The sequence below is a fragment of the Cavia porcellus genome, unplaced genomic scaffold (genome assembly GCF_034190915.1).
Source record: "Cavia porcellus strain 051 isolate PalLab524CR breed Dunkin Hartley unplaced genomic scaffold, mCavPor4.1 scaffold_5, whole genome shotgun sequence".
In the NCBI taxonomy this organism is placed as follows: Eukaryota; Metazoa; Chordata; class Mammalia; order Rodentia; family Caviidae; genus Cavia; species Cavia porcellus.
In genome coordinates this window covers 29,652,643-29,724,731 of record NW_026947488.1, presented here as the reverse complement: position 1 = coordinate 29,724,731, position 72,089 = coordinate 29,652,643, and the positions used below count along the sequence as shown (strand labels likewise).

The 72,089-nt window shown below is 40.1% G+C and overlaps 4 protein-coding genes across 5 annotated transcripts in view; 1 reads left to right on the top strand and 3 right to left on the bottom strand.

Moving 5' to 3' along the window:
- Nucleotides 1-16,085: 16,085 nt before the first annotated feature.
- LOC101787698 (beta-defensin 121) lies at nucleotides 16,086-17,516 on the bottom strand. The gene is made up of 2 exons (XM_005006742.2): nucleotides 17,459-17,516; nucleotides 16,086-16,318 (listed from the first exon to the last, which is right to left on the bottom strand). The coding sequence occupies exons 1-2, from the start codon at nucleotides 17,514-17,516 to the stop codon at nucleotides 16,152-16,154; spliced, it is 225 nt and encodes a 74-aa protein (XP_005006799.1). The 3' UTR covers nucleotides 16,086-16,151.
- A 13,979-nt stretch (nucleotides 17,517-31,495) lies between these two features.
- LOC100734844 (beta-defensin 123-like) lies at nucleotides 31,496-36,124 on the bottom strand. The gene is made up of 2 exons (XM_023560046.2): nucleotides 32,757-36,124; nucleotides 31,496-31,682 (listed from the first exon to the last, which is right to left on the bottom strand). The coding sequence occupies exons 1-2, from the start codon at nucleotides 32,812-32,814 to the stop codon at nucleotides 31,543-31,545; spliced, it is 198 nt and encodes a 65-aa protein (XP_023415814.1). The 5' UTR covers nucleotides 32,815-36,124; the 3' UTR covers nucleotides 31,496-31,542.
- Nucleotides 36,125-39,298: 3,174 nt separating this feature from the next.
- Nucleotides 39,299-42,040, top strand: Defb123 (defensin beta 123). The gene is made up of 2 exons (XM_003476708.4): nucleotides 39,299-39,561; nucleotides 41,798-42,040. Exons 1-2 carry the CDS (start codon nucleotides 39,504-39,506, stop codon nucleotides 41,944-41,946), a joined length of 207 nt encoding a protein of 68 aa, XP_003476756.1. The 5' UTR covers nucleotides 39,299-39,503; the 3' UTR covers nucleotides 41,947-42,040.
- A 27,376-nt stretch (nucleotides 42,041-69,416) lies between these two features.
- LOC100734565 (sperm-associated antigen 4 protein-like) overlaps nucleotides 69,417-72,089 on the bottom strand; it is a 16,543-nt gene continuing 13,870 nt past the window's right edge. Inside the window, exon 12 of one of the 2 annotated variants that reach the window (XM_023560177.2) lies at nucleotides 69,417-72,089. This exon is cut by the window's right edge and continues 9,974 nt beyond it. The gene's annotated coding sequence lies outside the window, so the exon portion shown is untranslated. The other variant, XR_010047435.1, reaches the window with a different exon arrangement.

Here is a 72,089-nt window from a genome sequence, read left to right as displayed (position 1 = left end):
AAGCAAATAAATAAAGGATTACTAATCTTTAAGAAATGCTAGACTTCTGGGAAGATGGTGGAGTGATGAGCAGCAGAAAAAAGAGCCTCTCTGAGATTCGGTGTCCGAACACTGGAACATAGCAATGTGAGGAGGAGGAGGGAGGTAGATCCCAGTACTCATGAAGGATCTGAAGTGAGAATTGAATCCCATGGGGAGAGCAAAGAGAGAGACTTCAGCAAAGAAGGAGAAGGTGGCAGGTGGCACTTTCATGACAAGCTTAGACTCAATGCATGGAGGGGGCAGCCAGGCCCTGCAGATGCACAGGACTGCTGGCAACCCCGGAGGCTTCCACCAAGAAATGTGCTAGTGGAACAGAGAGGTGGATGCAGCAGATTACTGTGGCTGGTGAGTTATTTCAGTTCAGTCATCAACCAGAAGAGAGTGATTGGCCAGAAGCCACTGTGAAGAGGGGCCAACTGAACTCGGAACTCAGAGCAACTGCTGGTTAACAGCTCCCAATGTCAGTATAAAGGAGCTGAGCTCAAGTCAGCACGAAGTCATGGATCTGAGCACCAAGTGTCAGGATGCCAAGCTCAAGGTAGAGGAGACACACAGACTGGTGAAGCCGAATGGGTCTGGTTCCAGACTCTCAAAAACCAGCCTAAATTTCAGTGGAACTAAAGATGCAGGCTCACTGGGATTACTCAGCACGCCATCTTAAGATACAGCTCTCAGGAAAGCTTGCTTCCTGTGGGCAGCCAGCACAGGAAGGGAGACGTAGCCAGATACACCCCTGCACGTCTGCCTCTGCCTTTGGAAGGCTTTTTCTGCAGGCAGACAGCACAGGCAGGGAGACACAGGTAGACACACTCCATGCACCCACAGGCAACCATTGGAAACCCTTGCTTCCTTTGGGCAACCAGCACCCACCAGAAGAATCAGGTACACCTCTGTGTACCTGCCACCATCAGAGGAATTCCAGTGTAGACACACAGGCTGAGAGAAGAAGCAGCCCTGCCACCACACACCCCTGGCCATCAGGGAAGCCTCAGTGTAGCCGCCCGTGTCTGGAGAAGCCTGTCCCATGCCCTGCTACCTCTCTGGGAACCTGGGTTAAGAGAAACTTAGGTGCCTATTCCATTCCCCACAACTGGATTGTTGGGAGGAACCCAGGACAAAGTCAGGACAAAGGAGCAAAGGGAGTCTCAGACATCTGATCCACACAGAACAAGTCTAGGAGACACAGTCATGGGAGAAAATGGAAGTCAGACATCTGAAATCTCCAAAAGGACAGCAACTAAGTAAGGAAACAACTTCATTAGACTGGAAAAGTAATCAGATCAGAAATAATGTCTCAGGTAAAAGAAGAAATCACAAACATAATGAAATAATTGCTGAGCGTATCTAAAGAAGATACAGATTTTTTAAAAAGAGGAGCGTAGCAAAATGAGAGAAACCTTGACTGAACAATATAAGAAGGAATTAGAAGGCAGAAAATAGATTCAAAGAGATATCCAGGAAATTAAAACGTCAATCAAAATCTGGCAAAATCACTTGAAAGAGACTGAAGATAGACTTTCAGATCTTGAAGGCAGGATCTCAGCTAGTGATTGTGAAAGGAAAGAGCTCTGAAAAATATCAAGGAACTGGAAATAACAATTGAAAGATTGCAAGATGACACAAAGAAAAATAATTTGAGACTGATAGATATCAGCAAAAACGCAGGGATGGATGCAAATGAAATAAAAAGACTATATACAGAGACAATAACAGAAAGCTTCCCAAACATGGGGAAAAGATCTAGCATGCAGGTAAGTGAGGCATATAGAACTCCAACTAGCCATAACCAAAGTAAATCTATACCCAGACGTATAATAATCAAGATCCCAGAGGTTTAGCACAATAACAGAATTTAAAAGCTGTTAGAGAAAAGAAATAGATCAGCTATAAAGAAAAAACAATCAGAATCATGGCAGGCTTGTTAACACAAACCATCAAGTCAAGAAGAGTTTGGAGCAAAGTGTTTCAAATCCTGAAAGAAAACAGCTTCCAACCCAGATTTATGTACCCTGAAAAACTATCTTTCAAACACCTTTAACTCAAAAGGAAATTCATAGACTGAAAATCAAAGGAGGAAAAACAATTATTCCACATAAACAATGTGTAACCTGCCCATCAACTGCAGAATGGATAAGAAAGATATGGTATTTTCATACAACTGAAAGCTACTTAGCTATAAAGTAGGATAATCTTGAGGTGCTTTTTTTTATTTAAAGAGAGAAGAAAAAAAAAGAAAGGACATAAAAAAACAACGCAGTAAAAAGGGTACAAATAATACAGTATTTCTAAAAATATATATATATACAGTACGAAATCACCAGTTAACAGGCTACACATTATCTTCCCAGAAACAGTTGCCCATATCACTAAATTAAAGCATATAAAGTGAACATTCATACAGTGGAATTGGAGACAGTTCCGTTCAATGATCCAACAAAAGTTCAGTTATATGGTTTTCCATCCTACACACTCGAACATACCTGCGGTTATATCCCTTAGTCCACCTTACTTTCCTCTCTTTTTTACAGTAACAATTAGACTTATAGGGTTTTATTACTGTCACGGTTCTTATTACTTTTTTGAAGAGAATAAAAACAAATGTGACTAAGCAAAACAGAGTCAGAACAGAAGGGTGGGCATAGCACGTGATGCAAAAATAGAATACCAGGTGATCAAAAGTATTTACCATTGTGCCTCTTGCTATTTTCAAATTGAGTTGTCTATATCATCAGGTATAATGCAATTGATCAAAATAGTATGGAACAAAATCAATAAAATCTACACTGAGGACCTTACAGGACTTCAAAAAAAAAAAAAGAGGATGATAGTCAATCCATATTGGGCATCATAGTATATCTTATTGTCTTCAAACTTCTATACCCTGAAACTTGATACTATCAAACAAAATAGAATATATAATAATCAGACAGAACAAGATGAGGAGAGCAATACTGGGGTTCAAGTCAGGTTAATAGGACAACAAAAAATTTACTATAATATGTCCCGTTATTCTTTAATTTAGTTTTCCCTTAATTAAAAAAATGAGAGAAAATAGATTAATTTAAAAATAGGGGGAAGATTGAGATAAGAAAGGATATTGTAATAAAACAATGCAGTCAGAAACCGAGCAATTCAAGCATCATTGTGTTTCACCACCAGATAATCTAACATAATAGTAGTCACCATAGTGCCTCTTTCCTTAAATTATTTGAGTATAACTTCGCGTGCTATAATATCAAGCGTATCTAGGCAGTGTGAAGCCTTTTAAGAGAATGCAAGAATTACAGGGTATTTAGAACCTGCTAATAGAAAACAAACAATGGTTTCTATATTATCTCTTTGCCTATAAAGAGTTTTGTTTATAGTCTAGCATATAGTGAAATATAGTAAGATACATGTTAAAACCAGTGGAAACAGATGTACTATACAGCTTGATGGGACTTTAAAGCAAGACGATATTAAATCAGCACTAGCTTTTATGTTGTGTTGCTTTCTTCAAAATAGCTACTCGTGCTATCATAGATACTAAAATCAAACAACCCAGGTTAAAACCATTGCAGTTAATGAGTGAAAACATTATATGGCTTCAAACCAATATGATTGAGAATCATGATTACCACATACTTCTATGTATTCTTATCATTTCTTACACTAGGGAAACTATTCGGTATTTATACATGTGAGTTTGATTTATTTCACTTATGAATCTTGAGGCTCATAGGTAAATAAATGCAACTGGAGATCATGCTCATGGGTAAAATGGGTTAGACTCATTCAGGTGAACACTGAGTTATCTCCCTACCATAAAAAACTGAGGAGTTAGTGGGATCCAAAAAGCACAATAGATACCATGAAAGTGACAGGAGAGGAAATGTATAAAAAGAGAAGTTGGTGACCACTGTTAATTTCCTATTATCTTGTTTCAAATTCTTTGTATCATTTTCATAACTTTGATAAGTTTGGTTTTATTTTGTCTTGTTTTGCTAGATTTTGCTGTGCCTAATAGTATGGGCAGCTATTGTGAAGCTAATGGGATGCATTATGATAGCCATTGCTGATTTCCTGTCATCATGTTTTGAAGTCCTATATTGATTTCATCCTTTTGTATTGTTAGGTTTTATTCTGTTTTGTTTTGTTTGATTTTATTATGTTATAATATGGGCAGCTATTTTGAAGAAAACAAGAGACATCACAGTAGCCATTCTTCATTTCCTATTATCTTGTTTTGAAGTCCTGTAATGCTTTGATTCCTTATTTTGGTTGGTTTTGTTTTGTTTGATTTTATTGCATGTGAAGGACAGCTATTTTGAACAAAACAAGAGACAGTATGGTAGCCATCGTTGATTTCCCATTGTCTTGTGTTGAAGTCCTGTATTGCTTGCATTTTTCTGTTCCTATGTGCTTTATTCTGTTTTGTTTTGTGTTATTCTTTTTAAAATAAAAACTTTTTTTAAAAGCTACCACTGACCTGCTGGGATTAATCAACTCAGATCTAGACTATCTGGTCACACTGTCCACCAGTGATAGCAGAGAAACACTTTGAAGTGAACTTTTTTCTTTCTCTCTCTCTCTCTCTCTCTTGTTTTTTGTTTTGTTTTTTCTTAATTGTTCTTGTTTTTATGACTGTGAACATGATTTCTAGTTTTTCATTATTATTGCCCTGTTCTGTTCTTGTTTTTATTTCCTCTCTTCTTTCTTTCCCTCTTACCTTTTTCACCAATTTCCCAAAGTTTGTGTGATCTTCCTTTGTCCCCCAGCCTTGTTTCTAATCTCTCAATCTTCTGTTTCTCTATTTTTCCCTGTTCTCTTTTAAAGTTTATCCCCTGAGGGTAAATTCACTATATTGAAGGCTTATTCACTGCATACAATTTTCTAGTTCATTTTAGATTTTGATACATAACCATAAACCTGGTTCATGATTAAATGTGGCAAATTAACCCTTTCCTCGGTTTGTCATTTTCTAGGCTATTGCTATTGCTGATTGTACAACTTTAGCCAAAGCGATATAATTGTTCTAACTAGTTATTCTTCCTGGTATATCAAGACTAAGATTTCCTACTGGTCAAAAAATACTACAGGCCAGTGCCTAAGAACCAGGGAGTGGGCCAAGTAGACAGCAACTTCGCATCTCCAATAAATAGTAACATATTCAAAACCCAAAAGCCAGCTACACCTGAGAGACATCCCTGAGAGGTAGTCATTTCTATGGGTATTTGATATGAGCAATAAGAATGCCTGACATAAATAATTTGCAAACATTAATATAGAAATTAAACTGAAAAAAAAAACAGAAAATGATAAGACATGAAAGCTAAATGTAACCCCAGATGCCCAACTTGCCAAAGACAAACCCCTGGACAATGAGGTGTAACAATTCAAAAGCCACCTACCTGAACTTTCTGAAGTGGTAACAATGGAAGTGACAAACCAAATGAATATGTTATAGAATAATAGCAAATCATAAACAATTTTTCAGATAACTTTAAAGATTATGCCCATAATGGAGGGCATGATTACTGAATCTAGAGGAGATTCAAATTTTAAAAATAGAGGAGTTCAGGAAAATGATGGAAACATAAATGCCCAACATAGCAAAGAAATGAAACCCATGAAAGAGTCAATCAGATATCTCACAGATAGAAAAGTCTATTGAAACTATACATAGCAGAATCAACTAACGTGAAGACAGAATATCAGAACTAGATGACATGATTGCAATTAAGTATCACAAAAAAGAAAAGTGTCTTAAAAATAGCAAGAAACCACCAAAAAATCAATGCAAGAGCTGCTAGATGTTGCAAAGAAGAATAACATAAGACTGATAAGAGTTGACAAAAAAGCAAGAAATAGTACAACTGACATTTATTTTTATTTTGAAGGAAGTAAAGTACAACAGAACAAGATAGAATAAAGCCAATTGAGACAAAGCAGTGAAATTGGTACAGAAATTCACAGCAGATTACCATGATATCAGTAAAAGGTACCATAATATATCTTGCTATCTTCACAATAGTTGTTCAATCAGGAATAGCAAAATCAAACCAAATACAGAACATCATAAAACCTATCAAAGCAGAGTATTGAACAGAGCAATACAATTCATCAAAACAAAGCAAAACAGTGATAACAATATTTGCCTTCAAAGAAATGGTAGAAAGAAATCCCCCATATTTGCTATATAGCATATGGTCATCCTCCCAAGAGATGATCAGACCTCTGGCTCCCATTTGCTAACAGGGGAGTGTGAGATGTTTGATTCTCAGCCCGCATGCTTGTAGGTTCACAGCTGCCTACCAGGGAAGCGGGTGGGTTCCTTTGTTGCCCAGTGCCCTAAGTTCTAACATGGAGCAGATCTCAGGAGATGCTGGCTGCCTGGTTCTCTCCCTGGGTCACCTGCTGCTCACTCTACTAAAACTGACATTTTTAAAAAACTGTTCACAAAAGTGATGGCAGAAAATTTCCCAAGCATGAAAAAAAGAGTTTGACATAAAGATAAGAGAAACATATGGAACACCAGTTACCCATGACCAAAAAATTTTTACAAAGCATATAATAGGCTTCCAGAAATTCAACACAAAAACAAAATATTAAAAGCTGTTAGAGAAAAGAAATTAATCACTTATAAAGGAAAGCCCATCAGAATTACAGCAGACTTCTCAACACAAACTCTCAAGTCAGGGTAAGTTTGGGGTAAAGTGTTTCAACCCTAAAACAAAACAACTGCCAACCCAGACTGATGTACCCTGAAAAGCCATCTTTCAGATTTGATAGAGAAAATAAGATACTTCCATGACATAGTACACCTGAAGAAATTCATGACCACCAAACCAGCATTCCAAAATGTTCTAAAGGACATTCTAGAAAGAGATAATGAAGTTCTATTAATTCCATGAATGCCAATAGGATGAACCTACCAGGCAGGGCAAGCAATTAGAGAGCGAAAGGAAATCAACAACAGAAAATAGTATGACCAGAATAACACAATGCATACCAGTTAAAACCATCAATGTACATGGTCTCAATTTACCAGTCAAAAGACACAAACTTACAGAACCGATCAAGAAAAAATATCAAACAATATGCTGCATACAAGAAATACATTTAACTCAAAAAATTCACAGACTGAAAGTCAAAGAACTAAAAACATTGCTCCATGCAAGAGGGATCTGAACAAAGCAAGGGTAGCTATTCTCTTTGCAGACAAAGTAGATTTCAAATCAATAGTGATCAAGAGAGACAAAGAAGATCACTACTACATGATTAAGGGAACAAACCAAGAGGAAGATATAGCACTCATAAATACATATACACCAAAACACAGCATACTCAACTATATAAAACAAATATTAACAGACATGAAAAATCAACTAAGTGCTAATACATTTGTAATGGAGGACCTCAATACCTCATTGTCATCAACTATACCAACAAAATCAACCAAGAAACATCAAAACTGAGCCAAACTTTTGAACAAAAATGGACTTAGTACAGAGTCTTCCACCATATAACATCAGAATGCACATTCTTCTCTCCTTCAGGCAGCATATCCTACAAAACAGACCACATTAACTTATGGAACATGATTAAGTAAATTCAGGGGACTGAAATCATCTCATGCATAGTATCAGGCCATAGTGCAGTGAACCTGGAAATCAATGACAAAAGAAACAAGAACTTCATAACTACCAGTGGCTCACAGATGATTTTGAAGAGGAAATTACACAGTTTCCACAATTAAACCATAATACCAGTACAACATGCTGGACTGTATGAGATTCAGTGAAAGCAATCCTACAAAGTAAATTTATTGTGGTAAATTCCCATATCAGAAGAACAGAACAAGCCCAAAAAAATAACATAATGTTGAACCTCAAGCTTCTAGAAAAAGATCAAGTCAACCCCAAATCTCATATGAGGAGATATAAAAATTAGAGCAGAAATAAATGCAGTAAAGACTAAGAAAGCAATACAAAGAATCAATGAATTGAAGAGCTGGTTCTTTGAAAGATTAAATAAAATTAACAAAATCTTAGTTGCTTCATCAAAAAAAAAAAGGAAAGACTCAAATCTAAGGAATTAGGAATGAAAAGTATGAAACCACCACAGATCCTAAATAAATCCAGAAGATCATTAGTATCTTCTTCAAGAAACTTTATTCTAATCAGATGAAAACATAGAAGAAATGAAAAAATTCCTAGATACATATCAATTACCAAACCTGAATCAAGAAGACATAAAGGCTCTAAATAACTCAATATTGGTCAATGAAGTTTACCAATGAAGACCCCAGGTAGTACAGCTGAATACAAAGTTATGGCTCAAAAATCAATAGCATTCCTATGCATAAATAACAAACTCAGAGAGAGAAACTAGGAAGCCACCTTTCACAGTAGCTTCTAAAAAAATGAAATACTTAGGAACTGATCTAACAAAGGAAGAAAAAGAACCTTACATTGAAAACTACACTACTCTAATAAAGGAAATGGAAGAAGATATCAGAAAATGGAAAGATGGTCCTTTCTCTTAGATAGGAAGAGCCAATATAATGAAAATGGTCTTACTTCCAAAAGTTTCATACAGACTTAGTGGCATCTCAATCAAAATAACAATGGCATATCTCACATAATTAGAGAAAACAATCATAAAATTCATCTGGTACCAGAAGAAACCCAGAATAGCAAAAACAATTCTGAACAAGTACAAATCAGTGGGCATCATAGTCCCTGACTTGAAATTATAATACAAAGCTATTGCGATAAAAATAGGATGACATATAAAACAGATCCAAGGGTCAATAGAACAGAATAGGAGGTGCAGAAACAGCTCCAACCATGCTAAGCCACCTTGTCTTTGACAAACAAGCCAAACACCTTCACCAGAAAACAGCCTCTTTAATAAGTGGTGCTGGCAAAACTGGCTTTCACCTGCCACAGACTAAAATTAGACTCATATCTCTTGTCATTCACTAAACTAAAATCAAAATGGATCAAAGATCTAAACATTAAAACAGAAACCATAAATCTGCTAGAAAATAGAACAGGTAGACCACTTGAAGACATATGAGTAGATAAGACTTTATGGACAAAACTCCTATCACATGAAACATATCATGAAGAATCAACTGAGACCTCACCTTGTCAAAAAGGTTTTTGTATAGCAAGAGGACCCACCAGCAGAGAGAAGAGACAACCCACATAGTGGAAGGAAAATATTGCCATTGGTTCCTGAAACAGAGGAATAATATCTAGAATACATAATGTATATTATATTTTATAGAATATATATCTAGAATATATAAATCTGGAATATGTACCACAGCGATATGTGCACACTCATGTTTAAAGCAGCAGTTTCTAATAGCTAAATCTTGGCAACAGCCCAAATGCCCATCAACCAATGCATGGATACAGAAGTACATTTACAATGGAGTACTACTCTGCCAAAAAGGATAATCTTGGGACATTTCCAGGTAACTGGATGCACTTTGAGACCATACTCTTAAATGAAATAAATTGAACACTTGTGTGTAAATATTACATTGTTTCTTTGGTGTGAGAAACCAAAAGTGTAAACAAGGACCAAAATGTATTCTAGACATTGTGAAATATCAAGAAAATATTTAAGTGGGAAGGGGAACTAGGGAAAGGGAGAGGGAAATGAAGGAAGGGAAAGGAATTAAAAAATAATAGAATGAAAAGTAGAGACAAAGCTTTCATAAATAAGGAAAGACAGGTTGAAGGTAGTGTAGGAGGCTGGGAAAAAAAGATCAAGATATATCAGGTACAGGCACAAATTCCATATGACGAATGATATCATTATATATATCTAAAATGTACCAATAAAATTAATTAAGTTTTTAAAAGACTTTGTTAGTTACAATGATCAAAGGTGACATTTAAATTGAGATTTGAAAAATGGGATAAAAACAGCCATACAAATGATCGAAGTAGAGCCTTCTTAGGCAGAAGGAATGACATGAAGCAAGGCAATAAGGCAGATATCAATTATCTTGCTGATATTTGGGACAGAAAGGAAATGAGGTGCTGTGACTCTAAGGAGGACCCAAGAGACTGGAGAGATAAACAGAGCCAGGCTGGGCAGGGCCTCAGTGCCCAGGGTGAGAGTGGATATGATTCTTACTAAAATGGGCCGTCATTTTTGATGCTAAACAGAGCCATAACAGGATATAATTTAACTTTGGGCTGCCATGCAGAAAATTAATTAGAGAAACCAGTTAGGAGACTATTGTAGAAGTTCAGACAAAAGTGGCAATGCCTTGAACTAAATGTTGAAAAACAGACAGTTTTGAGATGTGGTTGAAGATGGAGCCCCAGGACTCACCGATAGATTGGAACAAACCAAAATGAGGAATCAAGGATGACTTCTAGGTTTGCAGCAACTGAGTATATGTGGCTACCAATCACTAAGGGCATGGAAGGGTAGGGACAAGACTTGGTGAGATGAAGTCCCCAGCAGGTGTTCCATTCTGGATACTACAAGCACCCAATGAGCAGGTTATGTAGGAGAGCAGGCGTACAAGTCTGGAGCAAGGTATTGAGAATACAAATTTGGGAGTGATCAGAACATAAAAGTTACTCGAAATATCTAATGAAAAATGAACAAATAGAAAAAATTCCTACAAACTATCAGACTGTCATGAGTTGAAAGCTGGCACAGCAAACTCTACCTAGCTATGGAGCCTAAGTAGCTCGTTAGGAACCTTATAGGACTCCACCCAGCACCCTTTGGTACATTGCTCAGGCCCTTGTTGGGCCCTGCCTAGTGACCTCTAGCAGCTAGGGAGCTTTGGTGGGCTGTGTGGTGCAAGCTGAAGGCCTGCACAGTGAGCTCCACCTAGCCGTGCAGCCTCACTACCTCACTTGGGACATGGTAGGGCCCCAGCCAGTGATCCCAAGCAGCTGAGGAGCTTTGGTGTGCTGCCTGGTGTGAGCTGAAGGCTGGCACATCATTCTCCATCTAGCTGTACAGCCTTGGTATGCCGCTCAGAACCTAGTAGGGTTGGCACAGCAACCACAGGCATCCAGGGAGCTCTGGTGTGCCATGTGGGGTGCTAAAGGTCTATCCAGCATACTCCCCCCATTCAGGGAGCCTTCAAGTACCACTGGGGACCCAGTTAGGCCTTCCTAATGACCCCTGCTCAACTGGGGAAACTCCCTGCAGTACAGACAGGAAACTACTGAGACTCTGCATTTGGCTGCCCCAGTGGAAGAGAGTAAAATGACAAAACAAAAGAGCAAAATGCAATCTCAAACCTCCACCCATTCCAAACAAGCATAGAAGACATGGGCACAGAGAAAAGTGAAAGCCATACACCTGAAACTTCGGAAATGATATCAACTGAAGTAAAGAAACAACTCCGGGAAGCTTTAAAGGAACTCAGAACAGAAACAATCTCCCAGGTAAAACAAGAAATGATAAATGTAATAAAAGAATTGCTGAACACATAAAATAATTAAGATATAATTTAAATAAATAGCGGAGCACTGTGAAAAGATGGAAACCTTGAACGGGAAATATATAAAAGAAATAGAATGCATGAAACAGATTCAAAGCGATATCCAAGAAAGCAAAAGTTCCATCGAAAGCTGACAAACCACCTCAGTGAATGTGAAGATAGACTTTCAGACCTCAAAGACAAGATTACAGCTAATGAACAGGAAAGTAAAGATCTTTTTAAAATGACAAGGAATTGGGAAATAACAACTCAATAATTGCAAGGTGACACAAAGATAAACAATATAAAATTGACAGGTGTAAACAAAAAAGAAAGTGACAACACAAATGATATCAAAAGACTATTTACAGAAGTAATAGCCAAAAATTTCCCAAACATAGGAAAAAAATGGACATACAGTGAAGCAAAAGTGCTTCACATAAGTGAAGCATATAGAATTCCATTAACCATAACCAGAATGAATCTACACTCAGACAGAAGATCAGTACCTAATTCAAAAAGCTTTACTCTCATAGGTTTGATAACACAGAAGAAATGGACAGAATCCTAGAAATATATGAATTATTAAAGCTGGAACAAGAAGACATAAAAACTGCTAAATAACCCAATTTCAGTTAATGAAATTGAAAATGTAATTAGAACCTTACCAACAAAGAAAAGCCCAATGTCCTGATGGATTCATAGCTGAATTCTACAAAGAAATTCAAGGAAGACTTAATGGCAACACTCCTCAACTCTTCAATGAAACTGAAAGGGAAGCAATTCTCCCTAACTCATTCTTTTGAAAAAGAAATCAAAGAGGACCTCAGAAAATGGAAAGACATTCCTTGTTCATGAGTAGGAATAATAAGTATTGTGAAAAATGGCCGTTCTTCCAAAATTTGTATACAGATTTAAATCAATTCCAATCAAAATACCACTAGCTTACTTCACAGATCTAGAGAAATCGTTCCTAAAATTTATCTGGAACCAGGAGAGACCTAGAATAGCAAAGGCAATTCTGGACAACAAAAGCAAGGCAGGAGGCATCACAAATCCCTGACCTGAAGTTATACTACAAAGCTACTGTGATAAAAATCAGCATGATACTGGAATAAAAACAGATCTGAAGACCAATGGAATAGATTAGAAGATACAACCACAACTACAAACACACTCAGCTACCTCATCCTTGACAAAGGGGCCAAACATGTTCACTGGAAGAAAGACAGCCTCTCTAATAAGTGGTGCTGGAAAAACTGGTTCTCTGTATGCTGAAAACTAAAACTAGACCCATATCTATCACCATGCACTAAACTGAAGTCAAAATGGATCAAAGATCTGAAGATTAAAACAGAAACACTAAAACTGCTAGAAGACAAAGTAGGTAGAAATCTTGAAAACATAGGGCAGAGAATTCATGAACAAAAATCAAAGTGCACAGAAAATATTTCCCAGAATCAGCAACTGGAATCTTGCCTTATTAAAAAGTTTTTTCAAGTCAAAAGAAATCTCTAACAGAGTGAAAAGAAACCCATGAATTAGGAAAAAGTCTTAGTCAGCTGTCACTCAGACAAAGGACTTCTATCTAGAACATATAAAGAATTTTTAAAAATCAGACCCCCGAAATTCAAAAACCCAATCCAAAAATGGGCATCTGAGATGAATACACAGTTCTCAGATGAACAAATATAATGGCAAATAAATACATGAAAAAATGTTCATAATCATTACTCACTAAAGGAATGCAAATTAAAACAACACTGAGATTCCATCTCACTCCAGAAAGAATGGCCAGGATCAAGAAAACTACCAACAACAAATGCTGGAGAGGCTGTGAGGAAAAAGGAACTCTCCTGCACTGTTGCAACCACTATGGAGATCAATCTGGAGGTTCCTCAAGAAGCTGGGATTGGAAGTCTCATTTGATCCAGCTATTCCATTTCTGGGCATATTCCCAGAATAACTGAAAACATCATACCACAGTGATAAATATGCACTCATGTTTATATCAGCACAATTTGTAATAGCTAAATCTTGGAAACAACCCAAATGCCCATCAACTGAGGAATGGATAAAAAAAAAGATGTGGTATTTTCATATAATGGAGTATTACTCAGCATAAAGAAGGGTCACACAAGCTTTTATAGGTAAATGGATGTGAACTTGAGACCATACTCATAAGTGAAGCAAATCAAGCTGACGTGTGTAAATACTGTATTGTCTCCCTAGTATAAAAAGCTGAAAGAGTAAATCAGATAAAAAATCTTCAATAAATATTGTGAAAGGGTAAGAAACTGCTCAAAGGAGGAAAAATAACTCAGGGAAAAAGAGGAAAGAAGGAAGGGAAAATAAAAGACATAAATTTGTATATATACACTTAAGATAGCTAAGATGATTGTACTATTAATTCTATTAGCTCTTGAAACAAAACAATCAACATTCATAGGATTAGATCAGTTTTGCATGTCTGTATCTTATAATCTGAGTAACTCTTTTGAAGAGAACTATGAATAATAACAACCTCTGTGATGTTCCTACCACCTTGTTTTGAAAGCCTGTATTGTTGTTCTTTTGGGCTCTTTGGTATTGTCTCCTTTGTGTCTTGTTTTTTTATATTTTGTTTTGTTTTGATTTTACCTCTAATGCAGAAAGGATAGATGTACATGTAGAGGCTTGTACATGCCTAGAACTTTGCCTAAAGAGTTTACAAGAATTGATTTTATTATGTGTGGTGGTATGAACAGCTACTTTGAAGAAAATGAGACACTGTAATAGCATTGCTGATTTCCTATCATCTTGTTTTGAAGTTTAATAATGCTTTTATTCTTTGTTTTGATTGATGTTAGTCTGTTTTCTATTATTTGATTTCAATATGTGTAAAGGTATGGACAGCTATTTTGAAGAGAACATGACATTTGTTGATTTTCCTATTGTCTGGTTTTGAAGATCCATAATGCTTTCATTCTTTTGTCTTAATTGATTTCATATTATTTTGTTTTGTTTGAATTTATTGTGTGTGAGGATATGGACAACTATTTTGAAGAGATACTATTGATTTCCTGTTGTCTTGTTCTGAAGTCCAGTATTGCTTACATTGTTCTGATCTGCTTTGCTCTGTTTTGTCTTATTCTCTTTAAAATAAAAAAATTAAAAACTACCATTTGAATGGCCACAAAATTAGAGGAAAATTACAAGAATATACAATTTAAGAAGTCAAGAAAAGAAAGCACTTTAGTGAGGCAGTAGAGATCTCTGCATGAAATAGTTGTTCAAAATCAATAAAAGAAAAATAACTGTCCCTCCATTGGGGTTGGGAATACTGGGAAGAATTGGGGATCTCTGCTAGAGAATTTTCAGTGGCAAGATCAAAGCAAAATGGAGTTTCTTGATTGAAAACAACAGAAAAGGAGGGAGCAGGCTCAGTTTTAGAAAAAAATCAAAGAGCTGGGAGAGAGGTCAAATCCTAGTAGAAAACAGAGTAACCTTAAAGAGAGAAGAAAGCAGGCCTAAAGAATTTTATAGATTACTATCCTTTTTTCCTCCACTTGTGTCCCTGTCACAACTCCCAAAGTTCTCCCCACTCGGTGGCATGGAGTCTTCTGGGTAACCTCTCCTTCTGGACCTTGGGAGCTTCCTTGGGAGAGACAAAAGATCTACTCTCCAATATTCTTCTCCCCCTGTTTTAAGGTTACTCAGTATCAATTAGCCACAAGGCCCTGAGAATGTCTTCGAGAGAAGTGCTGTAGGCCAGACTGTGATATTCAAGCTGAGTATGACGGGAAATGGAGTCGAGAGGATAAAACAATTAGTGATTAAAGTATGGGGCCAAAGACTTCGTTGTAACTTTAAGACTGTTCACCAGCTGACTATCCTGTGGCCCCAAGTAGAAGGAAAAGAGAGAGACTAAGGATCTACATAGGCCTGATACGAGTTCTCTCCAAGGTGAACAGAATATGTAAAACACAATCCTGGAGTTCCTAAAGGGTTACTCAAGTACAATCAGAGAGAAAGTGAAGCCTGTGAAGCAATGGTCTGGGATTAGTTCTTGTGCTCACACAGGTTCTTGGTTGCCTCCTAACCTCCCCTAAAATACTCAGACAGATGCCCAGAGCCTGCCTCAACCTTTTTACTCTAGAATCTAGAGTGCTACTGCCCAATGTATAGCTACTAACCACTTCTGGAAATATAAATTTAAGTATAGATTAGATTAAATTAAATTAAAATTCAGTTCCCCCAGTCACACAAGTGCACAATAGCCACATGTGGTTAGAGGCTACCATATTGAACAAATCATGTTTCTATCATTGCAGAGGGTTCTAGTCTAAAAGAAAACACAAATCAAATAAATTTCATAAACATTCTTCATGTATAAAGCCTCTCCCACCAACTAGGCAATAGCACGTTAGGAACTATTTACAAGAATGATATTACTGACACCTACTCGTTCATCTTGTTCTCTCCAGCATGTGTGCAAGCACCACACACACACACACACACACACACACACACACACACACATCACTTTGCAGTTTTATTTACCTGTGTTTAAATAATATAGTTGGAACTCTCAGAGAGGAACAGGAAACAACCAAAAGTGATTTAATGCAACTACAAGATTCAGTGATGTTGAGACTCAAATTTAGAAGAGGTGTCAGACTGCAGATGATCTCTGTCTTCCATGAGTCTTTGAGGATACAAGTTGGGGTACATACTTAGGAGTCACACAGCACTTATCTTCAGATTTGCATAATATATAGAACACTTCATTCGCTTTACATGTTGCTCTGCACTTGCCTGATGCGCCCCAACACTTCCTGACTGAAAACAAAAAGAAGAAGGGAGCAGGGTCAGTCTTAGAAAAAAATCAAAGATCTGGGGTGGGGTCAAATCACAGTAGAAAAGAGTAACCTTAAGGAGAGAAGAAAGTAGGCTTAAAGAATTTTATAGATTACTATCCTTTTTTTCTCCACTTGTGTCCCCTGTCACAACTCCCAAAGTTCTCCCCACTCAGTGGCATGGAGTCTTCTGGGTAACCTCTCCTTCTGGACCAGCTTCCTTGGGAGAGACAAAAAGACCCACCCTCCAGGTTTCTTCTCCCCCTATTATAAGGTCCCCAGTTAGTATCAATAGCCACCTTTTCCATTTGGCCTTTGGCACCTCTACTAGTCATGTGAATGAGAGGGAACAGAACCTGATGTAAGCCCATGTGAACATCTATAAATCTTCTAGAGCAGTGGTGGCAAACCTATGATATGTGTTACTTGTTTTTCTTTAAGACAAAAAAAATGTTAGTGTATGAGTTTTTTTCTAAACTAAAACCTCAGTTTTCAGGTTTAATTGTAGTGCTGGAACTTTGCAATAAATAAGTGAGGTTTGAGTTGTAGTTTGGGCATTTGTCTCTGAAAGATTTGCCATCACTGACTCGGGGCATTTGCAAAACGTCCAAGAATGTCACACTGCCATCTCTACAACATCTTGGGACTTTTCACTGGCCTTTACCATTCAAAGGAGTTGGGAACAGATTCTCTTAAGACTCTATACTTAACTGGGGTGACCCCAACAATTTTGGGCTGCAGGAAAGTAGAATTAAAATCCTCAGACAATCAGAAATTCAGCAACCATTTTCATGGAGGCATCATTATATCAAAATTCAAATTCTTCTAAGAAATGCTTCTGGAAACGCTATCATATCCTCTGTATAATATACCTTCGTGTGCATTTGCACCCCACCCCATTCCTTGTTTACCAGGTTTGACTTGTGTAAAGCTAATCAGAGAGTCAGTATGGTCAGATGAGGGGCACCAGAAAAATCAGCCATTGCCAGAGAACTAAATCATCCCCTTGACTGGTGAGGCCATCCAAAGACCTCCACCTCTGCCAAGATAGCAGAATCTCCAAAGTTCTCTGAACATGTGTCAGGTACCCACACCTGCATCCCTCAGGAGAGATCCTGGTTACCTGAGACGGTCTCAGCCATATACAGGGTAACAGCCAAAGTCAGGAGAAGAAGCTTCATAGTTGCAGGGTGCTGAGAGGATAAAAAGGGTCTACACTAGCAAAATAAGACAGTGTCTCCATTCTGGGCAGTCCAGACTGGTATTTATTTCCCCAGAGACCATGGCAGTGCTGTGATCAGTAAGGCAGAAAGGAAATAGTCATTTGAAGTCAGACAGAAGGAAAATAATCACCCATACTTAGTGAGGAGGTTGGGAGAGAGATTAACAAAGAGATAACAGCTTTCCCTTTAAATGCAAGTGGGAAGCCAAGAAGGATAAAATGCTTTTTATAACTAACTCATTTCAGAGTACTGAGGAGAAAAAAGAAGACATGAAAGAAGACATAAAGAAGTAATATTTCTGTGCATTGGGTTTTTCCAGTAATATGCTAGTGGTTCATTGTAGGGATGTATAGGGAAGGACAGAGCAAATTGAAATACTTTGATAGTTCTGTGGACATCACCACTAGAAAAGAGAAGGTCGGGATTTCTAAGGTGAACAGGAAAACCACACCCTTACTCTTAAGAGTTCATATTTAATAGAAATAAGTAACATTCTCCTACATGGAAAGGAAAAATAACATTTACTACAGTTACAGTGTTTCCTTTAAAATATGGTGGACTGCATTATGGACACCAGCTTCTCACCCCTCCTGGAACCCACACATTTGCCAAGGTTCTGTTCTAGGAAGAATGCATTTCACTACCTCTTCATTTGGATCTTGGCATATGGCTTGCTTGGCCATAATACTATACAGCAAAACTAATAGTAGCTCTGAGCTTAGGCTTTAAGAGCTGATGAATTTTCTCATCTGCCTTTCTGTGCCTCTGCCATCACTGTGAGAAGAATGTGTCCAAGGAGAATGAGAGATGCATGGAGCAGAGCCGTGCAAGATGGCCTAGTGATCAACAGAGAAAACCAGCTGTCCCAGCCTCTCCAGTCCCAGCATGGTAACCCACCCAAGCCCCAGCTACAAAAGGTCACATGAATGATAGGAGAGCACTGCGGTTTTAACTTTTGAGACTGGGAGTGGCTATTACTTACAATGAGTAACTAATATAGAAGGCCGGCAGACAGGTCAGAAGAGATACAAGTGCTTTTTAGTGCAATGATGGCAAGATCTATCATTGCAAAGACATAATAACAGGAATATACTTCTTCCTGACATGAAATAAGACCCTTGTCTCTATGAAAAATTAATGCTATGCACCAAATGTCATCAGAGTTTTTCTGTAAGGACCCCGCTGGTATATGCTTTAGGGTTTGCAGGCCATACAGTCTCTGTCACAGCTACTCATCTCTGCATTTGGACACAGGAGCCATGACAGTATGTAAAGAAATGGGTGCTGCTTCACGCCATCCAACGCTATTTAGAGACACTGATATCTGAATTTTATATCATCTATGCATTATTAAATATTATATCTTTTCAACTACCTAGAAATATAAAAACCATTTTTACTCATGGATTATGCGAAACCAGACATGAGACTGAATCTACATGGGTGCACATCCGAAGCTGAATGATGTCAGGAAAGTGGAGATGGAGGGTATTCACACAGTGCCAGTGCAGGGTGTGGATCAGAGACCAGACATCTGTGAATCTCAGGAATCCCTTCTCACCCTCAGATGCTTGGACCCCTGTGAAGGTTGGAAGTTCTAGGATGTGATCGGCAAGAAGAGGAAGCCTGACTCCAATCAGGAGGCACTACCAAGTGCTAAGCATTTCAGGTAAATTATCTAAAGAGATCCCAGTAATCCACTGTGATGGATTTCTTACCTTATTTAAATAAATATTCACTTTTCTGTCTAATTTTGAATTTGTAATTTTGTATTTTTAAAAAGAATTCCAAAACTGTTAAAGTGCCAGACTCTACAAAACCAGAATATTCTTCTAAGTGGGAGACAGTCATTCTGAGGAAAAATCTAATGACATTTGGTCCAAATAAGAATAAACATTTTCAGGCTGGGGATTTAGCTTAGTGGCACAAGTGCCTGCCTGGCAAGTGCAAGGTCATGAGTTCAATCCCTGGTAACTAAAAAAAAAAAAAAAAAAAAGAATATATATTTTTTTCTAACTAGAAGTTCCATTTCTGAGTATATAACAATACCCAAGTCTCCCACATAAGCAATGTGTTCAATGCCTATTAAAGCAAGGCTCATGGTGGCAGGAAACAACATGGACTCTTTCACTGAGGTAACTGGAGAGTGAAATGCAATGGGTACACAACATAGAGAGTTATGCATAGAAAGTAATAAGCTGGACAATTGAGTGTACACAAAGAAATACAGATGACCAGGCATGGTGGTGTGCACATGTAATCCCAGGACTAGGGGGCTGAGGCAGGAAGATTGCCATGAGTTGGAGGCAAGCTTGGGCTACACAGTGAATTCAAGGTCAGATTGGGCTATATAGTGAAACCCTGCCTCAAAAAAAAAGAAAAAGAAAAGAAAGCAAGGAAGGAAGAAGGAAAAGAAACATGAATGGGTATTTACAATTATTGTTGATTTTGTGAGAGTATCATATTAAAAAATAGTTGGACAGTCTCATACTAAGTTAAGCATACACTCATCATACAATTCAGCGATTCCATTATGTATTTATATGAAGACATGTCCACACCAAAACTTGAATTTTCATAGCAGCTGTATGCTTCAAAAGAGGAACAACCTAAATGTCCATAACTAATAAGCAGAAAAGTTGTGGTATATCCATTTAACAGAATAATATTCAGCAATAAAGAATAATTACACATGACATGGATGAACCTAAAAAGCCCTAGACTTAGTGACAGATGCCAGACCAAAAGAGAACAGAATGAGTGTTCATTTGTATGAAACTCTAGAAAATACAAATCTAATTAAAATCAACAACAAAATCAATGGTTTTCTGGAGCCAGTATGAGGAGATCAGCACTGACTGACTTGGAGCAAGAAGGATCTATTAGGATGATGAAAATATTCAATATACATGTGTCAAAATTCATGTTAAAATTTACATCCACTATGTGTATCCTTTTATGTAAGTTATATCTGGTTAAATTTGACTTTTAAAAAACTTGTGCTGAGTTTTACAAAATAGACCAGCAAATGAGATATATGACATAAAATCATCTGCATCAATCAAAATATACATACATTTAAAAGGTATATATTAAAACATGGGAATAATTTATCTCTATGTGGGAAATGGATGAGTGTTGATTATGACAATGAAAATCAATATATCCATAAAAAAATAGGAAGTCTTTGCAGAATATCAATTTTGACTAATTTTCCATAATTTAGTTGCTCAACTTTCTGCAACAAAGGGTTAAAAAGAAACTGTACGGTCGACAATGGGCTTACTAAGGATTACTAGTGAGGAAATCAGTACTTTTGGCTGAAATCAATTTCCTTTCCTTCTACAAAGGGCTGCAAAGAGGAGCCTGAGGTGCCTTTGAGTTTACAAGACCCAAGACAAGACCAAGTGGCACAACTCCCTTCACTCCTGAGGAAGGGGTTGTTTATTGTTGGAAGGATGAGGCACTGGTATGAGAGCCTTGAAAGAATGGAGGGAGAGGAGAGAGCAATTCAACAGGGGACCACCCTTGCAGAAAGCTTAAAGGGGAAGACATTTCCTGTCTTGGGTACTTTTTTCTCATTGCTGAGACAAAACAGTGAACACCCAAAATGATAGAAAGAAAGGTTTATTTCTCCTAAAATTGAAGGTTTCAATCCATACTCAGCTGGCTCCAAGGCAGGGTGGTGTAGCTGAGGGGCAGCTGTTCAGAGTGGCCACAAACAGCAAGAGTGAAAAGGATAAAAGAAGAAAAAAAATGCCTTCTTCCCTCCCTTATATGATATACTGGCTCTGCCCCTGGATATGCACACTCACACTGTTAATCCCAGCGCTAGACAAGGAACCAATCACAAACACTAGATTCAATCACCTCCATGATTGCATGAGGCTTGGGAAGGTCACCTAAACACAAACCATAACATTTCCTTTATACAGCCAAGAGCTCCCCAGTGGCACAGAGCTTCTCCTTCACTGAAGTCATATTCTCATATCTATGTCTCCTTCTTTAAAGGATCCTATCACATGGGATGGGGCTGGAGCTCAATGGCAGAGCACTATCTAGGCTAGCCTGTGCAAGGCCCTGGTTTCATGAAAGAAAGAATGAAAGGATAGTGAATAGCAAAATAAGGTTGCAGAATAAAATGATGACATGGAGCCGTTGTTCCAGGATTTTCAGCAGTAGAGAAGACTCTTGGACCCTGGATATCTGGCACAAGAGACTATAAGACAAAATTCATTGCTGCACAAGTTAGAGAGGTACTCACCACCCCTGAATCATATCCATCTGCATCTCTGGGGTGTCATCATTCTTGATTTTCTTAAAACTCTCTCTCTCTCTCTCTCTCTCTCTCTCTCTCTGTGTGTGTGTGTGTGTGTGTGTGTGTGTGTGTGTGTGTGTGTGCATGTACATGCACATGTGTTGCTGGGGATGGAACCCAAGGCCTCACATGTGCTAGACAGGCACTATTCCACTAAGCTGCATGCTAAGCTCTCCACCATTCTGAAAATTCAGCATCTCTATATCCTCACTTCTAACAACTACCAATTATTTTGCCTTACATTCTAAGTTCCCCAAGATCTGATTGACTAAAAATAATCTGATTCAGTACTTAACAGAAACGAGCCATTTTAAATGAACACAACCCCACGGAACAGCCTCCCTTATTGCTATCTGCAAATTCCCTCTGTTCTTTCTTGAGGTTGCAGGCTCTCAATAGATGAAATGAATACATTTCTGTAAAATGAGAAGCCAAAAGCACATAGGAGACAGCAAGGAAAATAAGAAAGCAGAGGAGAAATGTGCACTTTACAGACAAGGTAACAGAGGTGGAAAAGAACCTAAACATGGTCCATAAGAAGAATTAGGCTGTGGAAAGGCAGGAAGCATCTGAAGAGGAATGTTCACACTATTGAGTGGACTTTGCTGTGAAGATTATAGTGAGAAATACTGTAAAGCACATGACACAGTGCCTGGCATAGAGCCCAGTGCCTGAAGACTGGTCACTATTGTTATCTCCCGTGAGTTCTCACTTTGCCAACTTCGTAGAATACCTGGGTCTTGGCCTTTTTCTCCCCTGAAGCTGCCTTGTCTCTTCTCAACTATCAGCCAGTTGACATCCAGTGTAAGGAACATTAGGATTGTCACTGACTCAAAGACCTCTAAAGGCTCACTGAGCTTTTTCATATTGGTTAGAAATCTAAGACACTTACCCAGAATTCAGGTTCAAGGCCATCTCTTTTCTTTGCATCTAGAAGGGATACAACATTACTGTCTGGGATCCGGTGAAAGTCAGCAAAGAATGATGTGGGCCTTTTTATCAAAACACGTGTCCAAGCTTGTTCCTGCCCCTTGTGCCTCCCTGGCCTCTTATCTCTAGTGTTTCCAGAGGCTGCTCTACCCCTCAACACTTTTGTTTCATTTGTCTTTTTTCCAAGGAACTAATCACGGCTCTCTCCATGTCAGATTACGTTTTCAGCCCTCAGAGAGTGGGCTTCTCTGACTTACTTCCCATTCAGAACTACCCAGGCCACTCTGAGGTGCTGGGAAGATGAAAACCAGGGGATAATTTAGATACACATCATGATCACATTCATCAGAGGGAATTTGTACCTGCACATGATATGTCTTGATTGCTCTTTTTGTTTCCTGTTTCCCTCCCCTGCCATCAACCCCTCTTCCCTTCCTTATCTACAAAGTTTTGTTTCCATTTTATCCTTCATTTCTCATTTTTTCTTTTCCCTTCCTTCCTTCCCTCCCTTGCCCCAAGTTCTCCCACTCAACTGAACAATTTCTTCATATTTCACAATTTCTATCATACATTTTGGTTCTCGCTTACACTTTTAGTTTCTCACATCAGAGAGACAAATGATGTTTACACAGGTGTGTCCAATTTACTTCACTTAAGAATATGATCTCAGGGCCGGAGATTTAGCTCAGTGGCATAAGCACTTGCCTTGCAAGCACAAGGTCGTGAGTTTGATCCCCGGTACCAAAAAAAAAAAAAAAAAAAAAAAAGAATATGATCTCAAGGTGCATGCATTTACCTAGAAATGTCTCAAGTTTATCCTTCTTTATGGCTAAGTAGCCCTCTATTGTTTTTTTTAAAAAGCATCTTTATTACCCATTCCTTGGTTGATAGGCATTTGGGTTATTTCCAAGAATTAGCTACTACAAACTGTACTGCTATAAACATGGGTGGCATATATCTCAATGGTATGATGCTTTTAATTCTTTTGGGAAGACACCCAGAAGGGGAATAGCTGGGTCAAATAGGACCTCTAGTCCTAGTTTTTTTTAGGAATATCCACACTAACTTCCACAAAAATTCCTGTTCTTAAAACACCTTCCTTAGGACATGCAAAACAAGCATTTTTACATGAGCTTTATGGCCTTCAAAAAAACATTCAAGGTAGTTTACTAAATCAGTCAAATCTAGATGTGCAGGCTGACTAGGGAAGAGCCGGATGCCAGCCCTCTACTGTGAGTCTGTGTTATTAGTGGACTGCAGAGGAGGAGAACAAGAAGTAAACAAGAAGCTAAGACCTGGGCAGGCTGACTGGGGGAGAGCCAGCCAGGCAGATAGACAAGAGCCAATGTTCCTTCCGCCCAACCCCTCATAAATGACCAGCTGCTCCAAAGAAACACAGGCTGTGATGACAGCTAATGAGATAAAATACAACTTAATGCTTATAGTGTTTAGTGTTTCACTAACTTTGCAGGCCTAAAACAGGTAGTCTGATCTTCTCTTCTGGGGATAACAATATGCAGTGTAGCATCTATGGGGGATCTCCTTCTGAAGGTGGTGGCCATTGTTAATTCCCTATCATCTTGTTTTGAAATCCTGTTATCACTCTCGTTGTTTTGTTTGGTTGGGTTTTATTGTTTTGTCTGGTTGGGTTTTATTGTTTTGACTAGTTTAATAGTTATTGTTGTATCTGATGGCATGGGCAGATATTTCGAGGATAACAAGATTATATTACGGTAGCCATTTTGGATTTACTAGTGTCTTGTTCTGAAATCCTGTATTTCTTTGATTGTTTTATTTTTATTGGTTGTATTCTGTTTTGTTTGATTTTACTAAGTCTGAGATATGGGCAGCTATTTTGAAGACAACAAGAGACATTGTGGTACTCATTGTTGATTTCCTATTGCTTGTTTTGAAATCCTGTGTCGCTTACAACTGTCTTGTTTTGACTGGCTTTATTCTGTTTTATTTTGCTTGGTTTTATTCTCTCTAAAATGAAGTTTAAAAATTAAATCAATCAAATTTAGATTATCCATTATGTACAAAGTACTCTCCTAAGCATCAGGAATTCAGAACAGTGTAGGATACTATCATCTCAGAACCTATCATACTGTACTAGGAAAAACTAAGTTATACCACAGTAATGACTTGTAAGGGTAAAAGTCTATTTCCCACTCATACTTATAACCCTGGCAGGTTGGCTAGTGATGCTACTCTACATCTTCTTACTTTAACCCCTGACTGATTGACTGAACAATCATGCAGTTGTTACTGATCTTGCTGGCAGAGGAAAGGAGATCTCTAAAGAGACTTGAGACCTGGACTGGACATTATTTATCCTGACCTTGGAAGTAAGGTGTAGTTAGCTCTCACTGGCTATAACAATGACATGGTCCCATCCAGCCACAAGAGGGCCAAAGTGCAATCTGAAAAAGGCTTAATATGCAAAAAACCAGAATTACCAAAACAATAAAAGATACATGTTGGTAAATACAGAGAAACTGGAAAGTTTGCATACTTAAATAATATAAAATGGTGTAGTTTTGAGGCTGCAAATGTTCAAGATTTGGCTGCTTTTTATGATGCTTTCAGGTCATCTTTTTTATTCTGTTCCTTCATTCCTCAGCAATGAAGATCTGAGCTCTCTCTTTACAGTCCACAGCTGGACTTCTTTTACTGGAGCTTCTCTTCTGGCCAACTCAAACTGTGTTAATAATATAAAGTAAAACCTAGATGGATAAAACCGCAAGAAGAAAACATAAGCGAAGCTCCAAGAAGTTTATCTGGGCAATGATTTTGGTGGGTATAAAAGCAAAGACTAGACACTAGACTTAGTGGTATTATATCTAACTTCTTTACAACAAAGAAAATAATCAGAAAAGTGAAAATATAACCTATGGAATGGGGAAAAATATTTGTAATCCATATATATACATAAGGTATTGGTATCCAAAATATATAGAAAACTCCAGTAACTCCATAAAAAGAAAACAAAAATCTGATCTTTAAAGGGACAAAAATTTAAGACATTTTTCAAAATAATACATACAAATGACCAATAGACATATGAAAAATTGCTCAGAATCAGTAATCATGAAAGAAATGCAAATTAAAACCACACTGAAACATCACCTTGCACCTATGAAGATGGCTATTATGAAAAAGATACAAGAGAAATGTCAGAGAGTATGAAGAAAAGGTGCACTTGTGTATTATGAGTGGAGATGCAAGTTAGCTTAGTAATTACGGGAATATCAATGTTCTTCAAAAAATTAAAAATAGAACTGTCATGTAATTCAGTGACTCCACTATTGGGTTTGCATGCAAAGGAAACGAAAGCAATGTGTTAAAGACATGGTTGAACTCCCAAGTTCACTGGAGCATTAATCACAATAATCAAGATAAAAAAATACCTGTATGTTAATGAATGAGTGGAAAAATAAAACATGCTATAATACACAATAAAATATTGTTCATTACAAAGAAAGGAAATTCTTCCATTTGTGACAACTTGGAGGACATCATTTTAAGTAAAATAAGCCAGTCCCATAAAAGCAAATCCTGCCTGATCTCACTTATTATGTAGTATCTGAAAATGTCAAACTCATAGAATAGAATTGAAAGGATTTTGCCCCAGATGGGACACTAGAGGGAGGGAGGCTGGGAGGCAGAACCAAGGGGCTCTATCTTGAGGTCACCTTTCCTGCCTCTAGGCAATTTACCTGTGGCGCAAAATGAATACCAATGGGCTAACTGGGTATCACTAATGCCCTTAGGCACCACCCCAAACCTAAGCTACATAAATGCCCCCACACCACGTGTCTGGCGGAGAGAATGCCAGGCCGCCAGAGGTCATGGAGTCTCTCTCCACATTCTTAAAATAAAGGCCACTTTTATTTCATACTTCTTATCTTTTTAGCCGCGGCAAAAATTCTATCAGATGGTTCCCTTCCACGCCGAAAATTCTATCAAGAATGATGATTGATGGGGCTAGAGGATGAGGGAAAAGGGAAATGTCAGTTAAAGAACTCTCAGGGTCTGGAAAGATGGCAGAACAGTAAACAGCAGAGTAAACAGAGAGAGAGAAACAGTCCAGATGCTGGAATATAGCATTCTGGAGAAAACAAGAAGGAAAGAAGTGGGTCCCCTCAACACAGGAAGAAACTAAAGTGAGAACTGAAAACCATAAAGAGAATTAAAAAAAAAAAAACAAAGAAAGAAAAGAAAAACTTAAACAGAAGAAGGCAGTAGCTGGCAGCAGTCTCACTGGATCCGGTCCACTGTGCAAGAAGCACTGTTGGAACCCAGAGACACACGGTCACAGTGAAGCTGGTGCTAACAAGCCTGAAGGCCTAGAGAGGAGATGCAGTGGCAGAGGGGAGCCAACAGACCAGAGAAGTGCACTGGCTGGCAGTGTGGGGGACTCAGTCCTCTAGCAGGAGAGGGCAATTGGCAGGGAGTCATTTTGGAGTTGGATAGGATAAGCCCAGAGGCAGACCTGCAGCCAGCATCATTCAGCCACTCCTAGCTTCAAGCAGACTGGTGGAAATTGCTTGGACTGAGTCCCACCCCTGTGTGCAGCCCAATAGCCACTGCTGAGGTTTCCCTAAAGCTATCCCTAACCAACCCCATCTGCCCTGCGCACACTAATATGGTGAAGACTTCCTGTGGTTGACCAGCTCAGAAGGGAGTGCCAGCCTGCCCTGCCCTGGCTTACACTCCAGTAGCCACCAGCAGACCTAACCCTAACCCCAACCCTAAGCAGCAAACAGCAGAAATACCTAGTCATCACACTTCAGAGTAATTATAACCAATACAGGAAGTGCCGGGGACCCCATTACCCACTTGTCCAGAAGAAACCAGGAACGTGACAAGAGGAAGAGGCAAAAGGCAGCCTCTGGCCTCCAACCCAAGCAGTCCAGGAGATGTAAACATGGAAGAGATACAGAGTCGCACATCTGCAGTTTCTGAAGCAACGGCAACTGAAATAAAGAAACAACTCCATGAAGCTATAAAAGAACTTAAAACAGAAATATTATTTCAGGTAAAAGAAGATATGAGAAACATAATAAAAGAATTGCTAAACACCTCTAAAGAAGACACAGATGGAAGAATAGAGGAGCATAGAAAAAGGAGGGAAACCTTCAATAAGAAATGTAAAAAAATTTAGAATACATGAAACAGATTTTAAGAAATTACCAGGAATTTAAAAACACCACTGAAAGCTGGCAAAACCACTTGAAAGAAACTAAAGATAAGACTGTCAAACCTTGAAGACAGGTTTGCAGCTTGTGATCACAGAAGGAAAAATCGCTTTAAAATAACAAGGAACTAGGAAGTAACAATACAAAGGCTAGAAGATGACAAGAGGATCTATAACTTAAGAATAAAAGATGTGAGTGAAGGAGCAGGGGTAAATGCAAATGAAATACAAAGGCCATTTACAGATATAATTAAAGAAAAATTCCCAAGCATAGGAAAAGGAAATGATATTCAGACAAATGAGGCATACAGAACTCCAGCCAGCTATAACCAAAATAGATCTATACCTAGACATATAATAATCAAGATCCTAGAAATTCAACACAAGAACAGAATTTAAAAGCAATCAGAGAAAAGAAACATTACCTATAAAAGAAAATCCATCAAAATCATGACAGAATCCTCAACACAAACTATCAAATCAAGAAGAGCTTGAAGTATTCCAAGCCCTGAAAGAAAATAACCCAGATTGATATACCCTGAAAAACTATCTCTCAGAATTAATGGAGAAACAAGATGCTTCCATGACAAAGAGGAACTGTGGGAGTTCATGACCACCAGTCCAACCCTACAAAAAATACTGAAGGACATTCTAGAGAGAGAGAAAAAAGACCATGGTTTCAGGAACAACAGCAGAGAAGACTAGCTGAATGGCGCAGACAGTGGAATGAAGGGGAAAAGTAGACAACCAACGACAGAAAAATAACATGGCAGAGATGAGGCAGAGAAGGTTGGCCATAATCACTAATATGGATGGCCTCAACTCACCAGTAAAAAGAAACACAGGCAGAGTGGATCAAAAGATAGGGTCCATCAATATGCTCTATATAATTATATAAATATAATTAACCCAAAAGAAGGTTTATAGACTGAAAGTCAAAGATGAGAAAACAATGCTCTGTGTGACAGGGAACCAGAAAAAAATGGGAGGGGGGAGTAGCTTGCCCATCAGCTGCAGATTGGTTAGAAAGCCATGACACTTTTATATAATGGAAAACTACTCAGCTATAAAGAAAGAAAACCTTGAGGCTCTTGTAGGTAAGTGGATACAACCTGAGATCATGCCCAGAGATAAAAAGGCTCAGAATCACATAGGTGAATACTGGGTTGCCACCCTAATTTAAAAACCAAAGGAGTTAGTGGGATACAAAATGTACAATGAACCCTGTGAAAGTAAAAGGGGAGGAATTGTCTAAATAGGGAAGGCAGAGGCCACTGTTAATCTATTATCATGATTTGAAACCCCTATTGTTTTCATCATTCTGTTTAATTTGGTTTTATTCTGTTCCAGTTTGTCTATTAGATTTGATGGCCTGGACAGCTATTCCAAAGATAGCAGGCTATATTATGGTAACCATTTTTTATTTCCTATCAACTTGATTTGAAGCCCTGTATTGCTTTCACTGTCTTGTTTTGACTGATTTTATTTGATTCTGTTTTGTTTGATAGTATCAAATCTAAGGGTATAGGCAACTACTTTGAAGACAATAAGATTCACTATGATACCAATTCTGGTTTGACTATTATCCTTTTTTGAAGTCCTATAATGTCTTCAATGTTTTGTTTTTATTGGTTTTGTTCTTTACTGTTTTGTTCAATTTTATTACGTGATGATATGGGCAATTTTTCTGAAGATAACAAGAGGCATTATGGTAACTATTGTTACCACCTTGTATTTTGTTTTCAAGTCATGTACTATGTCCATCCTTTTGTTTTGACTGACTCTATTTTATTTTGTCACATTTGGTTTTATTCTTTTCAAAATTTAAAAAAAGAACTCTCAGTTATGAGTAAATTCTGTAGATTTACTGTACAGCATGCTGAGAATCTTAGTTCATTTATGCTTCTGTAACAAAAACACCCGACTGTAAAGAACAGAAAATATTGCTCTCAATTCTGGAAGTCAGAGAGTTCAAGATCAAGACTGACGAGGCCATCCCTCTGCTTCCCAGGTGGTACCTTGTTGGTGCACCCTCCTCCAGTAGGGAAGAATACTTTGTCCTCACATGATGCAATGGAAGAGATAAAAAGGAGCAAACCTCTTCCATCAGGCCTTTTCATGAAGGCATCGAATCCGACTCAGTCACCGCCTAAGGATATACTTCTTAATTCCGCCACATTGGGATTAAGTTTAGATATGAGTTTCCTTTTTCTTTTTGGTCTTTTTGAGACAGGGTCTTACAGTGCAGTTCAGGCTGGCCTTGAATTCACTGTGCAGCCCAGGCTGGCCTTGAACGAGAAGTAATCCTCCTACCTTAACTTCCCAAGTGCTGGGACTGCAGGCATGTACACCACACCCAGCTTCAGTATGAGTTTTTGATTGGACAAAAACATTTAAACCACAGCAGTGACTATATTTAATACTGCAATGTATACTATACTTTAAAGTTACAAAATACTCTTTTTTGCAACTTTATAGTATACATTGCAGTATTAAGCACATTGCAATAAAAAAATACAGTGATTATGGAAGGTGATAGATGCATGGATTAACTTGAGTCTGGTAACCATTTCACTGTGTATATGTATATGCAATCACCATCCTGCATAACTTAAATACACACAATTTTTATCTTTTAAATAGACCTATTAAAACCATAAAATATTTTGAGGAATAGATGAGCTAAAGAATAAAAAGCTCTCGACCCACAGTAGGTGCAGTTGTCGCTCCTGTATTTACAATTTTTCCTCAGTGTTCATGGAAGATTGACCCCTGACCTACCACAGATATCAAAATTCATAAACACCCAAGCTTCTTAGATAAATACCCAGGTATTTTCATGTAAACCACACACATCTTCCCACAGACAATCAGCCCTCCCTATCCAGGGGTTCCACATCCACAAATTAAATCAGACACAGGTGACAAAGTCCAGAAAAATACTTTCGTCTGTTCTGGACATGCACAGATGGTTTTTCTCTTGTCGTTATCCCCTAAATAATACTGTATAAAAGTATTATATAATGTTTACAGTATATTAGCTATTCTAAGCAATATAGATATGATTTAAAGTACAAAGATGATGTGCATAGGTTATATACCGCTCTACAGAAGGGAGTAGACCACCCACAAATTCTAGTATTGTCAGGGTTCCCTCACAGACCCCAAGGAACAACTATACTTTAACTCTTCTCTGGATGACCTAGAAGACCTAATGCAATGTAAATGCTATGCAGATTGTTGTAATACTCTGTTATCTAGGGACAAGAAAAAGTCTCCATATCCAGTACAGGTGCAATCATTTTTCAAATATTTTCAATATTCAGTTGATTGAATCCATAGATGCAGAAAGTACCCACAGATACAGCAGGCTGGATCCTCAACCATCAAGCTCTTCTGCCCGAGCTTGATTAAGTAAACTGAGAGATAAACACAGTCATCAGTCACACATATTTTATTTAAGTTCAGAAATCTACTGAGGCCAGCCTCTGACAGTTTTGTCTTCTGTTTGTGGCCTTGGACTCCAAAGCACTAGTTCACTTGTGTGGTAAGTTTGGCATGTACTTGGGCTTCACACAGCACACTTTACCACTCAGGCAGAACACATAAAATTTTTCATCCTTTGTGCATTTTTCCCGGCAGGAGCCACGCTGCCTCCAACATCTTTCAGTGTTGCCTGATACAAAGAGTAAAAACAAAGGTGCCTTTGTCAGTCATGAGAGAAAATAGGTCCTGGATTGAGAACAGTAAGAGGTGATCACAGAGGAAGGTTTCGCCTCCATATATTTAGAATGGCATGCAGCCGCATGCCCACTCCGGACACACCACATCCCAGCCCTGCCTGAACGTCCCCTCTCAGAAAGGCGGTGGGTCAGGATGGTGGAGAGCAGGGATCATGGAACCAGGACCGGAACTGAAATCTGTCTGCAGCACAGGCCAGCTGGTCGACCTTGAGCAGAGGGCTTGCTCTGTCACAGCACCAATTCTGTGTCTTCTAAAAAGAAGATATTAACACCTGCCTCAAAAGTTGTTGTGAGAATCAAATTAAATAGTGTTTTTTTAAATCAACATTAAGTAAACTGAAGTATGAAATGAAAGGACTTGGAAAGATTCAAAATTCAAAAAATCATTTCATAAGTCAAAATTTACACAGCAGGAACCCATTAGCAAATAAAGCAGGTAATGGCTTAAGAGAAATACAGAGTGGAAAAGAGGATATTTTAATCAAGAAGAAAAAATAGGAATCAAAGGAATGTGCTAGATACGGATGATAGGCAAAAAAAAAATAAAAATAAAAATCCAACATAATAAAATGAACCACTAAAGAAAAAATAAGGAAACAGGACAAAAACTCTAAACTATTTCAAGTAAAAATTTCCTGAGGTAGAAAAATAGTTGAAAACAAATGCTAAAAAAAAATTTCTCAAACTTAAAAGGTTGATAGAAAACGAATGTATTATCCACCAAACTGATAAGCAAAAAGATTCAAGCATTTATCCTGCCTTTCCCCACTAAATTCTTTAAGACCCTAAATAACCAAATAGTGGCTGAGGAGAAACATCTCTTTGGCAAGTGGTTCAGTTAAGGCATGAATGCTCTTCCCAACAAATTGTGCGTAATTCCCCCCCCCCAACACCAAGTTTTCATTCAAACAGTACTTGGTATTACCCCTCATCTGGTCACCCTCCCCAGGCCCTCACCAAGACCCACTCTCCTCCCCCTGCTCTCCCCTTACAGAGGTGCAGGTTACCTGGAATGGCCTGGGACAAGAGCAGCAGCACAACCAAAGTTAGCAGAAAAGTCTTCATGACCACGGAACCAACAATGCAGGGTCAGGTCTGGCAAGAGGCCACCGCAATGGGAAGGAGCTCTGGACTCTGCTCTCCCTAATCAACCAGGACATGTGTTACTTACACGTGCCTTCAGCTGCCCATGGGTACAGCCTGCCCTGAGTCACCCTGCCTCCCTCATGTCCAATCACATTCCCTGTGCTTCCACATCCACCAGGCGGACCACACATCCCTGAGACGACAGGCTTCCTTTTGTCCATTTTCACCTTTTAGGGACCAACAAGAATAAACTGTACAACAGCCAGAGGGATGTTGTTTTCAATATACATCACCCCTTGTTAAAAAAAACCAGCTTAAAATCTACAATACACTACAACCTTTAGTATGCCCTGGCACTGAACTCCCACATCCCCAGCACTGAAATCCACAACTATCCTGGTTCTAACATAAACTGAACAACTTCTTTTCTTCAAATGCATTTTTCCACTTTGGGAGCTCACTTTGGGAGAAAGAAGAAAGACCGTTCGCTATACTCGCAGGAGAATGTGTCTATTACAATGTTTTTATCTAAAAGAACAGATTCTATTACCTTAAATGCTGCTTTAGGAAAGAGGGCAAAAGAGGACAGAAAATGTTGAAAATGTTCACCTCTGTGTCCTGGCTGCGCCACTTAGTGCTTTGTGACCTTGGAGGGTCTCTTCCCCTCTAGGATTCGATATCATCAGTGAGCAGATTGGATCAGACAAGCTGTAAAAACCAACCTAATTCCCCTACACCATATGGGTCTCTGGATGCAAAAAAAAAAAAGCGTAGCAAATGAAATAAATCAGAACTCTGGGTTTCCACCACCAACACAGATCTAGCTAATTGGGTTTACACCTAAAAAATCTTAGGCTGTAGTCATTAAACCCAGATTCTCTACACACCAGGCTCTAAGGCCTCTACCTTTGATACCCGAACCCAATATGTTATATGGCCCTTGAAACCACAAATCTCTCTTTGGGCTTGTTCCTAGTATAGTCCAAGCACGAAGATTTGCTCAGATTATTATAAAGGCTCAGTATTCTCTCAGGATGTCGATCAGACCTCACCATCTGCCTGTATTTGATCAGCCAATAGTATGCTTTTTATAGTATCACTTGTACTAAATTTCAAAGACACCCACCATCATGAAGCTTCTCCCCATCAAGAAACAGAAGCTATTTCCCTGTCCTTTAAGTCTAGGCTTACCTTTCAACTTGCTTGTAACAATGGGACGTTAGCAGAGGATGCAACTAGAGGCCTGAAAAGTGCTTAGAAACCAGGTTACATTCCAGCACCTCATCCTAGCCACTGCTCTTGGGAACCCTACCACGTCTATGCTGTAAGCCAACCAGGATTTGCTACTACAAAGCAGTCATCAAGCTTCCCACCAGGTAAGTAGTCACTCAGTTCCGGACCCTCCAGCCACAGCCACAGCCGCCAGATCTCCCCACCCCTGACACACACACCAAAAAGAACCTGCCCAAACAAACCTTATAAGCAATCTTGAATTTTAAATGTTTAAAACTGCTACAGTTTTGAACAGCTTGTCACACAACAAACACTAAATAATATGTCGTCCTTTTCAAGATGTTAGCAAGGTTGGCTGCTTCTCCAAGCAGAGTGAAAACCTGTCCTATTCTCTCCCAGCTCCGCATGAACAATACTGGGCATTTCTTAGCTTCAGGTAGTGTAATCTCTGTCTCTGGTATCACATGGCACCCTCCATGTGTGTTTATTCAAATTCTCTCTTATAAGGACACCAGCCATGGAATTAGAGCCCACTTTAATTTGGTGTGATTCCACTTTATTACACTGGCAAAGATCATACTTCCAAACAAGTCATACTAATAGGTATCTGGTGTCAGAACTGGAACATACATTTTGCTTTTCTTTTTGTCTTTTTTTTTTTTTTTTTTTTTTTTTGTCTTTTTCTATCCGTACCAGGGATCGAACTCACGACTGCACACGTGCAAGGCAGGTGCTTATGCCGCTGAGCTAAATCCCCAGCCCCTCTTTCTGCCTTTTTGAGACAGGGTTTCGCTATACTGTTCAGGCTGGCCTCGAACTCACAGCAATCCTCCTCCCTTAGCTTCCAGAGTGCTGGGATTTGAACACGCTTTTTGGAGAAGACAACAATACAGCCAATGGTATATTTTTAGAAATTTTTACTATGAATGAAACAACCTCTTTCCATACATTTTAGGCCCTTTTATCTTTTTATGGATTGTCTATTCAAAGTTTGCTATTGTTCTATAGAATTTGTTTTATATCTTCCCATCAGGTTGCTTTTCCACCCTCAATTTCTGGAATTCTTATTCTTAGGTACTGTGTTCAATTGACTGGTTCTCTAACTTTTCAGATTTTTACCTCCTAGTTTCCACCTGACGGCCTTTTTCTCTAGCTTCTGAGAAATCATTAACAAAGTTATCTTCTAGGCTTTCTATGCATCTTTTCATTTTCTGCTCTCATTTTTTAGGCTCCTTGACTTTGTCTTTTTGTATCAGCCTACATTTGTTTCACACTTACAGTAGCTTTAGTTTCTCTGAGTTTTTTAGTGATAGTTCCTTCTCTGTAAAATATGTTTCCTATAACTGACTGGTTGGTTATTTTGTTTCATATTAGATGGTTGCCTCCAATCAACAATCTTGTGGCTAATGATTCTTAACCACTCGCTCATATATAAGTGTATCACTGCAAAGCTTAGAAACTGTGTGAATATATTAGTTCTGTTTGATTTTGGTCTCTAACTTTCATAAGATTACTTTGATGACAATACTTATTAGCATGTAAGCATGAGGGACTAAAGTGCTGCATGGGCAGAACTTGCCAGTCATGACACTGACAGTCAGGTGATGTGGTGGGGGATATAGTGAAGAAGTGTCAATGTCAACAGACCTTTAGATCTTTTCTACGTCCCTACTAATCTGCTATGCATTCTGGGAGCTACACAGAGAATTACAACTGGGGGCTAAAGACTCTCCCAGCCACCGGTATACATGTGTCAGCTAATCTCATTCCCAGTTTACTGAATGTATCACCAGTGATGTTTGGAAACCTCAGGAACAAAGACCTTCTTCTTCACTCTTGATAGAGAAAATCTTTAAGCCTTTTTTCAACTTATAGTAGTATAGATACAGGGTGATGGCTGTCAGTATGAAAAGAAGAGACCGTGCATCTAAGGATCAGATCCTTAAATATTATTTCAGCCAAACCTCCTTATTTTAATGCCCTGAAGCATTTCTCTTTTTTCCTATGTTCAAAGTGTCAGATTCTGCGCTTTTCTTTATTCTGTGGTTTAAATTAAATTGTTCTTTGTTTTTCTCCACTGTGGACTTTGATCCAGTTTTCTCTAATCAGCTAACTCATTTCTGATTCATCAATCTGCTTTCTGGCCAAACCACTGTGTTCTTTAGAAGAAGGGGAAATCACTACTGAATACGCAGGTGGCCACTGCAAAGGTTTGAAGTGAAGTTGGTGGACTGCAGGACACACACATTTTAAGGATTTTCTGCTGGCAAACACTCTCTAGAAAGATGCACCAGTTTGTATTTCAAGATCAAAGCATTTCTCTTTGCCCATATTCTAAACATCTCAAGAGTATCAATAAAATAACCTTCTTGCCAAACTTACGGGACAAATTCATACTGTCACATGAATTTATTTTTCTTTGATTTCTGACTCAATTGAGAAAGTGGCCCTCTGACCCTCCAGGCACAGGCTGTGATGTCTGAGGTGCACACCACGCGTGATAGGCCTTGGTCTGTTTCCTCCACACTTACCACTTACAGGTTTCCTACAGTAATTAAGACACCTAGGAGGAAAACAAAGGTTTCAAGATGCCACACCCAGGGGCCAGCAGAGGCCACATCAGCCAGGGCAAAACCAGGAAGGAAGCCACACCACCTCCCCACCACCACCACCATCACCACCACTGAGCCAGCTGCAGCCTGGACAGGGAGAAAATAAGAAAAACACACCTCCCTCCCCCCAGCAAGAAATTGGCTAATTCAGAGGAACAAAGGCTGAGATTATAACGGAAGTAAATACACAGCCTAACACCTGTATTGTTTGATAGACTTCACAAGCCTAAAGCCAGTAGTCTGAGCAATTATTTAGAGGACAACAATATGCAATATAGTAATTGTGGAGGATCTCACACTGTTCTATTTTTGAAATCTAGTATCGAGTTCTCACTGTGTTGTTTTGTTTCGTTTTATTGTGCTGTTCTATTTCCTTTAAAATTTTTTTTAAAAAATTTTACAAGGTTTCAAAACCAAGCAAAATGAATACACTGATTACACAAGAAGCAGGCCCAGAGATACAGTTTTGTGAGAGCCACACAGTATATTTTTCAGGCTGGGGTCAAGGACAAAGATCTCTGAGGTAGGTATTTCAGAGACTTAGTAGCTGATGAAGGCAACATAAAAAATCCATAAAAGAAAATCTGATTACCCTGGCCTATTTGGATATTAAAAACCTGGATTTCTACACTTAGAGAATCATATAATACAATGGATAAAGGGATCCTTACTGCTCATTTGCTCAAATTCTTGACTAAAGAGATTGGGACACAGAAAGGTATAATTCTTCCAAGATTGCACAGAAAGTTAGTAGCAGAATCCAAACTAGTCACTGAATATTTTCGACTCTGGCCCCTTTCTCTCTATTCAAAAATTCTCCATGTATCTAGGCATTTTAGGTGATGAGAATCTCACCTCTTTGAGAAAAAAGAATCCAATAATACATATTCCCTAAGAGGGAATATAACCCCTGCATGCCCTGCCTTCCAACCCTAGACTGGAAAATCACATTTTGCAGTGTTCTGTGGAACAGGCTGGTGGACATTTAGACAGCCTTGGCTAGGACAAAATTACATTTCTCAGCCTCCTTCCTTACGTGAAACTGTATTAGGATTTGCCACCAACTTTTTTTTTCCCATGAGATTTGGGAGATGAAAATGAGGCAGCATCCACTGTGCTCTAAAAGTTGTCACTGATCAGAGATAGTAGGGGGCAGACACAGGGTGTCTGCATGCTTGGGTTGGTCCTCACATTCCCTGTTCCATGATGCTTCTTCCCAGTGGCCAGCCCAGTGACCAGACCAAAGTGACCCAGAGCCCAGGCACATCACTAAACACTTCTCCAAGAACTCAACAGTAAAACAGTGAAGAGCCAGTGGGCTCGCACAGGCTTCAACACCAACTCACTCCATGGTCCCACTGCAGCCTGGTCACCCTTTGCCACAGGGCTGATGAGTGACTTTTCTCTGATTTTTTTTTAATGGTACTGTGGATTGAACCCAGGGCCTTTGCACTGAGCCCTTTATTAATTTTTTACTTTGAGACAGAGTCTTACTATAACTTGTCGAGGTTTGCATGGAATTTATAATCCTCCTACCTCAGTCATCCAGAATGCTGAGACCACAGGCATGTGCCACCACACCAGGTTCTCTGATCCTTTTCAAATCTTTGCTTTGGGCTGGGGATATAACTCAGTGGCATAAGTGCCTGCTAGGTAAGCAAAAGGTCCTGAGTTTGACTCCAGGTACCAAAATAAAAACAACAACAACAACAACAAAAAAAAAAACAAATCTTTGCTTGCTCAGCTTCTCCCACAATTAAATAAATACTTTTTACAATAAATTTCTTATTCCATAATGCTCTTAATGGTTCTGCTTCCAGGATTGAACCTTAACTAATTTATATTTGAAAAAACGAGGCTTTTTAGCTTGAATAAATACAGCGGCAATGGAAGGTTCCTGGGGTTCGGGCACTGAGTCCCTCTCCCAGCTCTTAGCCACTTTATTGTAAAGGTTTTGAGAAGAATTCCACTGACCTCGCTCTTTCACTTACCTTTCCATCTTCAGCCCCGTCCAATATGTTTTGTGTTCCTCCAGATGGTTTTCGTGATTATTTTACGTCATCAACCCCATACTAGCTTTTCCACCCTTGATCCCTGTGTCAATAGATCAAGTCAGGAAATAAAAGCCACGTAAGCAGTTAAAACAGAATATTTAACAGAAGGAACAGTTTCGAGGTGTTAGGAACTGTCGGTGCAGCCACCCCTCAGGTGCTGGGAGCTAAGGAGGAGAATGGGTTTTCAAAACCAGGCAGAGGAGGCGCCCTGGAAGGTTGACTCGGGAACTCTCAGGAGGACCTGGCACCCAGAAGCCTGGGCCTGTGAATGGGGCCCCTGAATGGTCAGCTGCAGCTGGTGCTGGACACACCACCTCCCCATGCCGTTGCCCTCGGGTTTTTTGCTCCGGTTACATCACGTCTCACTTTTCAACCCCAACAGGAGCCTCAGTAGGACGCCCCTCTGCCCGGAACCCACTGAGGCTCATGAACTTCTGCTGTTATTACTGCCTGTCCCTGTCTCCGAGGTTCGTGGCGCCCCCCTGTGGCCCCTTGCCCACGGCGTTGAGAGCCTTGCATGTCTTGGGCCTTGGGGCTTGGCCGACTTCCCTGGCTGACCCACAAGGCCAAGGGAGGCGGTCAGCTCGGAGGGCTGGGCTCCCACTGCGGGCTAGGGCCGTGGGCAGCTCCCGTGGGCAGCTGAGCGCACGTGGGCGTGACATGTGCTCCAGCGCCAGGCCCGGAGCCCCGGAACTGGACACTCCCCACGCCCCCTCGCCTCGCCATCGCTTCTGCTTGCAGCTTGACTTCGGGCTCGGCTCTCTCCAGCATGAAGCTCCTGGTGCTGACGCTGGCCATGCTGCTGCTCACGGCGCATCTCACCCCAGGTAAAGCCTGGGCCTCTTAGGGGAGGGCAAGGGGTCAACCCTGAGGCCTGGTCAGGGACTCTCAAGGGCAGAGAAGACGGGGCAGCAAGCGGCCACCACCAGGAGCCGGGTAGAGGAAGCCACTGGCCAGCAACAGGTGTCAGATCTTAGGTAACCACAGCACGCAGAGATCAGGCGCCTCCCTCCTCCCGAGGCAGACTTCTGTGTGAGGAAGGAGAGGGCAAGAGGCCCCGCCAAGAGAAGGACACACGGCCCTCTGGCAAAAGGGTAAAGCTCGCAGCCACCGTAATGGGAGAGCCCTCTCTGCGCCAGAACAAAGTTGTTTACATGTGTCCAATTCTGTGATTCAGTTCTGACTCTTTGACGTCCGATTTCCGTCTGGTGTCATTTTTCTTCTTCCTGAATAGCCTCCTTTAACATTTCTTTAATGAAATCCCTGGGTTTGATCTCAAACACTACAAGAAAAGCCTTAGAGTGTATTCTCTTTAGACCTCTGCAGCGTCTCCCCCTCCACCACCACCACCATTTTGGGACCCACAAATTCCAGCCAAGTTGCCCTTTTTTTAACTTTAGTTTCTATTTCCTTTGCTCAGTAAAACCATTAGGGGTGGGGGCTGGGGATTTAGCTCAGGGACATAAGCGCCTGCCTTGCAAGCAAGCGGTCGTGAGTTCGATCGCCGGTACCAATAAAAAGAAAAAAAGACAAAAAAAAATTAGGGGTGCCCCTTCCTTCCATCATAACCCAGAACTACTTCCTAGCAGGGATCAAGTGCAATCACAGCACTCCGCTAGCTGTTGCCCTTGTCTCAAGGATCACACACTGTGCCGATACATTGCTCAGTGTTAGAAAACTGTATTTCATATCCCCACCACCGCCACCACCGCCATTATCTTGTTGCTTAAAGTAGGAGGGTAAATATGGCCCCCGTTACTCCATCTCAGCCTGGAAAGGCCCCATTTCTTTCCATTTTCACATCTTTCTCATTTTCTATTTCCCTTGACATATTACCTGTTGAGGTTGTTTGTTTTTTTCTCTTCCAGGTTAGTCATTTTTCTGAAAAGTTTTTTTTTCATTGATAATAATTCATTTCATCACTTCATTTCTAAAATTTTATTTAATTTTTGAATTTTTGTTTTGTTTTGTTTTGCAGTGTTAGGGATTGAACCCAGGACATTGCATATGCTAGGCAAACATTCTAAGTTACTCTCAAACCCTTACTTTTTGTTTTGTTTTGTTTTGAGGCTCAGATTGGCCTCCAACTTTCAACCCTCCTATCACGGCCTCCTGAGTAGCTAGGATGACAGGTGTGTGCTATCACACATGGCCATTTCTGAATGCTTTAATGCTGGTAGGTTTTATCTTATTTTTAATATGCACAGTAGGTGTCTGAAACAGATGCTGTTAGCCTTTGCTGAAGAGCTAGCTGGTGGAGTTGGGTTTCACACTAGGCCTTTGGAGTTCTGACAAGATTATTCCCTAAACCATCATGTGCCACCCCTCCTGCAGAAAATGCATGTAGGGGACGAGGATGGGGACTGAGTGTCAGAGAAGTCATGAATTGTAAGGCCCTCAACAAAGTATTTTCTTTTTGTTCTCCCTCTTTTCTTGCTGTGTTGCCCTTGTTGGACTTGTCAAAAGGAAACCACTTTAAAAAAAAGGGGGGGGGGACCACTTGAGTGATTCCCATGGAACTTAAATGCTTTGTTGATAACTGTCAAGTGAGGTAGGCTGCAGTTTCTAATAGAGAAAGCAGTGATCCCTGTCTTTTGATTTGCCTCGTAGCTTGCTGCAAAACTCGCAGTTGCAGTGGTTGAGCATTGTTGCCATTTGTCCTGCCTCTTGTCTTGCAGCCTTTTGATGCAGTTTGGTCCTGATAGTTGCCAGAACAGTTCTCTCCAGGGCAGTTTTTGAACACGTTCTGGTTAGTCTAGATTCAGGGGCAAGGTAGGTAGCAAAAAACACAGTAAAGGAAAAACAATAATAATAGAAAGGGTCAAAGGTGACAGAAGGGGCTGGGGATTTAGCTCAGCGGCATAAGTGCCTGCCTTGCAAGCAGGCAGTCGTGAGTTCGATCCCCGGTACCGATAAAAAGGAAAAAGACAAAAAAAAAAAAAAAAAAAAAAAAAAAAGGTGATAGAAGTTGGGAATCCTTCATCACTTCTCTTTTAATCCCTTTAAGTCCAGAGCCTCCCTCTTTTTAAGATTGACGTCTTTCTTCTTTCTCCTTTAAAACAGGTGATGCTCAAAAATGCTGGAATCTTCTTGGCAAATGCCGCCACAGATGTACCAAGAAGGAAGGTGTCTATGTTTACTGCACAAATGGTAAAATGTGCTGCGTCAAGCCCAAGTATCAGCCAAAACAAAAGCCGCGGTGGTTATTTTAAGGGCTTTGAAGTCTGAAGGCAGGAAAATGCAGAGGCTGCCTGAAGTCTGAGATATGTGGATTCTTGAGCTCTGTCAATAAACACGTCTGGCTGATCACTGTGCCTGTTGTCTAACCCAGTGGTTCCTGGGAGGTCCACTTTCCTGGGTGGCTGAGAAAATCAAAACTATTTTCGTAATAATGATAATAAAACATCTCACTCTTTCACAATTCTTTGGCATCTACAAGACCTATGATGACATAACTGATCTGGTAGCTAACAAAAACGTGTTTATGTAGTCTTGTGTTTGAGGCTTGAGGAGCAAGTGTATTCCTTTTCAGAGTTTGCTTTCAGGAATTCTTGTCCTTACCCAAACTATCTTTGGTTATTATCCAGTGAATCATTACTTTGAAATCCCAAAACTTTCCTTGCACAAGAAATAAGGACACTTTATTGTCCTCATCTACAAAAGTACAATAACAACCAGATTCAACAGCCTAACAGGAGAGGGGTACGCTACTAACACTTACTCTAGTTTCTGCAGGGAAGGAAAAATAATACTCCAGTCTCTGTGGTTCTGCACCCTTCAAGCTCAGCCTAAGCAATTTAATGAGATCCTGTCTCAAGATACGTAATGATAAAGGGCCAAGGATGTAGCTCAGTGCAAAGGCCGTAGGCTCAGTCTCCAATACAGAAAGAGAGAATACAGAGACGGAGGGAGACAGGGAGGGGAGAAAAAGGAGAAGGGGAATGCAGAAACTCCTGGACACCATCTTCCTCCAGGCTCGCCATCTCAAACCCTCTCCTCTGTGGCCACCCAGATAGGCACCTTCCTGGACGGGGCATCGCCTTTGACCAGCCAGGTACCAAACCCTCCCCTTCCTGAGACCCACCTGCACCTACCAGGGCCCCGAAGGGAACTCCATAGGAGGCTAACCTGCTCTGCCACCTCAAGATGCTGACCTCTCGCTGTCCTCTCTACTGAAGCAGGCAGGAACCTCGACCACCATGCAAGGCTCGGATTCCAGCCTACAATTGCGGGGGCATCCATTTGGTGTCCCCTGACCCCCTGGCCTTTCCCAAGCCCCCAGGTCACCTCCCCAACGCGGCCCTTCGCCCCGCCCCATCTGGGCTCCGCCCCCAGGGCTCGGGCTCCGCCCCCAGGGCCGGTTTAGAGGTCCGGCAGGTCGCGGGCAGCAGCTGTCCGTCTGCAGCTGTTGCCTGGACTCCTCTGCCAGGGCGCCCCCTGCCCGACCCCCACGCAGGACTCGGAAGTGGAGCAGAGACCCGCCCCTGCTCCCCTCCGAAGCCCTGTTCTTGTTCCTCACAGCCGGGTTTAACCCCACCTTCGGCCCGGCCTGGGTGTCCCTCTATGGCTCTCCCCCGAGTGGGGGACTCCGGGATGGACTTCAGAGTCTCAATGAAGGCGTTGGCCCAGGCGTTTGGTTCCGCGGCAGACTCCTGGTGGCTGTGTCCATGGAGGTGTTTGAAGGGAGAGCTGAATCTGAGGCACCCCAAGCCCCACAAGGATCCAGATTGTCCCTGCTCACCGGGGAAAAAGAAGAGAGCCAGGCGGAGGAGCCAGGCCCCAGCCGGGGTCCCGCAGCAGCACGGAGCCGCCAGCTCCAGTGGGGATGGGCCTGAAATTCCTAGTGCCGTGGAGGTGGAGGTGGAGGAGTTGCTGCCTCTGCCAGAGGTGGGGGCTGGAGCCTCTCAGCTCTGGAGGGTGGAATCTAGTCCCGGGCATTAACCGCCAAGGCGTGTGTGTGTGTGTGTGTGTGTGTGTGTGTGTGTGTGTGTGGATTTTGGGACCTGGGTGAAGGGTACACAGTGCAAATGTACATGAGTTGGGGGAGGGGAACTGATCAGTCAGGGTGGCCCAAAGAGGACCAGTCCTCCGGGTCAAACTATCCGGCTGCAAAGGGCAAAAGGGAGGTAGGATGCCTGCAATGACTTTCTAATGACTTGTTTATGACTTTCTTTGGGTGTCGTGGCCAAACATTGTTCAGTCTGCTGTCTGGGAGCTGTTAAGAGCCCAGCCTGCCTGCCTTCCCAGAATGCCCTGCCACTCCGGGAAGATTTCCTGCTTTTCCACATGCTCATCAAGGCCACCATAATTAGTCCTGCACTAGGCTCACAGCTTTGAGATTGATATTGCTGTGTGGCTTGGCCTCACCCCCGAGGGCCATACGTTTGGGGGTGGTCACTCTAGTTTCAGACCTTAGGCCCCTGCAAGGGGCTTCGGTAGTGGCTGGGGTCAACCTTCTATTGAGGCAGAGGTGGCTGAGGAAGGGATCTCACCCTCAGCCTGTGGCCTACTGATTTGCTGCTCTGGGAACAGGTTATGCAGGCTCCTGGGGGGGGGAGCAGCTGAGCAGAGGACCCAGGGACTAGAGGAGAACTGAGGACACGGAAGTGGAGGTGCAGCCTCTGCTGAAGTCCTAAGATATGGGGGCCAGCTAGAGGAGAAGCGGCCTGAGCCTGTGGACTGCACAGGGTGGGTGCTCCTGGTGTGCGGGAAGAGGGTGCTGGGAGATCCACACGGGTTCTCAAAGCGTCTGCTCCCCTCCGTCTGGCTCAGACCTTATGTCACCTTGCCCCTGAGTCACTGCATGCGCCTGTCGAACCGCTGAGACAACCACACATGGCACCTGGAAAGCCATGACTATGCGTGCAAAGTGGCCCCGAGGCTGATGAGGGCAAAGCTGATGCCTACCAAGAAAGGAAGGACCATGGAATGCCAGAGTGACTTTCACCTTGGAAGGGAGCTCAGGAACGGGGCGAGTGGACCGAGCACTAGAGAGCAAGCACCTTGTAGGTGCAGGGGCAGAGGGAAGTAGATAAAACAGCACAGCTCCTGGGAAAACTGTGGGGCTGACTTTGGGGGAGGACGGAGGTTCAGGATTGATGGACCCAGGAAGGGGCTGGTGATGGAGCTGGGTGGACCTACTGAGAGCTGGGCCCCATAGGCTGGCACCCTAGAGAGACTAGGAAAACGGAACCATGAATCCAATGGAGCTAAAGAAGGGCAGGCCTAGAGGTGCTGTGGAGAGCGGGTGGGGCATCAGGGTTGGGGAGTGGGGTTTGGGACAGCGAGATTCTGACCCTCTCCTGGGTGTTCAGGACCAGGGGCTGCAGGAGGTTGAGAAGATACAGCGCAAGCCAGGGCTGGGTGCCCACCTGTGGCTCAAGCAGGCTCTGGAAGAGCTGGTGGCTGGGAGCAGGTAAGCGGAGATCAGCCCCTGCAAAGGCTTGTGACCACCTGCGGCAGGTGAGGGAGACTCATGAGGGCCGTTTGGACTCAAGGGTGGCCAAAGCTCAGCACTTCACAGAAGAGTAAGAAGGAGATGATTGACCCTATCAGTGGAGTCTGACGAAATTATTGGGGTAGGCTGCTCCCAGATGTGTGGGTGCCTTTGTTGACTTCTGCCTCCCCTGAACTCCCTTCCCCCTGTCTCCCCGGAGGAAACAGAGGCCTCACTTCCTCCACAGCTGGTGCCTGGCCCACTGCTGCTTCGGCATCTGCTCTGGAGCCCTTGTGGCCCTGGGGGACGTGCCCTCCCTCACTGCCTGGGGCATTCACTCCGCCATTATCCTCAGCTGGCCCCTGTCCGCTGGTAGTTATCGGGTCATTGCTGTAACCGCATAAACATGTTCTTGCTTCCATCTTTGACCCTTACTGCCCTGCATTCCATAACCTCCAGGCACTTAAGTCCTTTTCTGATACTCTTCTCAAAAGAGTTATTTGCCTACTTCAACACATATTTATGACACTCATTATGGTAGACACTGTCTTAGGCACAGGGATAGCAGTGAAATACGCTCCTGCCACAAGTCCTTGAAGCTTATATTCCTGTGGCAGATAAGAGAAGAGACACAGGTGATAAACATGTAAATAAAGAGAAAGAAATATACTAAGAAGGGTAAGTGTTGATGGAAATAAAGGATACATTAGAGAGAGGTGTGGCGATTTTATAATGGGTAACGAGGGGAGGCCACTGTAAAGGTGACTCAAAGATAATGAAGAATAAGTCATATCTATGAGGGTGTTCCACCCAAGAGGTGTTGGCATGTGCAAAGGCCCTGAGGTAACAGCATGCTAGGTGCTTTTAAATATGAACAAGGGAACCAGTGTGACTGCAGCAGTGTAAGTAGAGTAGATGAAGCTGGAGGGGGGAAAGGGGAAGGAGAGTCACAGGAGAACAGATCATGCAGGTGTCTCATAGACCATTGTAGTGACCTTGACTGCTTCTCTGAGTGACCTAGGGAGTTGCTGAAGGTTTTGGAAAGAAGAGATATGCTCAAGTCACACTTATTCTTTGAGCAGGGATGGGGGAGTGGTAGCGTAAGGGAAGAAGCAAGGGGATCACTGAAGTCAGCCTTGTAATAACCCAGGTGAGGGATGGTGAAGAATCTAACCTGGGGTGGTCGCAGTACAGTGTATCAAGAAGGGATCAATAAGAAATTGTGGTGTCGGAAGTGAAACCTCAGAACTTGCAGATGGCCAGGCATACACGGGGTGGAGGAGCATGTGTGAAGAGTCGTGGGTGATTCCCAAGACTTTGGCTTGCACAGCTGTGTCGGTGGTGCTGTTGACACGAGGAGAAGGTCTGAAGCAGGGCGGGTCCTGGAAGCTCGCTCCGAGCTCGTTAGCTTCAGATGTCTGTTAGACTTAGGGGTGGACACCTCTGGCAGCCAGCCAGCAGGTTGAGCCCTGGGGACAGTGTGAGGCTGGAAATACAAATTTCCATGGGAGCTGATGCTATGTAGACAAGACTGGGTAAGATCACCTGGGAGCAGGGAAAGCGATCTAGGACCTGGAGAGCTCCAGCAGGGCAGAAGAGGGGGGTCCAGCCGAGACCTCGCAGCAGTAAGGGCAGTGGGGTAGCAGGTGGGGTCACTTTTCTGTCTCACTTTGCTCAGCTTTCAGGGTCCGTGGACAGGTGGAGCCCACCCTCCATCCCGAAATGCTCAGGGTGGTTCCACACTTCCGTTTTCCCTTCCTGGTCTCTTCTGCTGCCTGCACCCCTCCCTCCTCGACCCTGAGCATTCTAAGGGCCTTGTGTGAACCTCACAGAGCTGCACTGCAAGGCTCTCTTCTGTCTACACCCCTCAAGTCCCCAAACAGCAGCCACAATCTAGCATAGTCCCTTGCTTTGTTCTCTACACGGTGTAACTAAACTGTATTTTCACTTTGCCGAAGTTATTCTATTACCAAAATTACTCTTTGGCAAGGAATTTCAGTGAAAATTTTAAATATGTTACATTTCACTGTTTGCAACTTTAGCCACATTCTTCTACAGTAATTATTCCTACCACCCCCAATTTCCCCAAATCCAATTTTACATTTAACACTTGTCAGGAAGACTGTTTGTTTGTTTGTTTGTTTGTTTGTTTCAGGCAGGGTCTCTCTATGTAGTCCAGGCTGGCCTCAGACTCAAGGTGATTCTCTCCCCTCATTCTCCCAAATCCTGGGATCACAGGCGTGTGCCACCACACCTGGCTCTGTCACTGGTTTGATCAACAGTAAACATTAGTAAATGCAGTTTGAGCCCTGCTCAGTTTTATTCCATGCTGATTAGCATATGATAGGAAACTTAGCCAAAAGAGTATTTAGCAAGCAAGAGAATAAAATCTTATGGAAAATCCTCAGAGGGCTGGAACTGCAGCTCAGTGTACACAGGCCCTGGATTTGATTGCCAACAATACAAAACAAACAAACAAACAAACAAAAAACCATAAAATTCCTGGGAGTCATTTACTTTATATCTGTTGAGATTTTGTATAGTAAAAACTTTAAAAATCATTTGGAATCGAAGTAGGCCTAAAATACCCTGTCTCAAAAAGCTTTTACTTTATCCAGACCTAGATATAGGTCCAAGCCTGGCAATGTAGGATATGGTAGCAACCAAAATGCAGTCCTGGGCTTACTCTAGTTTTAGGCAGACAACAGGCAGATAAAGCAGAGTGTGTGCGGAAAAGCAGCAGGGGCTGACAGGACGAGTAGGGAAGGTAACATTCGATCAGAGACCTGAATGAAGGACAGTGAGCAATGCTAATATCTAAGGCAGAACATTCTAGAAGGAGGAGCAGCTAATGCAAAGGCCCTGGGGTGTAAACACACAGTGTATTCACGAAGGAGCAGCAGAGGCCAGTGTAGCACAGAGATGTGGTGATGATGAGAGGCATATTCAACAAGGACAGTGAGATAAATGGGAGCCTCTCAGGGGGCAGTGAGAATGGGACCAGCGAACATTTAGCAGCCATTGCTATAATCCGAGGTCAGAAATGATGGCTTAGACAAGGATGGGCCTGGAAAAAGGCAAAGGAAAGATGTGATCAGGGGCTGGGTGGGCTGGGAGGGGTAGGGGCCCCCCAAGAATGATGTGTTATGTGCATGTACCATCTCCCCACTATAACTGTAATCAATTATGTATTGCAAACATATACTAATAAAAATGAATTTAAAAATTATCTCCATGATGTTGTTCATGGCACTGTTATTTAAAATAGGCATATCTAGCCAGGTGTCCTGGGGCATGCCTGTAATCCCACCACTCGGGAGAAGGAGGCAGCAGGATTGCTGCCAGTTCAAGGCCAGCGAATTTGTGCTACAAAGTGAGTTCAAGAACTGCAAGGTTCAGTAATGGAGTAGTGGTTGCATTATTATCTGATGCAATCCTACAATCCTAGTCATGCAAATCCATGTCAAATGGGGAAAATAATTATGCTTTTTCTTCATTTCTTTTTCTTCATGCCCTCTTCCTCCTCTCTCTCTCTCCTACCCATCTCTTGTTCCCTTTTTCATCTGAAAATGATCTCTCTACTTCCTATTATCCATGTTTTATTTTGCTCTTCATTTGTATTTTGGGTTTCTCATAGAGGGAAGCCATGCGGTATTTAAGCTTTTGTGTCTGATTTTTTCATTAATGACCTCAAGGTGCTGCTATGAACATGGGTATGCTTACATCACTGTAATATGAGGACTTTTAACTCTCTCAGGTAAATCCCTAGGAGGGGAACATCTGGGTCAAATGGAATTTCTATTTGAGTTTTTCCAGGAATCTCCATACTGATTACACAGAGGTTGTACTAGTTTACATTTCAGCCAACAGTATGGAAGATTTTTTTTTTTTTTTTTTTTTTTTGCCCTGCAGCCTCACCAGCATTCGTTATTGAGTTTTTGATGAGAGCCATTCCCTCTGGAGTAAAAAGGAAACTCAGTGCTGTTTTAATTTGCATTTCTCTAATGGCCAGCAACCTTTGTTGTACTTTACTTAAAAAACAAGGCCCCGTGATGAAAAACGGGGCAAGACGTCTTTTTAAAAGAAGCGCTTTTATTTTAGCTGGCCCAGCGACACAGTGCAGATGGAATTTGCAAAGCTGTGCAACTGAGTTAGAGTTTTGACTGATTTTTATAGTTTATTTATGATTAGCTCATTGATCATTAAGTACATAGTGATGAGAAACAGAAATAAGGTGGGCCTTTGTTCCCTTTTGCTTGAGGTAAGAGGCATTTCACAGTGGGTGGTTAGCCAACCCACAGCCCTTGGTCTGCCAATTTTAGGAACATTTGTCTCTCATGAAGGGAACAATGGTTGACACAGCATCATTTGTCTCTTACAAGGGGAACAAAAGTTGACATTGCACATAGGTTACTAAGGTTGTGGGGGGGATGACGCATTACAGAACAGCAGAACGACGTGGTCAGTTAATTTATAACTATATGATTGGTGCTTGATTACTAAGGTAAGGAGCTCAGTACAGAATGACAATATTACTAATAACTATCTTTTTAAGTAACTATTTTTGTTAATTATCTTTTGATCAATTAGTTTAATTTTTAGCATCTTAATATAACACCTTGAGCATTTCTTCATGTATTTATTGGCCATTTATACTTCTAAGAATGGTCTGTTCATTTCGGTTGCCTGTTTTTGATAGGGTCTTTTATAAGGCAGGCAGTGTTTAGCTCTGCCCATATTCTTTTATTGTCCATTTTTGATTGGGCCTTTTATTTCAGGGTCTTACAGGGAGTCTTTGTGTATTCTTTTGTTACTCTTCTGTTTTACAAACACCTGGCAATAAATTTTCCCATCCTTTTCATTCTCTTGTCATTTCTTTACTGTGTGGAAGCTTTTTAATCTGATACGATCCCATTTGTTGATTCTCAGTCTTATTATTTTCAAGAGTTTTTCCTATTTTAAGACTCATGCATGTACAGAATCTATAAACAGTTTATGAGAACTGATCTTATGACACATGATGAAATCAACAGATACTTTGAAGAAAAAGAGACACTAAAGTACCCAGTGCTGATCCTGGAGTGTCATAATGTGAAACCCAGCAATAGTATTATTCTTTGTTCAAAGTGATATTAGCCTGCTTGGCTTTGTTCAATCTCAACATAATTGAAGATATGGATAACTGTATGTATTTTAAGTGTATAGGATTGATAACCATATTTCTAAGTTTTTGTTAGACAGTTGAACAGAACTGGTTGCAGTCTCGATGTATGAATCCTCACTTTATATGCAGCACTTTAGTATCTTGAATAACTATTTGTAAGAGGACAATCTGTAATTATCAACTAGTGATTTCTTACTGTTTATTTTTTTTCTTTGAAAGTATGTATTATTTCTACCCATTTTCTGTTTCATTTAGTCTTTCTTTAAATAAAAATTTTTTTAAAGTTTTTCCTATTTTAATCTTCCAGCAGACTAAGCTTTTCTACTCAATATTTAGACATTTGATCCTTCTTATTTTGGTTTGGTGAGAAATATGGCCCTAGATGCAATCTTCTGCACGTGAATATCCAATTTTCCCAACATCGTTTATTAAGGGTATCTTTCCTCCCACATGTTTTGGCCTCTTTTTCAGAAACTGAATCGCTGACTGTGCTGGAGTTGTTTCTACTTCTCTTCCGTTCCACTGCTCTGCATGTCTGCTTTGTGCCCACCATGCTGAATTTTGTCGAAGCCTTTTTGCATCAGTTGAGATGACCACAAGTTTTGCTGTCCTTGCTACCATTTGCATGGTAAATTACACTTATTGATTTACATTTGTTGAACCATCCTTGCATTCTGGGATAAAGACTTCTTGATCGTGGTGTATGAGAATTTTGAGAATTTGTTGCATTCTATTTGCCAGTGTCTTGCTGAGGATGTTTGCATCTATGTTCATTACATTGTCCTGTAGTTCCCTTTTTTTTAGATTCTTGACTGGTAGTGCAAGAGTGAGAACACTCATTCTCTTTTGATTTCATTGAAAAGTGTGAGGAGTGCTGGCACTGGATATCCCTGAAGTTCTTGTAGAATGTGGCAGTGAATGCATCAGGCACTGGAACTGTCATAGTTGGTAGTTTTGGTTTACTTGGTTTTGGTTTATTTTTGAGACCACGTAGTTCAGACTGGCCTTGAACTCACGGTGATCCTCCTGCCTCAGCCTCCCGAGTTCTGGAATTACAGGTATGCACCATCACGCCCAGCCATTGGTAAGTTTTTATTAATGCTTCAATTTCATTGTTATTAGATTGTAAAATCTTTTTGGTACACTTTGGTAATTCATATGTATCCAGTAATCTAATCATTTCTCCTGCATTCTCTAATTTTTGATGTATAGTTTTGGGAAGTAGTTGCTAGTAATTTCCAGATGTTAGTGGTGTCCACTGTGATTTCACTTTTTAATTTCTAATTATTTTGATCTTTTCTTTCCCTCTTTGGGTAAGATTGATTCAGGGTTTGTCTATTTTGTTTATGCTTTCAAGTCATTGTGATCATTAAGCTGTTCAAAACATTGACTCTGTATTTTTTGATCTTCATTTCATTGATTTCTGCTCTAATCTCATAATTTCCTTTCTTGTACTGCCTTTGGGTTTGGATTGTTCTTATTTTTCTAGGACTTTGAGGTGCATCACTAGATTACTTACTTGGGTTCACTCTGTTTTTCTGATGTGAGCATTTACAAGTATGAACTTTTCTCCTAGGGATGCTTTCATTGTGTCCCATAAGTTCTGATATGTCATATTGGCATCTTCTTTCAATTCTAGGACTAGGTCTTTTTTTTAAGATTAAAAAGACACAGAAAAGAACAAAAAAAGCAGTACAGACAAATAAACAACAATAAACCAAATGTAATAACAGAATAGGTTTACAAAACAAGATGCTAGGAATTTGACAATGATTTAATATTGTATATTGTTACCTTCAAGAAGGGTACTTAGATGAACTGATATAGACATATAAAATTGATCTAAACATATGAGTATTAACTGTTTTTTACCAATAACTAATAAAAGTAGTAGTATAGTCAGTTTAGCTATTATACACACACACACACACACACACACACACACACACAAATTTATGTTTCTGTTCTCTTCTTCTTTCCTCCTTTCCCATATTCTAATTATTTTTCCTCTTTGAACAGTTTATTACCCTTACATAGTGTTCACTGTAGGTTTTGGGACATATATATAATTTTTCAGTTTCTTACACTAGGGATACAGTATGTATTTACACATTTCAGTTTGATTTTTTTGACTTATGAGTATGGTCTCAAGTCACATGCATTTACTTATAAAAGTCTCCATGCAATCTTTCTTTATAGCTGAGTAGTACTCCATTGTGTAAAAAATACATCTTTTTATCCATTCCTTGATTGATGGGCACTTGGACTGTTTCCAAGATATGGCTATTACAAATTGTGCTGCTATAAACATGAGTGCACATATATCACTGTGGTATGATGTTTTCAGTTCTTCTGGGGATATGCCTAAATGTGGAATAGCTGGGTCAAATGGGACTTCCAATCCCAGCTTTTTGAGGAATCTCCAGACTGATCTCCACAGTGATTGCACCAGTCTACACTCCCACCAACAGTGGGAAAAGTTCCTTTGTCTGTACTTCTCCTCCAGCATTTGTTACTGATTTCTTGATCTTGGCCATTATTTCTTGAGTGATATAGAATCTCAGTGTTCTTAAAATTTGCCTTTCCTGAATGACCATTGATGTTAACACTTATTTCATATATTTATTTCCCATTTGTATTTCTTCATCTGAGAAGTGTGTATTCATCTCAGATGCCCATTTTTGGATTGGGTCCTTGAATTTTGATGGCCTGATTTTTAAAAATTCTTTATAAAGTTCTAGATAGAAGTCCTTTGTCTGAGGGACAGTTGGCTAAGATATTTTCCCAATTTGTGGGTTTTCTTTTCACTCTGTTGGAAATTTCCTTTGATGTACAAAAACTTAATAAGATATGATCCCAGTTGTTGATTCTGGGAAGTGTTTCCCATGCAGTTTGATTTTTGTTTATGAGCCTCTGCCTACTCCTATGTTGTCAAGATTTCTACCTACTTTGTCTTCCAGTAGAGTTAGTGTTTCTGTTTTAATATTTAGATCTGTGATCCACTTTGACTTTAGTTTAGTGCCTACTGAGAGACATGATCTAGTTTTAGTTTTTGGCATACAGAGAGGCAGTTTTTCCAGCACCACTTATTAAAGAGGCTGTCTTTCTTCCAGTGTAGAAATGTTTGGCCCCTTCCATGTGTGGCCCCTTTGTCAAAGATGAGGTAGCTGAATGTGTTTGTAGTTGTGGCTGTATCTCCTAGTATACTCCCTTGATCTTCAAATCTTTTTTTATTCCAGTACCATGCTGATTTTATCACAGTAGCTTTGTAATATAATTTCAAGTCAGGGATTGTGAAGCCTCCTTCCTTAACTTTGCTGTCCAGAATTGCCTTTGGTATTTTAGGTCTCTTCTGGTTCCAGATGAATTTTAGGGATGGTTTCTCTAGATCTGTGAAGTATCCAAATGGTATTTTGATTGGAATTACTTTGAATCTTTATAACAATTTTGGGAGAATGGCCATTTTCACAATGTTGTTCTTCCTAGCCATAAATAGGGAATATCTTTGCATCTTCTGAAATCCTCTTAAATTTCCTTTTTCAGTGTAATGAAGTTTTCACTATATAGATCTTTTAATTCTTTTGTTAGATTCCTAAATATTTCAATTTTGGGGATGCTATAGTGAAGGGTGTGGTTTCCTTTATTTTTCTCAGTGAGTTTGTTGTTTGTGTACAGGAATGCTATTGATTTTTGAGTGTTGACCTTGTATCCAACTACATTTTTGAATTTGGTTATTATGTCTAGGAGGCTTTCAATGGAGTTTTGAGAGTCTTCTGTGGAGAGTATCATGTCATCTGCAAATAATGATAATTTAACTTCTTCCTTTCCTATCCTTATTCCTTTTATTTCTCTTTCTTGTTTAATTGCTCTGGCTATTTCCAGCACTATATTGAATAGGCATGGATAATGGACATCTGTGTCTTGTTCCTGATTTTAGATTGAAATTTTTCAGTTTTTGTCCATTTAGTAAGATGTTGGTTGTTGGTTTATCATATATGGCTTTTATCAGATTGAGGTAGAGACCATCTATTCTGATTTTCTGTTGGGTTTTTAACATGAATGAGTGTTGGATTTTGTCAAAAGTTTTTTCTGCATCTATTGAGATGACTATGTGGTTCATGTCTTTTGCTCTGATATGGTATATTATGTTTACTAATTTGCATTGAACCATCCCTGCATTCCTGGGATGAATCCCACTTGGTCATGGTGTATAATCTTCTTGATGACTTGCTGCCTTCTATTTGCCAGTATTTTAATGAGGATTTTTGCGTCTATGCCCTATAGACTGGCCTATAATTTTCTTTTTTAGTTGGGTCTTTCTCTGGTTTTGATATTAGGGTAATAATATTTGCTTCCAGGAATGAGTTAAAGAGAACTGCTTCCCTTTCAATTTCATTGAAGAGTTTGAGGAGTGTTGCCATTAAGTCTTCCTTGGATTTCTTGTAGAATTCCGCAGTGAATCCATCAGGACCTGGGCTTTTCTTTGTTGGTAGGGTTCTAATTATATTTTCAATGTCATTAACTGAAATTGGCTTATTCAAGCATTTTACATCTTCTTGATCCAGCTTTAGTAAATCATGTTTCTAGGAATCTGTCCATTTCTTCTGTGTTATCAAACTTCTGAGAATAAAAGTTTTTGAAGTAGGTATTGATCTATTGTATTTCCTCAGGGTCTGTAGTCATTTCACTCTTTTCACTTCTTATTGCATGGATTTGAGCTTTTTCTCTCCTCTTTTTCATGAGGTTGGCTAGGGGACCTTAACAATTTTATGTATTCTTTCAAAGAACCAACTCTTTAATTCATTGATTCTTTGTATTGTTTTCTTAGTTTCAGTTGCATTAATTTCTGCTCTGATCTTTATAATTTCCTGCCTTCTTTGGGCTTTGGGCTTGACTTGCTCTTCTTTTTCTAGAAGTCTGAGGTGCAATGTTAAGTTGTTTATGTGTGTTCTTTCCATTTTCCTAATGTGAGAGTTTAGAGCTATAAATTTCCATTTGAGGATTGCTTTCACTGTGTTCCACAGGTTCTGGTAATTTGTATTTGCATTTTTGTTCCATTGTAGATATTGTTAAATTTCTTCTCTAAGTTCTTCTGTGTCCCACTGGTTGTTTAGAAGAGTGGTATTTAGTTTTCATATGTTTATGGGGTTCTTGTTGGATTTTTCGTCTTTGTTTTCCAATTTTATTGTGCTATGGTCAGATAATACACATGGAATTATTTCAATTCCTTTGCATTTACTTAAGCATGTTCTGTGAGTTAGTATATGATCTATTTTAGAGAATGACCCATGTGCAGCTGAGAAGAATGTGTATTCTGATGTTGTTGGGTGGAACACTCTGTACACATCTACTAGGTCCATGTTTTCATGTTTGACTTAGTTCTGTTTTTTCTTTGCTGATTTTTTTTTGTCTTTTTTTGCTTTTTATTGGTACCAGGAATCGAACTCACAACTGCCTGCATGCAAGGCAGGCGCTGAGCCGCTGAGCTAAATCCCCAGCCCCTCTTTGCTGATTTTTTATTTGGTTGTTCTGTCTCTTTGTGACAATGCGTGTTAAGGTCCCCTGTTATAACTACTATTGTTTATTTAGATTTTCATGTCTATTAAAATTTGTTTTACACAGTTGGGTGCTCCCAAATTTGGTGCATATATATTTATGATTGTAATCTCTTCCCCTTGAATTTTCCCTCTAACAAGTATGTAGTTACCTTCTCAATTTCTTTTGATCATTCTTGATTTGAAGTTCACATTGTCTGCAAACAAAATAGATACCCTTGCTTTTTTCTGGGTCCTTGTTGCAAGGAGTATTGTTTTCCACCCTTTGACTTTTAGTCTATGAGTTCCTTTTGAGTTAAATGTGTTCCTTTACAGAGCATGTTGTTGGATTTTGTTTCTTAATTCACTCTGCCTGTCTGTTTCTTTTTATTGGTGAGTTGAAACCATTTACAATAATGGATATAACTGGTAAGTACTGACTTATCAGTGTCATGTTATCTTCTGTTGTTGGTTTTCTACTTTTTCTGTTTCATTGTTTGTTCTACTTAGTGATTTCCCTTTTTTTGTTTGTTTTGTTGTTCTTGGGACTGTAGTTATCCTTGTTTCTTTCTAATGTCTTTCAATACTCTTCATAGTGTTGATTTGGTGGCCATGAATTTCTTCAGTTGTTCTTTGTCATGGAAGTATCTTATTTTTCTATCTATTTTCAAAGATAGTTTTTCAAGATACATCAATATAGGTTAAAAGCTGTTTCTTTCAGGACCTGAAATACTTCCCTGCAAGCTCTTCTTGACTTGAAGGTTTGTGTTGAGAAGTCTGCCATGATTCTGATAGGCTTTCCTTCCCAGGTGATCTGTTTCTTTTCTCTGACAGCTTTTAGCATTCCATTCTTGTGCTGAATTTCTGATGTCCTAATTATGTGTCTGGGTGAAGATTTATTTTGGTTATGGCTTATTGGGGTTGTGTATGCCTCATTTATCTGTATAGAAGATTCCCTTCTCATGTGTGGAAAATTTTCTGTTATTATCTCTGTAAATAGTCTTCACAGGTCATTTGTGTTGACTCCTGCTCTCTCATTGACACCTATCAATCTTATATTGTTTATCTTCACATCACCTTGCAACTGTTGAATTGTTTCATGGTTCCTTGTTATCTTTAAGAGATCTTTTCTTCCATGTCTTCAAGTCTATCTTCCACTTCATTCCAGCTTTTAATGGAATTTTAATTTCTTGAATATCCCTTTGAATCTGTTTCATCCATCATTTTCTTATATTCCTCTATTTTATTTAGATCTTCTTGAGATACACACAGCATTTCTTTCATAATGCTTGTCATTTCATTTTTTACCTGACAGATTATTTCTGACCTGATTTCCTCATGGAGTTGTTTCTTTACTTCATTTGCTATCATTTCAGAAAGTTCAGTTGCACAGTTTCCAATGTCTTCCATTTCAGTGTTCCCTGGGCTTGTTCTCAGTGGGCTGGAGGATGAGACTGCCTCTTGCTCTTTTGTCATTTTCCTCTGAGACCCATGTGGCTGGTCAGACACCCTCCTGATGGATTGCACTAGAGGACTGCACTGGGCAGTTTCAATCCTCCAATATTCTATGGCTAGCTGGGGCATACCCCTGACCTATGGTGCTGGATCCTTGTGCTCTGTGGCCTGTGAGGCTGGCTGGGCATTCCCCTGATGTACTGTGCTGCATTTCTGTGGGATGTTGGGCAGGGCAGAGTTTGGATCCTCTATCTACTAACAGGAACACACTTCAGGAGTGTGTTGGTGGGGCCTAGAACCTGTTTGAGTGGAGTTGAGAACCTCTGACACTCAGGTAGCTAGTAGGAACTCACCCCCAATGTGTCATCAGGACCAGTGCCTGGCTGGGTGGAGTTCAAAACCTCTGGGACCCAGGCAGCTAGGCAGAGCACAACCCTGAGTGAGGCACCTGCCTCTAGCTGGAAGGAGTTCAGAACCCCTGGAGCACACAGCTAGCCAGAACACATCCCTGGCATTATGGTGCCAGGGCCTTGCTCCTGGAGGGGCAGAGTTTGGAACCTAGGACTAGATCTTATTTCTTTTTTTATTTCTTCTTTGAAGAGTATGTTGTTTTATTTCCATTTGTTGTATAATATACAGTTTCTTTTGTCATTGATTTCTAATTTCATTGCACTATGAGATTAAGGATAGCAAAACTTCAATTCTTTTGCATTTACTTAAACATGCTTTGTTGGATTGGGTGTTTTCTTGGGAAAAGTTCCATGTATTCCTGAAAAGAATGTGTACTGTTGTTTTGGGGTGAAACACACTACATATTTATTAAGTCTATTCATTCAAAGGTCTGGTTCATCTCTTGTATTTCTTATTTTTTTTAGTTGATCTATTTGTGAAAATGGAGTATTTAAGTTCCTACTGTAATTATATTGATGTTTATCTGATGTTTTATGTCCAGCAGTGTTTGTTTTATGAAGTTTGGTGCACCAGATGTATATATGTTTATAATTGTTATCTCTTCCTGTTAGATAGTTCCCTTAACCAATATGCAGTGTGCTTTTCTGCCTCCTATTATCTGTTTTGACTTAAAGTCCACTTTGCCTGAAAATAGGATAGTTATTCTTGCTTTCAGGCTCCTGCTACATGGAATGTTGTTTTTCATTCTTTGATATTTAATCTATGAGTTTCTTTTTGAGCTTTCTTTCTTATATACAGAATACCACTGGATTCTGCTTCTTGATTCATTCTGCCACTGTCTTTTGAGAAATTAAGACATCTACATTGATAAATATAACTGATAGAAGGTAACTTACGCTTGTCATGGTGTTGTTTTCCTGCTGTTGATTTCCTTTCCCTTTGGTAGAGTTGGGAGTTCTTGGAGGCATTTTGTTGCCTTGCTTTCTCATGTTTCTATTTTTCATTTTCTCTGCTGAGCCTTGTGGATTGATTATAGTGGGTAGCTCTTATTGGGACCTTTTTCAGAGATATCCTGTGGGTGTAGCTATGGGCCTTTGCCTCTGTACAAGGACCCAACCACTTCTGCTTCCTTATGAAGAGAAGTTGCATCTTATTTGGCTCTGTGTCCAGTTCTTCGGGAATGGGCTACAGTACTGTTTATCACTCTCAAGCAATCTAAATGTTGGCATGCAGAGAAAACTAATTGATGACAACTATGTCTTTTTGGCTATAATAAAATCAACAACAGCAGCAGCATCATATACAAACTGGATTATTTGGCAAACCCTGTCTTTAACTACCTTTAACATAGAAAAGAGATCTATGTTATATATTGTTGTAGCTTGGCATAATTGATGCCATCTTAAGCCCTACATTTAACTATTGTCCTGTGTTTGACTCAGGAGATTAGAAAAGTACTCCAAATACAATCCCATGAGAAAAGCAGAATCAGCTATACTCACAGGAGAAAAATTAACCTGCTCAACAAAGCAGCAGGATACAGGTGTTAATCAAAAATTAATATAAGATTCTAGGTAAACTGTTTACAACAGGATGCCTTTTTGTGGTTCTCTGTTTTAAAAGCTTTGTAACTTTCCAGTGCAGGGCCACTTGGTGGAACTCTGAAACATGGGTCTCTATGCAAGTGTTCCCTGAGCTCAGCTAATTAAATTTCAAATTTATCAATTTGGCTGCCTGAGCCAGAAAGACAGGTTCCTGTTCTCTGATTCGATTCATGAGGAGCTAACTAATCAGCAGCTGGACACAACAGAAGTAGCAAGATCCTGCTTATTGCTTGGCTTCTCTGTGAAAAGTGAAGAATCAGAGACTAGGCGCTTGTCTGTTGCTTATTCCCCATTGCCTGGAACATGGCGTGTGTGGGATGTAAATGTGAAGAGTAGATGAATAAACTATATTGCTGTTTTCTGTCTGGGTCTGTGATAGGAAATAATGCAGCAGTGTTCTGTGGAGGCTTCCCTACAGCTGTGCTGTTGAAACTAGACTGAGAGTGACAGGGAATCCAGACATGCAACAACGGGAACAGCATTCCTGGCACTCAGAGAAGAGCCTGGGACCCTGAAGCAGGCAAGGGCTTGGTAACTTTAGGAATGATCAGATTGCAGGTTGGAGATTAGGAACACAAACTGACATTGGAGAGGAAGGCACAAACCAAGCCACACAGGCTTCTGTAGGAGTTAGGTTTTCTCAAAAGATTTTGTAAAAATAATTGAGGTAAAAGGACAGAACATTAATATGCTTTAGAAGCATTTTGTGTGAAATGCTGGTTCTGAGGTAACTTGAAGAGAACAGGTAGCATAATAAAATATATGTTATTCATAGATTCCTAATTGCAGGGAGAGGAATCTCTTGTCACACTTGTAGAGATAAAGCTTTAGAAGCTTGTTATACTGGGAAACAAAAGACATGGTGACATTTTAGAGGCTGCTGTGCTTCATTCTGCATTTCTGAATTTGAGGGTATGGTTGAGGGACATAAGCCACAAGGACCAGACTCAGGATCTCCTAGTAATGCAAGGTGAGAGCATCAGGGCCACATAAAAATATGACATTCACTGTGCACGGGATCCACAGAGCAAGGCAGGGCCGTGTCAAGAGTATACAGCTCACTCCCACGCCCTTACTTTGTGTATTGGGAAAGAGAAATCACAATTGTGAACATCGTTAAATATGTACAAAGCAAATCATGAGCCAGAAATCTAGAAGTAAGGTAATAGAGCCCAAAACAAAATTTGAATTGTTTCGTATCAGTATTTGGTAGTCTTTGATATAGGACTAATACATTAAAAGGGGAAGCAATTTGATAAAAATCATAATCTGTGGGAGCTGGAAGCCATTTATTTCCTCCCCTGCTTCTTCTCTTTCAGCAGGGGATTCTGAGGCCTTGCTACCTGCTCCCTCTACACCAACATACAGATTAGTGGCTCGTCGATCTTCATGGCACTTTTCCCTATAAGTCAATTTGTGAGGCTAGCGTTATCATGCTACTAAAATTGGATGAAGACTTTATTAGAAAAGAAAAATCACTGTATGGATCAGTATACTTTATGAACAGAGACAAAAGGAAAATCCTTAACATCAGTAACGTGGTTGTACTAAATTTCAAAAATTTACCACTAGTTGGTAAAGCATTTTCTTAGAGGTGGACATAAATTTAAATTTAGGTTTCTGTTAGAATCAATACAAGACATTCCTTTGAAAAAGAGACAAACTTTTATGGTTTATGTTTGGATGTCCCCCCCAAAAAAAAATAAAAATTAAAAATTTGGCTGCCTGGATTCCCATATTGTTCACTAATCCACTTCATATATAATCACTAAAAGAACTCAGATGTTGACCTACAGTGAGCATCTACTCAAATAACTTTACCTCCACTAACAGTAGAATAGTGTTAATCATAGCAAGATATAGTTAAGCATGGATAGATTCATAAAGCTAAATGGTTATATTAGTAAGGACAGATGTTTCAGGGAATGGGAGCATGAAAAAGTACAATTTGAAAAAAATCAAACAATGAAAGTTAAGAAGATGATACAGGTAAAATAAAGAATCCCAATAAGAAGTAAAAGAAAATTAAAAAAAGAAAATAGGGAGGAGCAAAGAGGGCAGATAGATAACAACTGGCTACAGGGGCTCCCTGAGATAGTCAACTTAGAATTCAACATAATACAGAGTGGGGAACCCCAAAATAGAGGGAGATGAATTCTCTCATCCCAAGAAGAAATTAAGTTGAGAAGAACCAACCAAACATACAGTCCCAGTGCTATTATTGGAACAGCTAAAGGTTCAGTGTTCCCACCACAGCGGCGACTTGCCAACCATCCGAGGTCCCACCACGACTTGCCAAGGTTCTGCCTCAACTTGCTGAACCACCTGAGGTCCCGCCGCTTTGACTCACTGGGAGGGGCAGTTACATTGAGTTCAGGGGTCAGTGATCCGAATAGAGAGCTGAGTTGGCACATCGACCTGCGGTGAGTGACAGTGGAGCCATTCCATAGAAAGGGGAGCTCCTTCAGAGGACATTCTGGCACCAGGCAGGACTGGCAAGTACAAGGGGCAGCAGTGACTTCAGTCAGTTGTTCCCTTCCCAAACAGGATTGGTGAAGTGAGGTAGGCCTGGGTCATGTGGCCTGGCTGAGACCCAATAGGTTATCTGAAATCAAGTCCCTGCAGCGGTGGTGCACACTAACCACACTAACCCAGTGAAGCCTCGGAAGTTTGACTGATCCGGAGGGGAGGTGGTGCAGTGCAGGCCACAGCAGCTTGACTGATACAGAGGGGAGGGACCAGCATATGCTGTCCCTGTCTGCAACTCACTAGCACATGGCAGTGGGATGGATCATCTAGCCAGCGCACTTCAGAAGAATTGTAATCAGCAAAGAAAGAAACTTGCCTCCTGGAAGAAGCAAAAAAGATGGTAAGAGGAAGCAACAACAAAAGGTCCCCAGGCCCCCATGTTCCCAATGAGAACACTGACCCAGGACAGGTAAATACAAAGCAGAATGAGAACAGCAAACATGCAATATCAGACATAAAGAGATATATTTAGGATCTCCTAGACAGTTCAAAAGTGAAATATTTAGCAAAGTAAAGCAAGATATAAGAATATGAATAAAAGAGATACTAAGCACCCCTCAAGCAGATACAGACAGAAGAAGGGAGGAACTCAAACAAAGGAGAGAACCATTTGATGAAGAATATAAAAAAAAATATAGAATACATGCAGCAGATTCAAAGAGATTACCAGGAAATTAAAAACTTTATGGAAAGATGGCAAGTCAGCTTGAAAGAAACTAAGGATAGATTACCCAAACTGGAGGACAATTTTGCAATGTGGGAGTATGAAAGGGAAAACTTTTTTTAAAATAACAAGGAAACAGCAGTAACAGTTACAAAGGCTAGAAGATGACAAGAGAATCTATAACTTGAGAATAAAGAATGTGAATGAAGAAGCTGGAAAAGGAACTACAAAGGTTATTCACAGAAATAATTAAGGAAAACTTCCCAAACATAGGAAAAGAAAATATTCTGATATATGAGGCATACAGAACTCCAGCCACCTACAACCAAAACAGAGCTACACTCAGGCGTATAATAATCAGTATCCCAAAAATTCAATATAAGAACAGAATATTAAAAGCTGTTGGAGACAAGAAACAGATAACCTATAGAGGAAGGCCCATCAGAATAACAGCAGACTTCTCGACATGAACCATCAAGTCAAGAGGAGCCTGGAGCAAAATATTTCAAGCCCTGAAAGAAAATAACCTCCATCCCAGATTGATATACCCTCCTAAACCATCTCTAGAAATTAATGGAGAAACAAGATGCTTCCAAGACAAACAGGAACTTGGGAAATTCGCAACCACCAATCCAAGTCTACAGAGAATACTGCAGGGCATTCTAGAGAGAAAAGTACTAAGATTCTAGGAACAGTGGCAGAGACACCTCATGAATGGAGCAGAAAACAGAATGAAGATAAGCAGACAACTGATGGCAAAAAAAGAGCATAACAGAAATGAGGCAGAGATGATTTTATTCAAAACTGATATGATTGATAGTATCAAGTCTGAGAGTATAGGCAACTACACTGAAGGTGACAAGATTCTACGATACACATTCTGGTTTGATAACTGCCTGTTTTTGAAGTTCTGTACTATATATAAAGTTGTGTTTTTATTAATACTGTTATGCACTGATATATTCAATTATACTATGTCTGATGATATAGCCAATTCTATTGGAGATAATAAGACACAACACAGGAACCATGGTAGAACTCTTTGTACAATGGTCTTATACGTTTATTTCATTTCATGTGTTTATAGGAATATGTTTTGTTTTGTCTTGCTCTGTTTTGTTTCTCCCTCTAATATAAAAAGGATAGAAATACATGTTAAGACTCATGCATGTGTAGAATCTATAAACAGTTTATGAGAACTGATCTTATGACACATGATTAAATGAACAGATACTTTGAAGAAACAGAAACACTAAAATACCCAGTGCTGATCCTGGAGTGTCATAATGTGAAACCCAGCAATATTATTCTTTGTTCAGAGTGATATTAGCCTGCTTGGGTTTATTCAATGTCAACATAATTGAAGATATGGATAACTGCATGTATGTTTAAGTGTATAGGATTGATATTTCTAAGTTTTTGTTGGATAGTTGAACAGAACTGGTTGCAATCTCACTGTTTGAATCCCCACTTTATATGCTCCACTTTAGTATCTTGAATAACTATTTGTAAGAAGACAATCTGTAATCATCAACTAGTGATTCCTGATGGTTTTTTTCCTTTGAAATTATGTATTTTTTCTACCAGTTTTGTTGTGTTTAGTCTTTCTTTAAATTTTTAAAAAAGACACTCCAATACCCAGTGCTGATTACAGTGTGTCATGATGTGAAATCCAGCAATACTATTATTTCTTTGTTCAGAATGATTTTAACCTGCTTTAATTTGTTTAATCTAAACATAAATGAAGTTATGGACAGCTGCATGTATGTTTAAGTGTATAGGATTGACAAAATGTTACTAAGTTTTTGTTGGATAGTTGAATAGAACTGTTTGCGGTCTCACTGTTTGAATTCCCACTTTACATGTTCAATTTTTGTATCTTGAACAACTATTCGTAAAACGACAATATGTAAACATCAACTAGTGATTTTTTTTCTCTGAATATATGTAATATTTGTACCTATTTTGTGTTTTGTTTAATCTTTCTTTAAATAAAATTTTTAAAAGAAGTAAAGAAAATTAATAGTACTGGATAAAAGTAAAAGAAATAAAGCCAATAAGGAAAAAAAGAAGAAATAGAGACTAAAGTAAACAATGACAGAGGAACAAATTGAGAGAGCAAAAAAAGAAAAAGATGACCAAAGCAACAAATAATAATAGAAAAAAATAGGAGATAAAACTCCAACCACCACCAAAAAAAGAAAATAAAAAATAAAGGAGAAAAAAAGGTCAAGAAATGTCTCTGTATTTCCAGATCAGTGGTTTCCCTCCAAAACCTGCAGTCTTTGGAACCCAGCAAGTCAAAATCCTCTCTGCCCTGCCTTACAGCCTGTGGATTTGCAAGGTAATGTGTCTGCTCAATAGATTCCCATGTCTGTAAACCCTAGACTGTGAGAGCTGTCCAAACCAAGGTGTTTTCCTGCTCGTGTTGGTACAGGAACAATCAGACCACTGTTCTCTGCTGCATGTGGGCAGCAGGGTGAGGGTCAAGCAGTTTGCTGGACTCCACGCCATCACCTTCAGAGCCAACCACCTCCAGACCCTGGCTCCCACCAGAGTGCAGCCCGTGTCCTCCCTGGCCTGAATTTGACCTTCTCAGGGGAACTGTGTCTAACCCTCACCTGCTCCATCTGTATCCCACAGCTGCCTCGCCTGGCCTCTGTGGTAGGGTAGCACTTTGGTACTCAAGTGAAGCTGCAGTATAGATGCTCTGTGGCTCAGTCCCACAATCAACCCCTTCCCAAAATGGTGCCTGGTTAAGCCCTCTCTGGCAATGTATGGGTTTTGTACCGGGTTTTTTTCCCCAACTCTATCCTGCCTTGAAGAAGTCACTCCCAGGTGAAACACTTTAGTATGGTTTGGTTTTTTTAGTTTACACCAACTGTGGCATTTTTTTGGAGGTAGTAGAGCAGTAGATGAATTTTGAAATTTTGACCTTTAAATTTTCTGGGTGGAGGTAGTTATTGAAAGCCATAGTTTGATTTGGGCATGGATGTTCCAGTTATCTTTTAGTCAATCTGGTAGAGGCTAAACCACAGATGATCTCTGACTTAAATAGGCACAGGAATTTCCCAGGGTGCAAACAAGTGATTCCGATGATGCAGGAGGCCTGAGCTGGGGCTGGATTTCTAACTGTCAAGCTGTGATACCAACGAAGTAGCCAGGAGAGTAGATGCTCAAATATTGGTGAGCTACAAGGATCAAAGGAGAGGTTTCTTTTGATGAATTGGAGTGTGGCCCAAATACAAAAGGCAATCCTCAGAAGTGTGCCTTCTCTGAGAGCCAGACAGAGAAGGCTGCCTAGGAGGCTGGGGGTAGAAAGCCTAATCTGAGGGAAGTGGCCCCAAAAGTCCCTGCTATCTTCTTTGATGGCCCCCTTATTGCATGCTTGCTCCCAAAAGCTTTGCCTCAGTGCCAAGCACACAGGATTATGACCCGGGCCAACATCCTGGATAGAAGCAGAGGCAAACACACCTCTGACTAACACACCTCCTGGGACTAGGTTGCGGAAGGGAGAGGGGCACCCAGCCAGGACCCTCCACTCATGGTCTCTTCAAACTCTTTCAGAACCTGTTCATCATTCAAGAACTTTGGCTTTCCCAGAGTCTGAGGCAGGGAAACATGAGAAAGGAGGTGACATTGACCAAGAAACTCCTGCAAAACTGCGCTTTCTGGCTCAAGAGAAAATGCCTTCCCTACTCCATTTCTGTACCCTGTAAATCCTTCCCCCTAAACTTTTGCACCTTCCAGAGGCCTGTGAGCAGGTAGGATGTGACAGTGGCCCTTTGAATGGAACCATTTCTCTAAGCATTGGACCATGCTTCATTTATAGCCACTGAGAGTGTGAGGAAGAGAGTTCTGAGGCCTAGCTGGAATCCAGGGAGTCCTTAGTATCTCTTTGGATGAATATCTGAGGGTAAATTCCCTTGGGCATGACCTTCCTGTTCTGAAATTTTGAACAAGATACACGAAAGGTGAAGTTCACAGTTTGGAAATGTGCTCTCTGCTAAGTATCTGCTTGTGCTGTGATCCTTCCAACTACTTTGGGGAGAGTTTACCCATTTGACAGGAACAGGAATGAAGGCTGAGAGACAGTGACTATACAGTCCATAGTTAAGCAGCAGAGCTGAAATTCAAAGCCAGTTGGACATTGCTCTCAGATCTTGAAGAATAAACTGGCATTTGGGAAATGAGCAAGAATGTATAGCACGTCCAAATGCCCAGCATTGGGAGGCCTTGGCAGGTAGAAATCAGAGGGCTTGAAGGATAGAGATTATATTGAATTTTAGTACAAAGTTATATGTGCATATGCCCATGTGCTGTGCATCAAACTCAGAGCCTTTCTCATGCTAAGCAATGAGCTACACTTTAAAAATGTGTACTGAGTTCCATCCCTGGTACCGATAAAAAGGAAAAAGACAAAACAAAAAAATGTGTACTGAAGACCTCCTTTTGTCGGCTGATATTTAAAATAATATATAAGGTCAGGTATAGTGGCACACACCTAAAATCTCAGCATTTCAGGGGGCTGAGGCAAAAAGTTCAAGTCCTCAAGTTCAAGCCTACCCTGCGCAACTTAAGTGACTTAGTGAGATGGTTTCAAAGTCAAAACTAAAAAGAAAATATAACATAAAATTGCATCTTGAAATAATATAGTTTTGCAATCTTTCAAGCTTTATTGTAACTTGCTTTTTGTTTGTTTGTCGTTTTGAGACAGGGTCTCACTATGCAGCTCAGACTGGCCTTAGGCTCACTTTCTAGCCCAGGCTGGTCTCCCAACTTGCAGCGATCATCCTGCCTCAGCCTCCCAAATGCTGGGAGTACAGGCATGCACCACTATGCATGGCTCTTAATGTTTGTGAGATTTAGCCAGATTGTGGTACACAGATTGTTTGTTTTTGTTGCTGTGTAATATTTCACTGTGTAAATATACCCCAATTTACCTGTCCATTGTACTGGTGATGGATATGTAGGCTGTTTCCAGTGGTTGCTCATTACAAACAATGCTTCCAAGAATATTTTTGGTCCACATCCTGGTGTGCAAGTGCTGATTTCTCTAGGCCAGTGATTCTCAAACATTTTGAAGACTCCTTTACATCCTTCATAATTGTTTGTGACCCAAAGAATTTTTGCCCACACCCACTCTTCACCCATCCTTTAGATTCCAGAGCTCCAGCCTGGAGAGCAGGCCACTTCCACACTTGCTCTCCCACCCAGCCTTTGGGGGACTCCCCACTCACCCACCTCCTGGACCTTGTATTGCTGTTGATCTTCGGGTGTGCCTCCTCCTCCCAGAATGCTGGACTGCAGTGGATAAACCTTACTAGGTGATGGGAAACTCAGTGGCCTCTCATCCAAACAGAGGACCTCAGCAGGCTTCTGTTACTGTGGTGAGTTTGCCCCTACAATTTAGAGGTCTTCAGTGGATAAATGGGAGAAGTAGTGAAGTTCTCTCCAGCTGTAGGACCTTGGCAAGCTTGGTAAGAGTGTGGGTGAGTCCTTCCTCCATACAGAGAATATCAAGTGGGTTGGGGAGTGTGCCAATAAGGCCTTCCTCAACCTGAAGAAAATTAAAAGGGCTTATGAGACACCCAGTGACACAGTAGGGTCCCAACCGAGACCAACACTATAGACAGGGAGATCTGGTGGCCTGGAATGACCTGAAGACCTAGCATCAGCAGGAACTAAGGGTTGACTTACATCAATACTCCTAGGCTAGTCAGCCCAGGAAGAATATAGGACTCACCCAATAGACCCTGCAGGAGGTATTCAGGTGACTGCCCCCACTTCATTGTGGGACCCAGAAATCAGACAAACATCAACCACACAGTAGGACCCTAAGATACACAACACTGAAAGTTGAGACTAGTGGGATTGAAACACCAAATATTAGTACCAAAGGTGAAAATGACAAACAAAAAAGCAAAATGAATTCTCAAACATCTAGTCCATCAGGAGCAAATGCAGGAGACATTGAAATAGAGGACTTTAACAGTCAAAGACCAAAAATTGCTGAAAAGACAGCAAGTGAAACAAAGAAATCCATGAGGCTATAGAGGAAATCAAATTAGAAACAGTTTCTCAGGTAAAGACAGAAATGACAGCCTTAGCAAAGGAGTTGCTCAGCATAGCTAGAGAAGAAATAGATTTTTTAAAAAGTACAGGAGCGGGGCTGGGGATTTAGCTCAGCAGCATAAGCGCCTGCCTTGCAAGCAGGCAGTCGTGAGTTCGATCCCTGGTACCGATAAAAAGGAAAAAGACAAACAAAAAAACCCAAAAAAAGAAATTTAAAAAAAAAAAGTACAGGAGCATGGAAAATCGATTGAAACCTTGAATGAACAATATAGAAAACAAACAGAATGCATGCAACAAATTCAAAGAGCTATCCAAGAAATAAAAAATTCTAATAAAAGCTGGCAAAACCATTTAAATGAAGCTGAGGATAGAATTTCAGACCTTGAGGACAGGATTGCAACTAGCAATCATGAAAGGATAGAATTTAAAAAAAAATAAAGCAGCATGAAATGACAATTCAACAGCTTCAAGATGATGTCAAGAGAAATAATATAATACCAATAGGCATCAATGAAGATGCAGGAGTCAACATGAATGACATAGGTAAACTAGTCACAGAAGTAATAGCAGAAAATTTCCCAAACATGGGGAAGGAATCTGATATGCAGATAAGTGAGGCATACAGAATGCCGAACAGTCACAACCAAAATAAATCTATACCAAGACATATAATAATTAAGATCCCAGACATACAGCATAAAAACAGAATATTAAAAGCTGTTAGAAAAAAAGACACAACTCACCTATCAAGACAAGCCCATTAGAATCACCACAGACTTTTCAGCACAAACCCTCAAGACAAGCTTGGAGTGGGGTGTTTCAAGCCCTGAAGGAAAACAACTTTTTATTTTTAATTTTATTTAAGGAGAAAAAAGAAAAAAAAACAGAAAAAGGGTACAAGTTATACAGAATATCAGAAAAAATAAACAGTAGGAAATCACTAATTACATATTGTCATCTTAGAAATAGTTGTTGAAGTTACAAAATTAAAGCATATAGAGGGGACTTTCAAACAGTGAGACTGCAAACAGTTTTGTTCAATGATCCAACAAAACTCAGTAATATGGTTATCTATCTTATACACTTAAATATATATACAGTTATATCTTTTAGAGAACTTTCTTTTCCTTTCTTTTGTACAATGACAATTACACATTTTGGGTTTTCTTACTCCCACAGTTCTTACTACTTTTTTTTTTTTGAAGAAAGTAAATCCAAATGTGACATACCAGGACAGAGTCAGTCAAATCAAAAGGATGGACATAATACATAATGTAAAAACAAAATACAAGGTGATCAACAATGGTTACCATAATGCCTCTTGTTATCTTAAAAAGAATTGCCTGTATCATCAGTTATAATAAAATTGAACAAAACAGTAAAGAATAAGACCAATAAAACCAAAACATTGGAGACATTAGAGGACTTCAAAAGAAGATAATAGTCAACCAGAATAGGTGTCACAATGAATCTTATTGTCTTCATAGTTGTTGCCTATACTTTCAATGGTACTATCAAGCATAACAGAATAGAGGAAAATCAGTCAAAACAAGATGGTGAGAGCAATACAGAGTTTCAAATCAAGTTAATAGGAAATCAAAGTGGGTTACTATAATATATCCTGCTATTTTTTATTTATTTTCCCCTTAATTAAAAGGATAAAAATGAAAAAGTAGATAACAAAAAAGAGATTGAAATAAAAAAGAGGGCATAACAACAAAACAGTGCAGGTCAAACATAGCCATTTAAGCAAAATAGTGTTTCACCACAAGATAATCTCGACATAATAGTAGTTATCCTAGTGTCGCTTCCCTTAAAATCTTTGGGTATAACTTCGTATACTGTAGCATCAAACATATCAAGACAATGTAAAACCATTCAAGAGAATGACAATATTACAGGGTAATTAGAATCAACTAACAGAAAATGAACAATGGTTTCTGTATAATCTCCTTGTCTATAAAAGTTTTTGTTTATATTATCACATATAAAATCCGATTAAGATACAACACGTTAAAACTGATGGACACAGAAGAATAAAAGCTTGATGGGACTTCAAAACAAGAGGATATTAAACCAGCACTACCTATTATGATGTCTTGTTTTCTCCAAAATGGCTGTTCCTACCATCCAACCTTCTCTGCCTCATTTCTGTTGAGCTCTTTTTCTGTCTTTAGTTGTCAGTTTGTCCTCTTCATTTTGCTTTCTGCTCCATTCATTGTGGCTGCTCTGCCACTGTTTCTGGAATCTTGGTATTTTTCATTTTTAGAATATCCTGCAGTAATCTCTGTAGAGTTTAACTGGTGGTTGCAAATTCCCCTAGTTCCTCTTTATCCTGGAAGCACCTTGTTTTTCCATCATTTTCTAGGGACAGTTGTGCAGGATATATCAACCTTGGCTGGAGATTATTATCTTTCAAAGCTTGAATTATTTCCCCCCATGCTCTTCGTGATTTGCTGGTTTGTGCCGAGGAGTCTGCTATAATTCTGATGGGTGTTCCCTTGTAAGTGATCTGTTTCTTGTCTTTGACGGCTTTTAATATTCTGTTCTTATATTGGATTTCTGGAATTTTGATTATTATATGCCTGGGTGTTGCTCTGTTTGGGTTGTAGGTGGCTGGGGTCCTGTATGCCTCATACATCTGAGTATCTTTACCTTTTGCTAAATTAGGGAAATTCTCCTGGATGATTTCTGTGAATAGCTTTTGTAGTTCATTTGTTTGAGTCCCTTCTTCTTTTATTCTTAATTCTTAATTCTTAAGTTATAGATCCTCTTATCTTCTAGTCTTTGTATTATTGCTGTTTGTTTTCTTGTTATTTTTAAGAAGTTTTTCATTTCACGCTCCCACCTTACAAATCTGTCCTCTAGTTCTGATAATCTATCCTTAGTTTCTTTCAAGCTGTTATGCCAGCTTTCAATAGAGTTTTTAGTTTCCTGGTAATCTCTTTGAACCTGCTTCACATATTCTATGCTTTCTCTATTTTCTCTTTTTTTTTTTTTTTTTTTTTTTTTTTGTCTTTTTCATTGATACCGGGGTCCCCTTTTTTTCTGTTCTTCCATTCCACCATTTGTTTTTTCTTGGGCAGTGCTTAGCATTTCTCTAACTATTCTGCTTATTTCTTGCTTTATTTCATTAAATACTTCATTTTTGAACTCGTCTATGAGGCTCCGGAGATACTGCTTTATGTCTATAGGTGCCGTGTCTGATATTGCATGTTTTCTGTCTTCATTCTCTTTTGCATTTACCTTTCCTGGATCAGTGTTCTCAGGATTGGGGACTGAGGACACTTTCTTGTTGCTCCCTTTTCCCATACTTTTTTTTTTTTTTTTTTTTTTTTTGTCTTTTCCTTTTTTTTTATCGGTACCGGGGATCGAACTCGCGACTGCCTGCTTGCAAGGCAGGCGCTTATGCCGCTGAGCTAAATCCCCAGCCCCTTTTCCCATACTTTTTGTTCCTTCCATACAAGCGTATGTAGGAGGCCC

Coding starts and splice junctions, on each gene's coding strand:
- LOC101787698 (XM_005006742.2), bottom strand. CDS start 17,516: ATGAAGCTTCTTCTCCTGACTTTGGCTGTTACCCTGTATATGGCTGAG. Junction 16,319..17,458: donor TATGGCTGAGACCGTCTCAG/GTAACCAGGATC, acceptor TTTTGTTTTCAG/TCAGGAAGTGTTGGGGCGCA.
- LOC100734844 (XM_023560046.2), bottom strand. CDS start 32,814: ATGAAGACTTTTCTGCTAACTTTGGTTGTGCTGCTGCTCTTGTCCCAG. Junction 31,683..32,756: donor CTTGTCCCAGGCCATTCCAG/GTAACCTGCACC, acceptor TCTTTGTATCAG/GCAACACTGAAAGATGTTGG.
- Defb123 (XM_003476708.4), top strand. CDS start 39,504: ATGAAGCTCCTGGTGCTGACGCTGGCCATGCTGCTGCTCACGGCGCAT. Junction 39,562..41,797: donor CACGGCGCATCTCACCCCAG/GTAAAGCCTGGG, acceptor CCTTTAAAACAG/GTGATGCTCAAAAATGCTGG.